This window comes from Amborella trichopoda, chromosome 3 (assembly GCF_054954075.1).
Source record: "Amborella trichopoda isolate Santa Cruz 75 chromosome 3, AtrichopodaSantaCruz75HAP2 v2.0, whole genome shotgun sequence".
Lineage (NCBI taxonomy): Eukaryota > Viridiplantae > Streptophyta > Magnoliopsida > Amborellales > Amborellaceae > Amborella > Amborella trichopoda.
In genome coordinates, this window is record NC_142338.1 from 28,715,127 (window position 1) to 28,787,215 (window position 72,089).

Sequence of the window (72,089 nt, forward strand, 5' to 3'; positions counted from 1 at the left end):
TGACCGACAGTCCATTGCAGTGGCTCATAATTGGACCATCAAAGTTAGCCAATAGACTAGGAGATGAATCTCAGTTTATGGATTTATGTTCTTCCGTAAAGATAAAAATCATGGTCCTCTAGACTATGATGTAACCTTGACTTTATGGTGCATAGGGGTAATCTGTCGAACATGTACACGCTCACCCTCATTGGTGAATCTCAAAACGACTATCTATGTATATGTCATGTGATAACATAACGATAAGGTTTTAGCCCTATCTCTAAAGGCTATTCTTTGCACTCAAGGGCCACACAGTCCCTTGGCTCTCATTTGGGTATACTCCAACTTCATCAAGAGATAATCCACTAAACCCTTCTCAGTAGATCCCTATGCCCAGGTGTCTTGTGTTTTTTCAAACCTCGGCTGGCCTAGCTCGTCGAGCCTAGTCCGAGTATCGACAAATAACATTGCCTAGTATGATCCACAAAAGGACCATACTCCCACTGAGTTTATGTTCCACTATATAAAATGATCATATACGCTCTCATAACGCCTTTAAAGGCCATATAAATCCAACATCTCACACTTGGCCTTTGAAGGTCTTACATTCTCTCTTCCTCATTTTCTCTCATCCCCATCTGTCTCTCCTAATAACAATATCTCTCAATACATTAATCATGGCCGCCATCAATCCTTTCACAAAAGGACTCATAGAGGCAACACATTTTTCTCTTTGCTGCTTGGATCTCATCCCGAAAGTGATTGTAGTCCATCTGTCATATCGCATCACGAATCATGGACCTGCTGTCACAGAAAATCATCACGTATCCTCATTTCATGGGATTGTATCTTCATTACCTTAAAGGAGTTTTTCAAAGAAGCACTTCTTTATGTAGCCATACAACTAGCGCTACACATATAGGTTCCATGGGTGAACAACACTATAGTCAGTTGTTCCAGCTGGCCTGTCAAATACTAGGTGCTCCCACTAGAATATTTAGTTTTATATTCTTGGAGTTATTATGGAATCGTGGCTCCCTTTTACATGTATATTGTCGTTGTGTTGTCTTAAAAAATCCTCACCGCCCCACAACGCACAGGTTAAAAGTCAAGTCGATTAAAAAATTTCTTAATCCATACGGCCTCCTTGGTCGCCAAATAGCAAGCCATGTATTCTGCCTCTAGGATGGCCAATACCACTGCATCCTGTGTCTTTGATTTCTGTGAAGCTGTTCTCCCTCCAAGCATGAACACGTATCCAGATGTAGACGTCACATCATCTAAATCTTTAAGATAGCTTGCATCTGTATATTTGAATATCCAAGCAGCTAAAAAAAATGTGGGACCGTAGCAGCTCTCACTCAATTATTACACATACAATATATACATTCTCAACATTCTTATGTCTCTATCATGAGGTAGCATAGCAAGTCTCATGCAAAAAGTAATTCAATACCCATTAGTTTCATAATATGCAAAACCTTTATAAACCATAAAGGTTCAACCACACTAGTCATCTTGGTAGTAAATCCATACAAACCAAGTTATCTAATCAATATAACATGTGTTAAGAAAGCTTAGCAAGATAACTTTCCTACAACATTCCATATGGTTCAAGGTCTTAACTAATTGAGGATTTTAAATAATTATAAACATGAGTCAAGGCAAATGGGTATTTAAAAACCTATGCATGACAATTTTTCTCTCAATTTTATAAATACCTTGAAGGCATAATGGTTTTCTCCCTTTTTAAAAAAAATTGACTTGGTATACACAAGCAATGGTTAGATAATAGTATGATGGTATAAAATAATTTTTCATAAAGAATTAGTGGATCTAACATGACTATAGGGTTTTCTCAAAACATCCAATTTAATATTATAATATATGTTTAGTTTTCAAAAATTATTTTACCGCATTCACCTACCAAGTCATGTTTACAGCTGATACCGAGTCAGATGTTGTAGCCTCCTCAGTCCCAACTCAGATATTAACTTCCTACAAAAACAAGCCATAAAGTCCATATTACAATTTTATCTAAAATAAAACATGATTAAAGAATGGTTATCAAAATTTTGACAAAAATTTCTTTTTGGTAAATATTGAGACTTTATGAAGAGATCATCGTCACATACAACACATCATATTACTGGACATTATCGGGAGGATGATCACTAAGACCGAGTTCCATCAGAACACTTCCTCCGTGCTTACATATTTGAATGAGCCATACCCATCTCTCGTGTTTCATACTTAGGACTCAAAGGCCTTGATCAAATCACATCTCCATGTGTATCACTACCTTAAGTCGTTCGTACTCTTAGCACAAGGAGGTACCATAACACATCATATTCATAAATAGGCTCTTTCAAATTTGTTAGCACATATCACTTAATGTCCATATACCTCATACATATTCATAAAACAATTAATCAAAATATAACCAAAGCATATAAAAAGTAATTGAATCATCTTTCTCTATATGACCTTACCATGTAATGTGTGATATATTTAATACCTTAAAACCATGTAGTGTGGTACCTGAGCTTTCTTGATTCATTGCTTACAATCGTTTGACAATGTTGGAAGAGTACATAATTGATGAAGAATATATTGGTCTTCGATTTCAGATGTAATGATGTATCCATCTCTTCGACACTTGGATTCTCCATTTCTCACATCGTGAAGAAAAATCTTCTTCATCTCATCATTTCAAATATCACAAATTTTATTCTCCCACTGATCTTTAACTTTTCTTTGTATGGCCTAATTGAAGGCACAAAAAGTCTGCCCAGAGAAACGTCTGTTTTGCATACCTCACGGGCCTAAAAAAGTCATCATGCAATTTTTAGCACGGAATCGACCTCTGAATTGATTTACCTAGTAGCGACACGAATAGTCCTTCCCTTATCGAGGGAAGTCGGGTTCCTTCTCTTCTCTCTACCCACCCATGGCTCGTTTCCCGGAAGTGCCCCACTCAGCAAACTCTCAAACCTTTCACGGGGGGATAGCACAGTACTTCGGGCCCTGAGCGCGAACGAACAGCTCCTTCATCTCTGAGGGACAACTCCTTCACTTTTTTCAAGCCCTCTCCTTCCTAACCTTATAGCCTTGGGCAATTCCCTCTGCCTCTGAAGAAGCTCCTTAGTGGTTGAGAACGGAAAAGCTTAGCCTTTTTTGTTTTCCTTCTAGGCGGCCCATTTCAGACTTGAAACCGAGCCTTCTAAACCGGTTGGTTGGTAGTGGCATATGTTGTTTCGTGGAAGCCCACCTACCTCTCAGAGTAAGCATATACCTTAGACTTCTCATTTCCTTCATCCTTCGTAATGTGCCCGCCGGCACAGCCTCCCGCGCTGCGATATACCTCGGGACTCCTATGAGTGACAACATGGGGTTTTCGATTGCGTTGGTGTTCAATGAGTAAACATAGCACAACCAATGATTTCGATGTAAAGGAGGGTATATAACATTACATCCCTTCCACACTGAGCCTAAAACTTGAGAAAAGCCCTGTGTCAATGTTGATTTGGGACTCAGGCGATGACATCAAGTTTCGATGTTTGGCTAGTATTTGGAGCCCCTCGTTCGTACTCTCCTATCTCCTGGGAAAGAAAATAGTAGTACATTTCCCGCTCGTTCTGCAATGATCATAGAAATGAAAGATTTTGGCCGGTCGATATAAAGTTCTCTTTCAAGATTGGTTTGTTACCTTGTGATATAAAACTTCATGAGCCTTCTGTGTCTGGGGAGACAACAAGGACTCCAAAGATCCGGGTACGGTCTCAAGATCAACACTTCCATCCGAGTACACACTAATATGTATATCTGCATCTCTACCCGCATTAGCGGAATCTAAATCCAAAGGGTAGGAAGCTTGAGCAGCAGAGACAAACGTGGCTTTAGGCCTACTCGGTTTGTTCACCTGGAAGAATGAGCAAAGGCACTAGGCGCGGTCCGGTCCTTTTCCGAAGAGTCTCAAGGTCTGCCCATAGAAAACGCAACTTGGCATCCCTCATGTATGTTTTTTCAATGCGTCGTGCCGCCGGAATCGACCTCTGAATAGATTTGCCTAATAGTAGAATAACCCCTTCTTTTACGCAGTGGGTAGAACAGCTCAACGCAGCACCTCCTTCACGTAGTCCCTGTGTGAGACGACAGCCTTATTCCTCTCAAACCTGGGGCCTTTTCTTGGCTGAAGCAAAAGCCGAGCGGGGCTGCTTTCGCGCTCTTTCTGGCCTCCTTATCGGACTTTCATATCTGCCTCAAATGAGACTTTATCCCCGAGGTAGGTCGGTCACAAGAATCTCACTAGAAGCTCACATGCCAGAAGCACCCGTGTGGGAAAGAACGGTCAGATTGGATTCCAGCCTTGAAAGCCGGTCCAGAAGACCAAGATCTGCACCTTTCATAACTGCCGCCCATCCAACAGGATTGGCCGGAACCAGGCGCATAAAGCGTAGCAGATTCAACCAATTCGCCGACTAGGCACTCAACCAATGCAGGAATGATAGACCCCAAGAGATTGAATGGATTGATAGACTTGGCCCTTGCCTTCCGACCGTGAAACCCACTCCTGCGGCGGGTCCTCCGCTACTTTAGTAGCAGGGGTTGACAGTCCAATAGAGTCTCCTCCTGGCGGGGTCAAGAATAAAGGCTTGAATCTTTGGATTGAAAGGTAGGTCCTTGGAACAATGGGAAGGATGTTTCTTTTTAGTATTCTATCGATCGAATGGGAGTCAACTACTTATTCCATTCCCTACAGAGGCCGGAGAGAAATTCATAAGGAATGAACCTCGCGCGTTAGCTGCTTCCGCCTCCTTCTCGGCCTAGTGCGGACCAATCAAATTGAGTCTGTATCCCATGCTGCTATCCGCAACGGGGGCTCTCAAAGGAGGGCATCTGCCTTTCCTTTCTCCCGCGCTGCCGAGGGTTCGATCGACTAAGAGAACGAGATGAATGCCAAGGTCTAGGGACTAAGATATTGATGCAGAGCATTCCTTCGAAACAAATCAGATCTTGATTCTGAATCTCTCTATTCTACCAACTTTAGACCCGGCTGGGTCGTTTTCCACATAAGGCTGAGTCCGGGGAATGCTTTATCTCATCAGTGCATAGCTTGAATTCACCAGCTATCGATCTTCCGCGACTGACCGTAGGACTATCTCGCTCCTCTCCTTACAGTCGAGTGGCTTACGCTCCTCTCCTTACAGCCGAGTGGCTTACGCTCCTCTCCTTACAGTCGAGTGGCTTACGCTCCTCTCCTTACAGTTGAGTGGCTTACGCTCCTCTCCTTACAGTCGAGTGGTTTACGCTCCTCTCCTTCGAGTCGAGACTCATCGCCATCCTATTCATCAGGGGTTGATGCCGGAAGGCAAGAGGTGCAGGAGTGATAGGCGGATAATTGTCATCTCTGGAAATAGCCCCATCTATAAAGTCCCATCCTCTTAAATTCGATTTCTCGAGCGTCATGGTTGAATCGTTCACTCCTCGGTAGAGCCAGATAAAAGAGAATGAAGAAGGGGTGGGAAAGGAGGAGGCCTCTTCTTATGCTTGTCCTGCCATACCATTCATTCCTTCATAGGGGGAATCTTCCTTTGCATTCATTGATTCCTTCCCCCATCTCTGGTACCACAAGTATCCATCAATCTACTAAGTATCTCCAATTCACGGGATACAAATGAGCCTTAGAGCCTACTACCCCACCACCAGGATCGATAGAGGCTTATCCGATTCATCAATCCCTGCTGCTTCATCGGATGGATCGAGGCAGGAGTGAATGCTTGAATGCTCATTCAGTGGGGAACAGGATATGAGAGATTCCCAATCACTACCGAATCGAACTAAAGAAGATAAGGCATAGGGTTTGAGGTCGAGCGAATAGGGGATCGGCAAGTGGGGGTGAAGGAACTCTTCTTTGACTCCACAGCTTGAGTATTGACTCGGTCGCTCTACTGATACACCTGCTGCGCGTCTCGCTTCTTTATACTTACCATAGCATCTCGTGACTTTATTTACCATAGCATCTCGCTCCTGACGTCGCTCGACTTGCATACCATAGCACCTGATACATTGACCTGCGAGCCTTGACATTACAGCCAGCCATAGCATCTCGCTATCGCTCGACTTGCATACCAGATACCCCTGATACATTGACCTGCGACTCTGATACACTTATCATAGCATCTCGTGACTGACGTCGCTCGACTTGCACCTCTTGTCTCCCTAGGGATAATCTTCCTTTCGTCCCTTGGTGTACTGGATCGATCGAGTACTCGGATTCTTAAGGAATCTTCTTCGTTCTGCTGATCATCTCTGGAACCTCGCTGGAGGCCCGAAAACTGCAATCTGATATACCAAAACATCTAAGGAATGAAGTTACAAGTAAACCATCATGATCTTCACCTTCATCTAGTGGTCGCGTTATCGGCTTGGGCCGACGCGTTCTTGCGCTGTATCTCGGGTAAGCATCCCTTATGTCTTTGGCGGGTACTGGTAGTTCAGTGTCAAGTTTGCCTGCCGCTGGTTTGCCCGACGCCCTACAGAGGGTAAAACCTATGGGCTTCTGACGAAGACTTCTTCCGCCAATGCCGCCTAACTGCACAACAGCAGTTCAAGCAGTCAACATAACTTGCTTCCTTGCGATCGATCGTCTCACGGTTTGGTTTAGTCTAGGGCAGACATTGACAATGGGATTTTGAAACTTTAGGAGCTCTCTAAACTCCTAGGAAGAAGACCATTTAGTGAATTTGAAGAAGCTCGTATATTTGAAGTTTGAGACAATAAGCAGACCCAGAGGTCTGTAAACATCGAGTGGCCATTCAGCAAAGCCAACTCTTTTGACTTGTCTGGGGCTAACCTTCTCATAACTTTGCATCCGCTCCATCTCCTTAATATGGCGTTCCCACCATTCATCAGTTTCGAACTCCTCAATCTTTACGAGTCCGTAGACTCCTGCTTTTGCATAATGGTTATAGAGACGCTGAGAGTATCTTCCGCAATCAATCTGGATAAGGCCTTTCAAAGAAAGGCAAGCTTTGAGGCGAGGCCTCGCTCTAGAGAGACCTTGACTGATCTTCTCAAGCATTGTCTCGGTATGATGATGCAGAGAGAACTCTCCCTTAGGAGCCGTAGTAATATCATCGAAATTTCTTGAGAAATGAGTGTCCTCATATCCCACCATGCTTCGCGTAGGCGCCATCTCTGATGTGAGAAGGCGATCTTTGCCTTGTAGGCCCGCGACAAGGGGCACATAGAGTGCGACACTGGTGCAGGGTAAATAGCTTGTAAACTTCGCTCTGTCACGGATAGAGCGAGGACTTTCGTCGTGAGTGGTCCATGAAGCTTTAGGCATAGTATATGTCAAGAAAAGCTTCCAAGTACCTTTGGCGATGTAATATGGAGCCCGTTCGATTGTAGGAATCCGAGTCCATTCCGGAATGATGAGGACCAGAAGAATAGACCTCCAAAGTTGCTCCCTCGGGGTGGATATAAATTGTGGAGAGTCCAGGCATCCTGAAAGAAATCTGGCACAGTCAGCCAGTTAGGCTGTTGCAAATCGCAATATGATGAGAGACCCAGATATTGCCGATGTCCATCTTCCAAATTCTTACAGGCTTCTGCCGGCAAAAGGAAATGGCTCTGCTGAGAGGCTTGTGATAGAGAGTGGGAGACCGAACGGATCTCCAAAGCAAAGGGGTAGAGAGAAGTGCGTAAGCACGGAGCGAGCCAAAGAGCGAGCCAAAGAGTAAATGCGAGTTCAGTATACGTTTTCTTGCTGGGCGCGCTAGCTGCGAAGAAAACTACGTGTAAAATAGCAAACCAACGAATGCACTTCGACGCGAAGACAAGCAAGAAAATGGATGCGCTAGCGGCACGTTAGCGCCCTTGCTTCTTGCAAGAAAAAGGATGCGCTAGCGGCAACGAATTGAACTTCAAACTCTTCCTCTTTCCCATTTTACCGGCCGGAAAGATAATAAGCCGCTGCTATTAAGGAGCGAAGAAATAATAGCGCGCTACCTCCAAGCTTCTCTATGTATCCCTCCATTTTGAAGAAACCAAGATGTTGTTAAAGGTATTGTGTTTCTTCTTCTTTTTGTTGTTCCCAGATCGAACACTCTTCATATAGTGGATCGTACCTTGCCAGCTCTGTATTACCTCTCTCTGAAGTTTTGTTATAATAAATCATATGAATGCACACTATAAAACCCCTTTTAAATTAGCCCTAAAAAGGTCTCCATTCCTGGGAATCCAAAGATGTGCATTAACATGCCACATCTTTTAATTTAATGTAGAATAGAACATGAGCATCCCATGATAAAAATATGATATCTCTCAACTCATAAAGAGTTTCTCTCTAAATCCTTTTGAGTACTGAAATGGACTAAAAAATTATAAAATAGTGCTTAGTTCCATCCCTAAATCACACCATTTATTAAGTCTACCTTTTAGTGACTTTTTACATTACAATACAATTTTCTCAATAGCAAATCAGGTTGAGTATCTCTCAATAAAAAAATGTTTCTCTCAAACATCAAAGAATTTCTTCTTGAAATCTCTTGTATTGAAAACTAGACTCAAAACCAAATCATAACATCATGGTGTGAGTTCCAAATAATATCATCCTTCAGAGAAATAAATAATGTGACATACACTTCACAAAATAACTCATACTGCAGAATTCCTGAATAAACACTGTCTAGTAAAATTGTATTTTATCTCTATCCTTGTGGATTTTTCCTTTCAAACTAATTTTGTTTAAAAGTAGACACATAATGGTGGCACATATATCTCCACAAGCCTCACATCACTCTGTTAAGTAGGCTTGATACTTATAGTTTTTTAAGTCTCAATAAAGAGAACACCATAAATTGTAGAATATTAGGGATGACCTCTCTTCAATCCAAAATTTTATTCCCCTCTTTCCATAGATATTTTTCTCTCAAATAAATTTCATTATAAGCTAGACTCAAAATTGAAGTTTAAAAACTTATGTGAACTATAAAATATTCTGTTAAGAATAGAAATAAAATCTTGTCCAAGTCATGGAAATAATTTTTGTTGCAAAAAACAACACTTGCGCACCATATCTTTCAAATCACAAATAATTTCTTGATGAAAAGCTTTTTTTTTTAAAGTAAACTCAATTTTATGAGTCACAATAAAATTTCAACAAGAAATAAAATCATATCATTGGTGGGAAAAATCACGAAACTCAATAAACAGTTCTTGGATTTTACAGGGTGAAAACTGACACCCTTCAATCTTGAGTCCATAACTCTCAATTCCCTTAGGATCTCTTACTGAAAGTTTGTAGGTAAATCCTAATCGCAAAGACACACAAAATCACTTTATCATACAACAGAGAAATACATCATTATCGTCTTCATATAACTACTCCAAAATAACACATAATACTCATTCTGCAAAGTGCCTTTCTCGGTGTTTTGAATATTTCAATAATTCTTAACCAGGGTGTATTACTTGACCACAAAGATTAATAGCTTTCTTACATCTCTTTTCCAAGCTTGATCTCGACTCAATAAAGAGAAAAAACAACTAATGGCTTCAAATATCAACCTTGCTCTGATACTAATGAAAGTACTTTAGGAAAAAGCACAGTGTAGATATAAAAAAAAATCCTTTATCCCTACACTTGCAAGATCACTTACAATGTCCAATTATAATCGAACCACTCTTGAAATAAATAAAATAAAAATAAAATCGGTTCTCAATTGTTACATCTTCAAATACAATTCTTTATTCAAGAAACAAAACTAGACTTTATTGCTTTATGAGAAGAAAAATAAATATTTTAAAAATTAAAATTGCCGGATATTACCTCAACTGGGCTTAATACATCCCACGCCGAGTTTCCTCCTTCCGATGGTGCTCGAGATCTATGATCGGTATGTTGATTTCCCTACTATAGCAAAATCCACTTAATGGCTTAATCTTGATAAGCCTCTTAACTTGATTTTAGAGAGATGAGAGATGAATATGAAAAGAGAGAGAGAGAGATCTACTAGCAAGGGGTTGCACCCATAAATAACAGAGGTGATGCGTGTCACCAAAACATGGTGCAACTTGGAGAGAGATAAAATTGATGCATGTCTCCCTTTGGTAATCCAAAGCCCTTTCCAGAGAGAGCTAAATTTTGGGGTAGGAAGAGAGAATTCTTAAAGAGAGAGAAGAGAATACGTATCTCATTTTATAAGGGGAGACCTTCTTTCTATGCTACTGATTTTGCCTCAATTCGTAGGGTCAAATCTCAACCGTCGATCTAAGGAGACTTGTGGGGTGAGAGATTTGAGCCATCCATCTCTTTGATCCACCATCAAGATTCAAAAAGATGAGCTAGAGCCTTATCCTCCCTTTCCTAAGTCTATTCCCATCAAATAAGGAAAACTTATATTTTAATATATCCAATAGTTAATTATTAGATCAACCAAGATTGATTCAAAGATTTAGTAAATATCTCAAATATTCAATCTTATCACATAAGTTGGTTATACATAAAAAGATAAGCCAACCAAAAGGATAAACATTATTCCCAAGAATATTACATGAATGGGTGGGGCGTGCCCCCCTTTTGGTGGCCACGTGTGGGCCCCACCTAATCCACATCTTTTTAAATTTTAGACCCCATATTTTATGGAGGTCCCATATATTTTTTAAAAATATTTTATTTCATATTTAGAATTTTTAAATCTTATATTTTATTTAAAACATTAAAAAATTAATTTCTCTTAATTTATAAATCCAAATGACAAAAATAAAATATCAGAAGATTCACAAAAATTCAAATAAATATTCTAAAAATCACATAACATAAAATTAATTAATTTTGATGGGAATCAGATCCGTTAGATCTAGGTAATTATCATTACATGGGCGCACTTCACCTTCAACTGCGAATCGCGATCCGCCTTGTTTTCTCAAACTGACCTAGCAGTTCCCATGAACCCACAGTCCACTGCGGGGGCTCATGGTTACATCATTAAAGTCAGCCAATCGACCAGGGGATGCAATCCCAGTTTATGGATTTCAGGTTCTCCCTTAGAGACAAAAATCATGATCCTCCAGACCATGATGTAACCATGACTCTATGTTGCATAGGAGTAATCTCTCGCACATGTACACGCTTCACCCTCATTGGTGAATCTCGAAACGGCTATCTATGTACATGTTATGTGACGATATAATGATTAGGTTTTAGCTCTGTCTCTAAATGCTATTCATCACATACAAGGGCCACACAATCCCTTGGCTTTCATCTGGGCATACTCCAACCTCATCAAGGGATAATCCACTAAACCCTTCTCGATAGATCTCTATGCTCCGGTATCTTGGGTTTTTTAAAACCTCGGCTGGCCTAGCTTGTCGAGCCTAGTCTGAATATCAGCAAATAACATTTGCCTAGTATGGTCCACAAAAGGACCATACTCCCACTGAGTTTATGTTTCACTATATAAAGTGCTCATACAAGCTCTCATAAGGCCTTTAAAGGTCACATAAACCCAACGGAAATTACATTCTATGTTTTGATTTATACACTTATTTTTTATATTTAAGTATTCCTATGATGTCATTATTGTTATTTACCCTATTTTAGACTATGAAATGACAATGGGGCTTGGAATAGGACTCTTAGTTTTTAGGTTTATCAAAAATTTCCTCGGTGTACCATATTCATCAAATAATTTCATAAAACCTAACACTTCGAAATTTTGTTGTTTTAATTTTTTGAGATATTTTCTTGTGAGTTCAACAAAACCGATTGGAATAGGTCGGAAACACCGAACATAGTGGTTCAATGGGTGACAACTTCCAAAACCAGCTCTGAGTTCCTAGTAGCTAATATTTACCTTTTTCCAAAGGGTTACGTAGGGTACTCATACATATGAGTATTTACGTAATGTACTTAAAATTTTTAGACGCTTAATAAATACCCTTACTCCACCATATAGTAACATTTTTGTCCATGGATATTTCAGGTAATTAAATAGAGGTAGAATTGAGCATTTATTATATATAGTGGAGAATGACATGACTGTGACTTCATCCACATGAAGCAATTACTTCTTAACCACTAATAAATGTCACTATTTTTTTATAGAGTTATCTACCATGTACCTGGTGATTAGAAAAATACCCTTATTAAATAAAAATTTTATTACAAAACTAGGGTGAGTGTCTAAAAATATTGAGTATATTAAAAAAATACTCATAATATTTTTCTAAATGATGTATGTATCCCAAAACGCATGAATAAAAAGACATGTAGCATTTATTAAAAGAAAATGGGAAACATTTATTTACAGCCGATGCTCTAAACAATCAAATTTGAGCCTACCTCAAAACTTTCACTAGAAGAGGTTGTTTTGATACCCAAATATCTTCAAATTGATCATCTTGACATCAAGATGCATGGACATGAAAAAAAAAATGGATTTCAAGCTTTGGAAATACTGTATTTTGTAATGCATTTTTAGACCATCAATTTTCAAGATTTTCTAGTTTTTATAGGTCTGTCGATCTACACTAGTTTTAAAGCTTTAAACTTTATAAATAAATATGAAACTAAAATTTAAGGCTATCACAAAGATTTTTAGTATTTAAACCATATTTCTCGATACTATTTGAATGTAGGCTCTAATTTGATTATTTAGAGCCTACGTTCCATACAAACCGCACCCAAAGAAAATTAGGTAAAATTAGGTGGTTGGCATTACCTACTTATCTTAAATCTTATTTCCCCGAGACATCTCCCACTCTTTTAAATTTTAAAGAGGTGAGAGGGATGCCAAAATTGAAAAGATCTCTTGCCTTATCAATATCCTATTTTACAAACGTGCAAACTTGTTATCTAACATTCTCAACATTAATCGAACCCTAAATTTTCTCATCAAACCCTGAGATTGCAATGGCAAAAAAATATAGTCATGTGGACCCACATAGAATTCGAGTGTCACAGCCGCTAGGTCCTATATCTTATTATAATATTTTTGACGTGAAATTAGGAGCGGCAATTGGCCGGTAGCTCCCGTTGGCCTTTTCACTCTTACCCTAAAAAAGGTGGGGCCTGGGTCAGATAATGTAACCCGAGGGCTGGGCATCTACGGCTTGATGGTAGTGTTGGGCCAGGTCAGGTCCCAGGCCAACTCGAATAGACCCAGCCTAGCCCAGATAGGGCTTGGGATGAACCTGGGCCAAAGCCTCTCTGATCCAGTCCATGCTTGGGGACTAGGGCTGACCTAGGACCAAGGATGGCCCCGCCCATGCCAGCCCTATGTGAAATATATGGGTCTCTAGAATGGGCATAGTTGTCGTACGTGTCCTCAAAAAAAAGAAATTCTTTTTCACTTTGTTTTTTATTAAAGTTTAAGTGGTCTTCTGGTTATTTGAAAAGCCACAGTGAACGTAAGGGACATTTTGGGCAACCATCTTGGATATTCTTGGAATGGCATCTTACGATTTATAAGGTAAATTTATGGAATAAAGTTTATTTTATTTTCAAAATATAAAAATAGTTGTGCAGTTTTTTGGGTTATTTGTCTCGATTTTCATGGCTCCACACACACTCTCTTTCTCTCAAGCTCTTTGGACATATTCTAAAATTCTCTCCCACCCCCATTTTTTTTTGGGGTGCATTAGTGGGAGAGGGCCCCTACTTTTAGTAGGAATTGAGCGCATGGGCTCCTAACTCTCTCTCTCAATATCTTTGGACATTCCCTTAGTAGGGAATTGAGCTCATGGGCTCTTAACTCTCTCTCTCAATCTCTTTGGACATTCTAAAATTCTCTCCTCACCTGTCTGTTTTTTGAGTGAGTTAGTGGGAAAAGGGCCCTATAACCATAATACTTTGGACATTCTAAAATTCTCTCCTCACCCGCTTGTTTTTTGAGTGAGTTAGTGGGGAAAAGGCCCTATAACCTTAATAAGAATTGAGCTTAGGATGAGTGAATTAGAGTTGAGCTTAGGATGAGTGAATTAGTGGGGAAAAGGCCCTATAACTTTAGTAGGAATTGAGTTTAGAATGTAGCATTGCAAATTGACTAACCAATTTTCCCTTATATTTAATTGTTCCGGGTTTCAATCCACTTCTCATAACGCACAATTTCCATCAATCCACGTCATTCCTTTGGAATACCAGCTAACTCTCTATTGGTTTTTTATCAAACCCTTCTTCTAATTTATATAATACTCTCTTTCTTTCCTCCATAATCTTCCCTCTTTATAAGAAGAACAGATTTTTTTCATGCCAACTTTCAATTGGAATGGGAATTTGTTGAGACCAACCGACCTTTGTGACATGAAAGTGACACTTATAAATATCCGATGTGAACCTCGACAGCTTCGATGTGACACAAAGTTATAGAAAAAGAAAGCAGCAGGTTTCCCATTTTAAAGAGATGAACACGAAAAAAAAACCGTCATTTAAGTCTACTATCTTCGTAAGTTCATCTCACGACTTTATATGGTCTCACAATTAATTTTATTAAAATAATGAATTGTCAAGTCATATAAGCAGTACATCACATAAAAGTGACACTTATAAAATATCCGATGTAAACCTCGACAGCTTGGATGTGACACAAAGTTAGAAAAAAAAAAGCCGGAGGTTTCCCATTTTAAAGAGATGAACACGAAAAGGTCTCCCATCTTAAAACTTTCTTCGTAAGTTCATCTCACGACTTTATATGGTCTCACAATTAATCTTATTAAAATAATGAATTGTCAAGTCATAAGCAGTACATCATGCCCTTTTCCCAATGCCGGGTCCTCTCTCTTGCTTCTTCTTTTCCGATTCAAATTCATGCTCACAGTTAAAAAAAAAGGAAATAAAAAAAGAATAGTAATGGTGGCATTCAAATTCATGCTTACAGTTAAAAACAGAAAATAAAAAAAGAATATTTATGGCGGCAGCTAAACATGAAGTTCTTTGGAGGGGAAACAGAGGTATGTGACCTACTTCACCGAAACCCAACCATCATTTATTAATGCGCCATCAATAACCCAAATTTTATATGGGTTTTCCTCTGGTATTACAGGGGACCTCTTTTATGTGTTTGCTTTTCTCCATCATCTTATATGTGGTGAGTTTCTCTCTCTAGTTTTATGTGTTTTCTTTTCTCCATCATCTTATTTGTGGTGAGTTTCTCTCTCTAAAGTTCTTAATTCTCAAGTGTTTGATTTATTTTTTGATGAGATTCTCTCTTTAGAGTTTTAACTTTCTCTTCTTAGGTTATATATTTATTTATTTATTTATTGTCAGTTCCTCTGTTTTTCATTGGAAAGTAGTAGTTGTTGTTATGCTTATAGTTGTTGTCGTTATTGTTGTTGTGTTTTTGCTTATGTTCATGCAATATGCCTGTGGTTGGTTTCTCTCTCTAGATTTTGTAGTTTTCTTTTCAAGAGAGGAGTTTAATTTGTAGTTAAATTCCCATGCAATTTCCTTTGGTCTGGTGGGTCTTTTTGTTTTACCGTGGTATTTTGTTAGCTAAGTGTCCCAGAAATTTGCAGCTGACTTTGATATAATCAACTTGAACTTGACAAAGATCATGCAATGGAGTTGCAAGGACAGTATTCCTGCCATATAATATGTTGGGGTATTTTCTGCTCTTTGTTTTCTCTGATCATAGGTTATTTTTAAGTACAAATTTGAATTTTTTGGGACAGTTAATTCCAAAATTGAGAAATATGAGGAGCAAAATTAGGAGTGCTTCTTCTGTTCAGTTTTGTATTCAGAGATGACCTTACTTTCAATGATGAATGAAAATTATATTTCATTTTAAATCAAAGTTTCTTTACTGGTTCTGTTTATTATTTTTGGTGTGGGCAAGCCAGGTTTCAAACCTTGGGCCTATTTCATCCCTTATGCTTCAATGACTTAGCCAAGGGGCCTATTCCAACAGTGGGTGATGTGAATCTTCTGTGTCCTTGTTATAATTGCATCCAAGAATGCATAAAATTAATAGTAGCATGCTTGGTTGTGCTAGTTATAGAGGAGTTTATTATGGATACTATCTTACAGGTGTTTCTCTATGATTCTAGTTGGATTCTTAGTTTCTATATTGGTATTCCATAGCTTAAAAATTACAAGAACTGATATCTAATTTATTGTTTTGCATGTGTAGTTCTGAGTTCATTTTAGCAGATATTTTATTCTTTTGGGTGATTAGCTTGCGGCAGATTAATTTTGTTGGAATTGTTTCTATTTGTATTTTTATCTCTTTCATAAATTTGTTTGCAACAAAAGCTATGGGTTGCAAACAATTGAAGGCCAAATTGTCCTGATATCTGATTCCAGTGATGCTTTTATGATCAAAGCAAAAATAGAAAATGATCAGGATAAAGGGGGATGTATTAGAGGTCACATTCTTTTTGTTTAATCTCTTAAAGTTCTTATGTTTTCAATATTTGAATTTCATGAATCATCTGAAGATATATGTTGCTATTATTTCTTTTCATTAAGAGGTATCTATAAAAAGTATAGAGAAAACATGGTTATTCAGTTCGTATCTTATTTAATGTGCAGTGGAGCAAAATCAAGCTGTTGGAAGTCAAAATTGAGAAAAAGTAGAAAGCTGGATCAGATAAAGAAATTCAGGCCTTTTTTCGACTGAGTATATTTGAATTAATGGTGGAGGAAACTCAAACTCGTTCCCAATTTCTGTATCATTAAAGCCCATAGATTAGAGAGGAGGAGGGAGAAATGGAAGATAACATTGTGGTCTGGGTTCTATTTGGAGTAATTTCTTGGAGTGCAGTTTTTATCCTAGTCAGGAGTGTCCTGCCAAAACGTTCCTTTGACTTCTGCAATCGCCTTGTCTCAACAGTCCATGTTTTTCTAGCAGTTATTTTATCCTGTCTTAGCGTTCAAGATTGGAGGTGCCCTTTGTGTCCTTTGGTGTCACCTCCTACTACCTCACAGGTATATCTTTTTTGTTTTCTTCGATGAATGTTAGTTCTTGAGTGAGAGTTAGTGTGATTATCCCACAATTTAGTTCTTATAATAGTCTCTTGTCTCTCTTCTAAGGGCAGTAACCAGGCTGTCTTGCTTGCTTTCAAATTGGAGTTTTGTTTCTAACTGAAGAGTTATTGAAAAAATGGAGCCCCCCTTTCTTCGTAAATTTATGATGTCTTATGGGTGTGTCTCCTTTTCCTTTGTTTAGTTCATATTGAGTGCTATATATGCTGTTTTCAGACTGTTTTTTAAGGGGATTGAATTTTATTGAACACTTGTTTATAAATTTGATTTTGGACTATTTTGTTAACAGGTAGAACTTAATAGCAAATGACGTCATTTATTCAAATTGGATTGTCGAACATGCAACACTAGTAATCAATTCTTCCGAGCCATATAAGCATTATTAGCGTGGTATATTAAATAATTCTACAGAAATATTATGTAGATAAGGGGCAGTTCCAGGAGCCGATACTACGTATTATTTCACAAATGGCTGTGGAAAAGTGGGGGTTTTCCTGTTTTGACTGATTATATACATAATTGCTGAGCATGAGATGTTATCTCCAAGTAAGCTTATCAATTTCTTGGATTTTTTGAGTTATGTCCTTGAAGAATCCCAAATTCACTATAGTGTGTGTAGTGTGTATGCCAGTGTTTAATATCATTTTCTTTTACTTTTGTAAGCCATGGTTATCAAAATTTCAAAATTCCTGTTTGTCTTGGAAATCAACTTAGAGATATAAACTCTCTCTAGTTCTACTTGTATTCACGGAGCACTTTGGCCATTATTTTAATATAGGTGGTTCTCGAAATTTTGCAGAAGCGTGCAATGGCTGTGACCCTCTCTTATTTGATATACGATTTCATTTGTTGCCTCTTTGATACTCAAATCAGCATTGATAATTTGATCCATCATATTGTCAGTATCATTGGCCTTGGTGCTGCCCTTGTATATAGAATGGTAAGCATGCTCTTACATATCACATACATACATGGTAAGCATTCTCTTACATATCACATACATACATATAGTCACAAAAATATATGAATGGATAGTTTGACATGCATATTTGTAGTTATATACACATGCATATGCATGTTATTTAATCACTCATATGATACTGTGATGTGTTACCTGACGAGTTGTCAAAAATTAATTGCAGTGGGTCTTTTAATCAATTTGATGTACAAAAAGAATACACCACCCAAACAGCATAGTTAGCTTTTATAGCATGGTATCATGTTTTTAAATAGCAATGTTTAGAAACAGTGTCATGGTAGTTGTCATGTTTATCTACCTTATACAACAGTGTTAGAAAACACAAACTTGGGTCTGAACTCAAAAGGATCATGAGTCTGAAGTCATGTCTGACGGACTCAGCTGAGTCTCTTAGTTACTTGACAAGTCTGTCCAAAAAACAAATAAATAAAGTAGTGGAAACTGCGCAAATTCGGCTTGATCCCACGTGTAATCCTGAGCTCAGAACCCTGACTAGCCTGAATGACTTAAGCAGGTTCCTAGTGGACTCACCTGAGTTTTCAAGGACTAATTTATACTTTATAGAAATGTGTATATCCCTTGAATTCTGTTAATTGATTGAAATGATTGGAAATATTTATGAGCTTGAAGTAGTCTTCTATCTATTATACCTCTTGATATGGACAAGTATGCCTTCAGAATATAGGCCAAACAATTAGTCTGACATCATTAATACATCTACATACATCCCAATGGATTACACTGCACTAACATCACGGCCTTAGTTTGTTCAATGAACTTAAAATGAAATTTGAAGGGAGATTTCTTTTAGCGAGATTGTAGGGTGGCATATTGACGAGCTTGCGTACATTGTGCCGCCTCTCATGTTTCTTTTGAGATTTTGGACCGTTTCAATGAGGAGCGTGCTAGATTGATCATTTGGAGGTACTTCATACCCACCGTGTTTCTTGTGCAATCAGTGGAACTGTATACTAATCTTTGTGTTTATGTTGTTTAGAATTTTTTTACCAATTGACAGGGAAGTCATTCTAGAATTTCATTTTGTACGCTTTGGAATTTCCATTGATGATAAAAACATAGAAAATGATTACATTATAGAGGATGGTTTACAAAAGGAGTAGATAGTCTCAAGCGTCTAATCCATCTCTAGCAATGTTGGACTAGTTTTCTCCTCTCCAATCTTCTGTTAAGGGGCTTGTTTAGAATTCTTTTGGGGAAATTTATGTTTTCTCTCCTATGAATTAGTAGGATTAAAGAAATTCTTTCAAGTTTCTGTTTAGCTACTAATCATGGTCTGAGTTCCTCGGGAAACAGGACAATCAACAACTGTGATTCATTTGTGGAACAGATGAACAAATGTACGCAAGGGCTCAGTAGATACATGTATGCTAGGGCTCAGTAGTACATGATGTATGCATTTGTGTGTACAATCTGTATGTACGTACATATGTATGTACATTTAAGAAAGTTTCTAATATGTGTAGATCGTTTCCGTAGGAGTTCAAAGGTTTGCTTGTTTACATGCAAGCTCTAAAACATGGTCTGTTGACTTCTGTAATATTTGCTGTCCAATAAACCAAATATAGCACTTCATTGTGAAACCTCTCGATTCCCGAGTACATACAGCATGTGCATGCATGCATGGATGCACACAATGCTCATCATTTTATTGTGGAATTTAATATGATATCGGCTTGTATGCAGTGTGGCTTAGTGATGGTGACCACATTGTGTTTAACAGAGATGTCTAGCCCTTTCTTGCATTTGAGGGAGATTCTTAAGGAACTTGGTTACAGGGATACAAATCTAAATTTTTCTGCTGATGTGAGTCACAAAGGCTATTCCTTTCTCCAGAAAAATAGTACTCTTTTTACTATTGTTGACTTCTTGTTCAATAAAATGTCTGTGATTTTTCTCTCTGAATATTGGATACAGAGGCTCCAGTGTATGCAAAACACAAGTTATTGTACAGAGTTTGATGGGTATATTTATACATTTTTTCATGCAGCTTTCATTTGCGGTTATCTTCACATTTGGTAGAATTGTCCTGGGGCCGTTTGTTCCCTATGTTACACTGACAACGGATAACCCACTGCTCATTAAGGTAAGCACTACTGGTTTTCAGGAATCAATAAATTGAAATGTATGGAACTTATGCGTGTATATATATATATATATATATATATATATATATATATATATATATATATATATATATATATAGTTTCTTAATATATGCATGATCTAAATATGCATGTACATACATATATGCGTGCACAAACATGTACATTATCTATATGTGTATATGAAACTACCATGTGTGTATGTGGATAAGTGCATGTCCCCTTAGAAGGGATTCATTTCTTGTTAATCTGTCCAATTGTGAAATATTGTTTTTTCTTTCACAATTTATATTAGGGGAATTCGAATGTCGATGTTTACGTGTTATGGAAGTTTTCATGTTGCACAAAACCACTTACATTACAAATGATGAAAAGGACTTGCACCCTTTTGCAGGCAATGTCATTGAGCTTGCAGATGGTGTGTGTGTTCTGGTTCTATAAGATAGCAAGGATGGTTAGATACAAAGTGGCGAAGAGAAAAACTTCTACTAAAATGGCCTGATACCTCCCTCCCTCCCTCTCTCTCTCTCTCTCTCTCTCTCTCTCTCTCTCTCTCTCTCTCTCTCATCTTGTGCTTTCTTAAATTATCAATTTGAGTGTCCAACATTTCATTCTAAATTCTTAATAAAGGAAGATGCCAAGTATGTTTGGGGTAGGTAGAGGCTGGAATTGGAAATCCATGTTATATTAATGATATCTGGTAAAAGAAAAATGAAAACTTTGGGCATTATGAGAAGGGCTCAGGTGTTTGGAGTTGGAGTAAATGTGGGTTATTTCAAGAACTACCATGTTTTCATGGTAGGAGGATAAGAGACATGTGATCTGATAGCAGGAAAAGGAAAAGAAATTGGATCCAAAATCATAACAAAAATTATATGCTCTCACTGAACATATCAGATATTCACTCCCTCTGGAAAAATCTTGTGTAGCAGAGTATCTCTAGGACTTTCAAAATTTGGTGATGCAACCTCAATTTAGGTGGCTATTTCCTGTGCACTGTAGAAATTATCATCCGAGCCTTAACCGAACTATTTGTGCTCAAGGAAAATAACATCAGCCAGTGAAGAAAGATGGTTGAGTTATGATACTGTGGAGATCTAAGCATTTGGGAACTTAAAATTTATGTTTTCTTTTCTGTTAGATACCCATTTGGTGATAATAAATTGGAAGTCAAATTTTTTGCGTCGGATGAATTTTCTTAAGTAAACCTGTTTATCTGACAAAATAAGTGTATAGTTTACTCTGTGCGGGGAAACAGGCAAGAAAACTGAAGTACCGACCGCTATTATAGTGAAGGCATAATGGGCATTTGGGTTGTACTTAATAGCGGTTAAGGAAAATTGCATCCCAAATAATTATGTAGAAAGAAATAGACAAATATGAAATTCGAAGTACAGTAATTGAGGAAGAAGGCAAATGATAGCAATTAAATATCTAGTTATATATTAAACGAGGTGGTCACTCTCTCCTTATATGTATCCCTTTCTCTCTTCTCAAAATCTTTATTGGAAAATTATGTGGGCGGAAAATTATGTGGGTAAAAAGGGGGCAAGAGTGAACGACATTGGTCTTTGGTGTTTTTGGGCAAGCAGGATTCTTTCGCAAGATGATAGTAGCCTCCTTTTGATATTATAAACTATCAAAGGTTTAAAAAATGGATTGTGCCCGTCGGACACCTCAAAAATCAATCAGGATCGGTGAATTTGTGATTTAGATTGAGAATTGGTTGAATCGATCGGATTCGGCCTTAAAAAAATCAAAAATATATATTAAAAATCATTACAAATGTTGTTTTTTAGGGATCCAATAAGAAATGTTGGTGTTAAATTAATAAATTTCATTTTTTACATCAATATGAGAGTATTGAGATGTTTCTTCTTTGTATGAACTACTTTTAGCCATTAAATTTACATCACATAAAAGAAGAAGCATAAAGTTATCATGGATAAAGTATATAATTATACATGGACTACAATAAAGCATACAATTTGTAAAATACGATCTAAAACAAAAATAAAAGACTATTGTTTTTCATCTTGATCATGTTGATGCTATTCATTGAATTCGTGTGACAATTTATTGACTTGATCTCAGAACAACTCATCAAAATTAGTAGTTACCTGATTATATCCAAATTCCTGAGTGTTAGTGTTTTGTTGCGTTCCTAATTCAAAATCCTCGAAGCTTGTCCATCCTTTATGCTTATCTACACTGTCATGCTCGCCTTTAACTGCTTGTTGTTAGGATTCGGTATGTGAATAATTTGGTTGGGATAGGGTGGCTTCAGAATCATCATCACTAGGGGTGGCAATAGGTCGGCTATGGCTCGGGTCCGACTAGACCCGGATCCAGACCCGAATGTATTCGAGTCTAGGTTTTAGACTCAGACTAGACCCGTCGGGTCCAAAAGTTGGACCCATACCCGTACTCGTTGGGTCTCGGGTCTAGCTCGTCGGGTCCCAGGTTTGGTCGGGTCCATTGTCACCCTCATTATGTGCTTCTTTTTTTGTAGTCTACAATGGTAAACAACCAGTGTTCGCAAAACCGGCCGATCTAATCGGTAACCGCCTGATTAGATCGTAACCGGCTAGTGGCCGGTTTCGGTTTTGGACAGTTTTGGTGATCAACTGATATTTTAAACTTTACATACAATGCTACTTCAAGTTTATATTAGATATATTATAATGTTTTATTGGTTAACTTCAATGGTTAAGTTGCATGTGAATTATGGTTCGAATCCCAACGTTGTGTTTTTTTCTCGTTTTTTCTTTTAAGAGTTCAAATTCATTTCGTCATTGATTCAAACAAATTAGGAATCGAACTTGAAACAAGTCCTTTATTATTAGACCCACTAACAAATACACCATTTACTACTAGTTGACAAAAAGAAGGGCCTATATTATATGGGTGTGGTTTGTATAGAGCTTAGGCTCTAAACAATCAAATTAAAGCCTAACCTTCAAATAGTGTTAAGAATATGGTTTCAATATCGAAAATCTTTTTGGTAGCCTTGAATATATTTTCATCTTTATTTATAAATTTTAAAGCTTAAAAAATAATGTAGATCAAGAGATCTATGAAAACTTGAAAATCTTGAAATTTGACGGTCCAAAAGTGCTTTACAAAATACACTATTTCTAAAACTTGAAATCCATTTTTTTATCATGTCCATGCATCTTGATATCAAGATAATGAATTTGAGGATATTTGGGCATCAAAATAATATCTTCTAGTAAACGTTTTGAGGTAGGCTCGAATTTGATTGTTTAGAGCCTCAGCTCTATCTAACCTTTTCCCACATTATATATAACTTAAGTTTTTCTTCATTTTCTTTAAAAAAAAGAGTTGGTCAACTCAATTTTTTTAACACTAAGTTAATATTCTTTACATTATGGTAAATAATATTTTTTTTTTGGTCAATGATACTTTTATATTTTCCCATCTTTTTCAAAAAATTTTAAAAATACCCCTATGCACAAATCGATTCGTTAAAATCCATTTTTTTCATAATTTTCAACTTCATTTGAGTGTGTTTTGTTTTAATCACTTTCTTTATATGCTTTTTATATTTTAATGGATTTTTTTTTGTATCTTTTTTATTTTTTTAACACTTTTTTGATTGTACGGGACTTGCCCGGTTAGAGCGGTTGAATCGGCCGGTTTACCGGTTAGGTCGGTTAAATCGCTTTCGGGCCCATGTCCAGTTAATCGTTCCGGTTCGATTTTGCGAACATTGTAAACAACATAGAACTAATTTTTGAGAGGTCGGTGATGTGAGAGAGAGAGAGAGAGAGAGAGAGAGAGAGAGAGAGAGAGAGAGAGAGAGAGAGAGAGAGAGAGAGAGAGAGAGAGAGAGAGAGAGAGCTATGTCTCCAAGAAATTGACAGAGGGAGAATTGCAGAGAAGGAGGATAGCGCCTTTTGGGAAACTAGAGGAAGACAAAAAGTAGTGAGACGATTTTAGGGTTGGGGCTTTGGCCTTTAGGTAAACTAAAACTTCAGATTTGGGTACCTGCTGGGTCGAGTATAGCAGGACTTGTACTTGGACCCAGGATTCTCCGAGTATCCTTTATTGGACCTGGACCCTACCCGCAGTTCCAAAACTTTGACCCATACCCGAACCCATGTCAGTTATACCCGGCGGGTATGGGTTGGGTTCGGGTCCATTGCCACCGCTAATCATCTCTCTCTTTGCCACTCCTAATCATCTCTCTCATTTTCCCTTATACCCCCTTCTTACTCTCCCTCATTAAGTGCAACAACACCGACATCTCTGATGAATTATGGATATGTTGGCCTGTTGCTTCATTTTCATGCTACTCATCACCTTTTTCATCATCTTCCTCACTGATAGTCTTAAGGAATGCTTTCTTGCGCAACATTGACTCCTCTTCTCTATTACCCATTGTTATGTTGTGTCTATAACAAATACTGTATCTAATTCTATTGGCTTGTAGTCTTCATGCTTCTTTCTTATTTGTCGCTATTGGAAGTTCAAGTTGTAATGAACGTAGATTAGCTTATGGAGCCTCTTCGAAGCGAGTCGATTCCTCTTAGTAGTGTGCAACCAATGAAATGTATTCTAGTTTCGCTCACACCCAGTAGCCGAACATGTCTAGGATAACACCTTGATTGCTATCCTCCTTAGGTGAGGTGCATTACTACCATATATCTCTTATCATTGAGCTGAATTAAAATGCAAAAAGCATTGTAAGGCCAAGAACATTTCATAAGATTAAAGATATGAAAGAACAACATATTAGTTAGGGGTTAACCTGAATCCATCTTATTTTGAGAATTCTTACCATGTTTAGTTTCGAGGGATCCTATAGCATCCATATACATAAAAAGCTAAAAAAATAATTTGTTTTAGTACATTAGTTATTTTTGACAAATATAACAATTCAATGAAGTTTTTACCCAAACATTAACTCTTACCTCTTATATTGCCGCTACCTGATTACAATGGCTTCTCTTCAGCCTGCCAATAATGTATCGGACCCCTTCCATAATATTGTTGGGATGTTCAGGAGTCAAATAGAAAAAATTTGGGTTGAACTAGAAACCTAGAAAATACATAGATGGAGAAATGTCACTTAAATACACATTAAATAGAAAAATTGGAATTAAACATTCTAGGGATATAAATATATATGTACCTACATAGTGAACTAGGTGGCCCAATTTGGTGTCCCACCTTCTTTCTATAATCTCGATCATTTTAGTAGTAAAAGTACACTTCTCCCCAATAGCAGATTTGGCCCTCTCAATCCCTTCGTAAAGGATGTTCATGATAGCTTTATTGTCAGCATGCAACATTCTTGACACTGTAACCGAAGGGGCAGTGGCCTCTACAACACTGGAACAACGAGGCAAAAACCTCCTATTTGTGACTATGCCCTCCACTTTTAGCCTTCTGGACTTCTAGATGATGTCTTTTGACCACTCTTTGCTGGTAAACAATCTCTTCAATGCAACTTGGGATTCCCGAATAGAGTCCACAGCCAAGTAATCTATTGCAAAGCGGATTATGGCAGGCTTGATTATCTCTTTTTTCTTATATTGTTGTTTGAACAAAAAATAAAATTTTAGAGTGGTTATATATAAATTTTGTCACAGACCTCATTGCCTCTAGAGTCTCCTTCACAATTGGAATCAATTTCCTCTAACATAAGATCGATGTTGTGTGTAACACATGTGGTCCATACTAGATGCTTCCTTTTATTTTATCAACTTACCGCCCGCAGAAACATAAGCCTTCGTATGGGACTACATGCCTATCACTCACCTCCTCCACTATATCTGGTCATATACTTGTACCGGGAACTTTGCATCATTTTTCATCCTTGAGACGTCTTTGCTAGACAAGAAGGTTGTACCTTTTAGGCAATAGGCCAAGAAGTTAAGATATTCCTTTTGGCTAACTTTATTCCACCAACCATCACTCATGAGAGTAATGCTTGTTCTTAGCCAACTTTGCTTATGTTCTTCAATGAACTTCTTAATGTCCTTTACCTCATCGGCCTCGGGGCTTTACCCCGGCCCGACATTCTAGATTGCATTGATCATAGGTGAGAAATACGGGATATTAGTTGCATCAAAGGGGATTTCTTTACCATAGAATCATTTACCAATATATCTGCCCATCAAGTTCCCACCATGCCTCTGTGAGTCATCTGTTATGACTTGGACTTTGAGAGGAATGGGTCTATGTGACCATGACCTGCAATACTAGTACTCCTAGATAAGTCAAGAGCAGTTTCCTCACATATGGCGTCTCTGTATACATATTTCCACCAACCCTCCATACATGTTCGAGTTGGGCCCGCCATGCATGCCCATGCCATAATCACCAAACATCCCAAACCGCTTTCTCCAGGATACATTTCATGCAAGGTTATTCTTGTAGCCATCTCAAAGTCATGAGTATATTACTCTTTTAAATCCATCCCACTCGATGGCGTATATAAGCCAGCTATCTCATCATTTATCATCTGCTTTGCGGCTTTGTTCTCTAGCGAGGGGAACATGCCAAAAAGGGGAAGAGAGGGCTCAATGAAATTTTTTGGCGGTCACAGGAGTTTTTCGATGAGCAAAACAAGTTTTCCAGTGGGAGGGGCTAAACAGTTGCATGCAAAAGGGGGTAACTGAAATGTCACAGTCTGCACGCGCAAACTGTGACACGCGTCAGGTTGTGTAGGGCTGTATTGACGAAAGGTGGTGTGCTAAAAAATCGAGGCATCAGGCTGACGTGTGTGACAGAGAGAGGCGTGGCGACAACAGACTGTCAACGTGCTCGGTGGCTAGGCTTTTAGCGTGCTCGTTCGTTTGAGTGAAGGACGCGCATGACGGGCTGCACACGGCAGTCCATCTTGATTGACGCGCTCGACGGCATGATTATAAGAGTTGCACTCGGCAGTCTGGACAGACATGCCAGTTAGAATGCGCGTATGGCAGCGGGCGTTCAACGCCAATTTAACGCGCCCGACGGCTTGAACAATCATTCAAAGGGACAAGTGTTCATGCCAGATGCTCGGGTTTTCTGAGAACATTCATTTAGTGAAGAATCTTCCAAGGGCCGAGGAGTTAGGGATCGACAACTTCGTTGGTGACAGCTTAGTTAGGGGGGGATCCTATCTGGCTCACAAAGTCTTCGTGTAAGCCGCAATGACCTTTGAGCGTCACTTTTATTAGCGAACCAGTACACTTCGAGGTTCGCGAGAATGATGATGGCACAACTTCAGTTGAAGAGGGGGTCGCTATTCTCCATTTCTCTCTAGTGAAGACCTTCCTACTCTTGGGAAGAGCATGGTCAAGACGAAGGGGTTGGTGTGGTCCCCTGCTAGGCTCCGAGTGCAGGGGGAGCACTAGTTCTTGAGGGAATACACCTCCTGGACTCTTAACGTGCTGCAAATACACCCTCAAGATCTATGTAGAGTGATAGCCATGGGTGGAGGACGGGTGGTTTGGTGATCGCGGCTGGCCGTTGGAGCTCAGCGCTTTGGTGGATGTTTTTATTTTCAATTGTATGTTTTGAATGACAATAGCCATATAGTGCTTGTCTGTTTTGAATTCATGTAAATGTTATTGGGCCTTTGAAGCCTTGGACATATTTGTAATACCTTTGGATCTCTTATATATATGCATGTGTATATATATATATATATATATATATATATATAGTCCGAAACTTGGTTGTCCGGTTTTTGTGTTGGCAGTTGTGTGATTGGAGTTTTGTGTTTATTTCGTGGTTAGCTTTGATTCCTTCTTCTTACAGCGTCGAGCGTAGTCTCACTTGAGAGGCATTTGCTACCTTTGGTCGCAGTCCGCATCCTGTTGCTCTCCTAAAAGTACAGTAGGATAGTAAGGGGGTGGGGTCGTGACAATTTATGGTATCAGAGTAGCTAGGATAGGATTCTTGGCCTAAGGAGTCTTAAAAGTGTCCTTAGGGTGGTTTTGAATAGGCTAGTAACTTGGTATTTCTGTATTAGGTCAAATATTGCAAGGACTCGTGCCAACAATTCGAGCTCGAGTAATGGGAACACAGAGGCCTTCGGGGAATTCTTCAAGACGCTTGAGGCCATGACTCAAATCCATGACTCAAATGATGAGGGACTTTATGCCAGCCACAACTGCTTCTGCCCTAGACCAGGCAGATATTGGATTGATTGAGAGGTTAAGGAGACTTGTGCCCCCAACATTCTCGAGACATGGACGATTAGAAAGGGCTGAAAGATGAAAGAGTCAAGTAGAGAATTTTTTTGAAGTTTTGCATTGCTCTAATGAGTCGAAAGTTAGGTTGGGCATCTTTATACTGGAAGGGGACATTGCGCATTGGTGCAGCTTGGTGAAGCAGTCATGGGTGGAGATAGGGACTGCGGCCACGTGGGAGAACTTCTTAGTGGGATTTGATGAGAAGTATTTTCCCGATTTTGTCCGACAGAGGAAAAAAATGGAATTTATTGAGCTGCAACAAGGGCGACTGTCAGTAGAACAATATGCTACCAAATTTGCAGAGCTCTCTCGATATGCCCCCCATGTCATCAACATAGAGGCGCGTAAGGCGAGTAAGTTTGAGAGGGCCCTCAGGCCAGATATCTGAGGAAGGGTAATGTCAGCCAACCTTAAGGTGTTCTCCCCGTTGGTGGACATAGCCTTGAAGATTGAGAAAGATTGTGAGGAGTTCCGGTTGAGGACGGAAGGGAGAGGAAGGTCTGTGCCGTCGGGAGGTTTTGGGAGGAAGACTCGGCCGCCTCCTATGAAAGACTTTAGGGGGAAGGCCTAATTAGGGTAACAAGAAAACCCAAAAGACCTTTCCGGGCGATGTGAGGGATAACCGGCGCCTGGCCTGCTCATATTGTGGATTAAACAACCACTTTGCAGCTGAGTGTTACAAGAAGTCGGGCACGTGCTATGGATGCGGCATGCTTGACCACCTGATCAAGAACTACCCTGTGGCGAAGCATAAGGACAGACTGAAGACTCAGGGTCGGGTGTTTACTCTTATGGAGCAGGAGGCGAAGGCGTCTACCTCAATGATTTGAGGTGAGCTCTCTGTTTGTGGTAGAGAGGCTTGAATTTTGATTGACCCTAGTTCATCTCATTCTTTTGTTGCACCTCATTTTGCATGTCATATAAATTTCGAACCTTCACTTCTTGACTGTACTTTAGTAGTGTGCACACTTGTGGGGTTTTGCTAGAGGGGTGTGTCCTGCCTATAGACCTGATACTTTTAGATATTCAAGATTTTGATGTTATTTTGGGCATGGACTGGTTCTCTACACACCATGCCACTGTTGACTATTATAATAAAACTGTGACTCTTAAACGCTCTAACCTGAGCTGCACTTTTTTAGTCTCAAGGATGCTCCCCGTCCACATTTTATTTCAGCCCTTCGGGCTTACCGTCATTTGGCCAAAGAATGTGTCAGATACTTAGCCTATGTGATAGAAATCCGGGATGTCCAGTCAAAGTTAGAAGGGATATCAGTGGTAAGAGAATACTCAAATGTTTTTCCGGAAGAGTTGTCCTCTTTGCCTCTAGTAAGGAAGATATAGTTTGAGATAGATGTGGTCTTGGTACTGCTCCTATCTCTAAAGCCCCATATAGGATGGCCCTATGAGAATTGAAGGAGCTGAAAAAGCAATTACAGGAATTGTTAGAAAAAGGGTTCATCCGACCCAGTGTGTCGCCTTGAGGTGCACCGGTTCTTTTTGTGAAGAAGAAGGATGGGTCCATGAGACATTGCATAGACTATAGGGAGTTGAATCAAGTAACAGTGAAGAACAAGTAACCCCTGCCTAGGATTGATGACCTCTTTGATCAGTTTAAAGGGGCCCAAGTGTTCTCTAAGATTGATTTATGAATGGGTTATCATCAATTGAGGGTCTGGGAGGGAGATGTCCCCAAGACCACATTTAGAACCCGATATAACCACCATGAGTTTTAGTAATGCCATTCGGATTGACTAATGCCCCAATTGTTTTCATGGACATGATGAATAGAATTTTCAAATCATTTCTAGATGATTTTGTTGTGGTCTTTATTGATGATATTTTGGTGTATTCGACGAGCCTTGAGGAGCATGAGTAGCATCTGAGAGTAGTCCTTTAGGCCTTAAGGTCAGAAAAGCCGTATGCCAAGTTGAGCAAGTGTGAATTTTGGCTTCTTAGTGTGGCCTTCCTTGGCCACATTATTTCTAAGGATGGGGTCGCGGTTGACCCTTCTAAGATTGAAGTCGTACGCAAGTGGGGAAGACCGACAAACGTGACAGAGGTCCATAGTTTTTTGGGGTTAGCAGGATATAATTGGCGCATTGTAGAAGGATTCTTGAAGATAGCACTCCCTCTGACTCGTTTAACCCAAAAGAATATGAAATTTGTGTGGTTAGATGTTTATGAGAAAAGATTTCAAGAGCTAAAGAAGAGACTGACCACAGCTTCGATACCGACCTTACCCGAAGGAAATGAAGACTTTGCAGTTTATATCGATGCCTCTTATAAAGGACTCGGATGTGTACTTATGCAATGGGGGAAGGTCATTGCATATACCTCTAGACAGTTAAATTCATATGAACAAAATTACCCAATCCATGATCAGGAGCTTGTGGCTATAGTATTCGCCTGGAAAATATGGAGAAACTACCTCTATGGAGCCCAATTTAAGGTGTTTAGGGATCATAAGAGCCTCAAGTACCTATTTTCCCAGAAGGAGTTAAACATGAGGCAAAGGAGATGGATGGACCTATTGGACGATTATGATTATACCATCCAATATCACCCGGGCAAAACTAATGTGGTAGAAGATGCTCTGAGCAGGAAGCAGGTGATATCGGTGGCTCATTTAATGGTCCGAGAGATGAAGCTATTAGAAGATGTAGTGGGATGACATCCGGCTCTGCCCTTTAGTAATGGGGTAAGTATGACGTCTTGCATAAGGGTAGAACCTTAGCTTTTTCAACAGATTCGGCTGGCACAAAAGAAGGATCCCTAGCTCATGAAAATTTAGGAAGAGACGAGGTTGGGAAGGAGAGACGATTTCTCTATGAGCAGTGATGGTTTGTTGAGATTCAGATATCAGGTCTGTATCACGGACGATGAGGATGTGAAGAGAGCTATCTTAAAGAAAGCTCATCGCTTTCGTTATGCTATACACCCCGGGAGCACTAAGTGTTGGAAGGTATTTTCCATCAACATGGAGCCCCCGCTCAATAAAGGCAGAGCAAATAGTGGAAATTCCTATAGTCTTAAAATAGCCCCAGAACTGACCAAGATCTTCATGAGGTCTCTCAAAAATCTCCTGCCAAGTTTCATCGCATTCTGATATATCTAAGGCAGTGCAGCCTGAGAAACAATTCTAATAAAATCGTCCTCTCGCACCTTGAAACAGACCTGATAACTAGAGCTACATTTTTGGTGTCTCAATTTGCTATGGTACCACCACCATTAGAACCGATAGAGTTGAAAACTTTTAGGGGTCAAATTTCAGCTCGAATGGACACTCCTAGAAGTAGTTATAGGAAAACGTGTGAAATAGGAGGGGCCGCACGCTATTCCCATGCGGCCACCCTGCAACTCCATGCCCTGGAAGGGACAGTCACGACTAGTGACTTTCGACTCTCATATCTCACCTATCCCAAGTCGAGTCATACTCAAATTTGGTGAGCATGTTCATCTAGTCAAGACGAGAGATTCAATATGTGGCATGCCTCGTGGCGACAACAGAGCACGAAGAAAAGCTTGAGAGAAGTTGCTGATCCATGAAGAAAGTGCAAGAAATTCAGCAGCGTCATGTCTCGCTCAAGCGGCCGGATCATGCCACTCGCGCGACCGATCGACGGAGACCAATTCCATTGCTGGTGTAAGATCTTAGACTATTATTGACCCGAACCCCGTACATGATGAACGGTCGGATTCTGCACATGAAGCCAACGAAACAACTACAAATTCCTTTGCCGAAATTCTAGATTTCGGTCAAAATTCCAAAGTTGTGAAATCTTCATTCGAGCACGGAATCAAGTTGCGTTTGTTGCCCCACGATCGTAATGGCATGCTCAGTGTAGTTCAGTAAAGAAATCACCGAAAAACATCAAGGAATGAGTACACTATCGATCCTAAGTTTTCAAGATCCACTCAAATTTCAAGTCACATGATCGTGTACTAAAGACACGATCCATGACTCGAAGTTGGTATCAACTCAATTGCCATGCCGAGCCCTGCAAGAAAACAATCATCTTACGATCAACCAGGCAACAAAACAACCCCGGATCATCCATGTAAGATCACACAAGTTCTAGGGAAACACATTAACTGTTCTGGAATTCCACATATTGTTGGGAAGGGGAAAATTTGTCATTTTGCACCTTATTTTCTAATTTATTTTAATTCAATTTAATCTTAATTTTCAGCAATTAGGGTTACTTTTGATCATCCATTCATGTTTGGGGCCAGTTCTATCTATACGTACCAACATTGTACAAAGAAAAAAAAAAGGACACACACACAGGATCCATCTCCTTACAAAAGAGAGTTTTTACGGAATATAGTTTCTCTTTTTACTGAATATAGTTTCTCTTTCTTCCCCTTAGGTTCGTGGTAAACCTTCTCTCTCTTTTCTTTCTTCTCTTTTCTCTCTCCTCTTTCTTTTCTTTTCTCTCTTCTTCTTCCCCGTTTGAGCTCTCCTCAGAGGCCATGCACGACAGTGGCAGTGCCATGCATGCCTCTCTGGTAGCCTCATAGGTCGCGCATGGCGATGGCAGTTCCACGTGTGCGTCTCTTTCTCCCTCTGATCTATCTCTTTTGTAAGGTCTATAGATGGTGTTGCTCATCGTCGTCTGCAGACGTATCCTAAGTGCCTTAGTGAAGGACGTGGGTAACGAAGCATATTGCCACCCGCAGGGGTTTCACCCTGTGCATGACTGTTGCAGACGATAATACCCATCGCCATCCGCAAAGGATTGAGGCAATACTCATCGCCGTGCGCTGGCTTCTTCCACGCTTCCTTGTGCCCATGTCATGCACCTTATGAGAAGTAATCACCGCGAGACCTATGAGAAGTTATCACCGTGCACCTCGTTAGGAGCGATCACTGTTTGCTAGGAACATGTCTCCTCCTCGTGCTGCCAACGGCGATGCTCATTGCCGTCTGGATTCTTGCTCCCTTTGCCCTCTCTCTCTCTTCTCTTCATCCTTTTCTCTTCTAACTTGACTGAGGGTAGATCTAGCATAGCACCGTCATCTCGGTTTTAGTTTTGAGTAGTATTGCCACCATGCTGGTCCTGAGGACCATGCCCATCTTGCTACCACTCCAAATCGATAATTCTCTGAATGTCATGCTAGCTTCACCTCTCCGTCGAGTTTTTCTTCTCTTTTCTATATTTATCTTAAATTTTACATTTCATCATGCTCCCACATGAATGTATGTTACCCTAAGACAAGGGTGGGTCTCCTTGACCCACTTGTCTTACAAATTAACCATAGAAGTGTTGTGCATAAAACAAGAGGATTGTAAGTCGAGGGAGGGGATTCCGAACCAGTTAAAGCTGCTCGGGGGACTTTCTTCATGATCTAAGAGGGCGCCAACACGAGCCAGCCCGAGTAAGTCCCAAACCCACTTAAAATTCCTCTCTCATTGGCCCTTGCTCTCGAGCAAGGTTCTGAGAGAGCGATCTTAAACCCCGAGATCACCAGAAACCTGATGTACGTGCTGCCAGATCATCTAAATCTGGAAGGCGAGATCGAGGCACTTAACCAACTTGGCGACTCCATTGGGGACTTATACCCCTTAGTCGGTTCACTTTTGTCTGACCAGTATCCTCTTTTACTTTCTGCAGTTATTTATATGGCATCTGGGTTGTTGAACCTGTTTATCCGGGTCGGGGATTTCCTTATCCCCGCACTCATGGTTGTTCCGAGGAAGCGAGCTGCTCAAGCCTCCTTCCCCACCCTCCTCTTGAGTCGGAACTTATGCTCTAGCTCCCAGATTCTCACCTGGATTGGTGCGAGAGGGGACTTAAAGGTCCCTGTCTCCCCGCTTTCTCACCCTGGTGGACTCTCCACCAAGGCCCCTTGCATGGGTAGCACACTTGCTGCCGCGCACCCTGCTACTGGCAAGTCTACTGCTGAGGCACGCCGGAAGGCTGCCTCCATCACTCTCGCGAAAGGCAAGCAAGTTGCCGTCACTCCTGAGGTTCACCGAAAGGCATCCCCTTATGCTCCTTCATCTCCCCGAACCTCCTCACCTGGTAGGCACATAGAGGCGAAGGTCCTGATATCTCCACCCTCACACACACCCAAGGGCTCATGGTTCATCCACTCGAGCTGCACCTTGGGGCAACCCTCACGTTCTCTTGAGCTTGCATCCAGGGCTAGGCATTCTCGGGCCAAACCCTACATGCACCATGCATTTTCTTTCCACAACTTGGGGCATCTCTAGCACTATGCCACCTCGAGCACATGAGGGTCAACCACTGTGTCCTCCCTCCCAACACACACAGCTTCACCCTGTGAGAGGTGGGCTCTTCTGCCTTACCCCTCACAGACACAAGCTCGTGGGTCTAGACCTCCTAAGGATGGACTCATTGAACGAGCCCGGGTCGACTCCCAGGTCTCTCGGATAGCTAACTCTAAAGGTGCACATGCACCGTCTTGGCAGGTTCCTTCTCGACCTCAACTCAGATGGAGTCGTGAACCAGCTCCTTCCTCTGCCGCTCTCCCGACACCAGACAAACACCTCAATCCCTAGTACTCGAAGGCCTTCCCTAAGAGTACCATCTTGAGCCAGCCGCAGGTCAGCCGTGCACGTGTTCCCCACAAAGGAACTCGGTGCAACAATCTGATGTCAAACAGGGGCCTCTAGCCTCCAAGGTAAAAACCCAGGCTTCCTTTCGTCCATAGACCCCACTCCCTGTTCCAGCTCATAGAAACAACCCTTGTGTGTTCGAAGACAGTGGCGTAGTTCAGGTCTCAGGCTTGGTTCTGGAGTGAGATCCACAGTCATCTCAGGGTTAAGCAAGAAAGAGGTCTTCATATCCTGACCAAAGAAGCCTCCAAGGCAGTCAAGGTCACCACCTTTGATGACCTCCTGCCTCGTAACCCCTTTTTCCCTCTCCAAACTCTAGAGCCTGACCGAGTCCAAGAGTATTGTTGGGTCCTCACCATTCAGAAGGCACGGTCCCAAGGCCGTCAAGAATTGGTCCTCACAAGATCGGCATACATGGCTTGGGTCTAGTCAAGGCAGGTGTAATCCCTTCGGACTGACTCGCCACACACCATTCGTCGACCTCGGAAGTCCACTGTCCCGTCAGGTTTTGACCCTCTAGAACAGACGATCAATATTATGGCGATCAATGACATGGACGATGCTTAAGAGGAGCGAATGAACAAGTTCTAGGAAATGATACAAGCCATCCTTGGAAAGATGGAATGCCTAGTGGCCTCCAGGTCTCCTTCTTTGATCGATTCCCCTCCTGGTGAGGACATTGTTCCCAGGCAAACTCCTCCATCAGCCTCCAAAGACAGTTCTACCTCCCGTGGGGTCTCCCAAACCGACATAGATGCTATGGTGGCCCATAGCCTCAAGAACAAGGTCCCAGGCATGTAGGAGACGCGCTCTATCAAAAGCCATACCTTTCCTCCAAACTATCAAAAAGGGAAGCTCTCTACACCAGCATACTGCTCACTTCCAGGCAGCTGATCGGGAGACGACAATTGACGAACGAGTCCTCCTCTGCCAGTTCGTCGAAACTCTGGAAGTTGAGACACTCGCTATCCTTCGTGCATTTTTCTCCATAATGCTCGAAGAAGGGCGCATCACTCCTAAGCCGGCAAGGCAGCCCAAGTTCCTGTCTCCAGGAATCGAGAACCTCTGGTGCGCATATCACCAGATACGAGGCCGTGACGTCAGCAAATGCACTGGCTTCCACAACCTCTTGGTAAAAAAATACAGCAATGTTACGAAGTTCAAGGTAACCTAGAAGGACACCTCGAGTCCCTCTTCTGCATGAGCAAGAAGACCTCCTGACACCAGCCCAAGGAAACACTAAGCTAGACCATTTTCAGGCCCTCTTTAAGGCAATGCTCCAACAAGGCCTTGTCACTCTCAAGCCTGCCAAGAAATTGAGGCATCTTGCCCAGGGCACGAAAAAGCTCTGGTGCCCATACCACCAAGTATGGGGCCACAAACTCAACGAATGCTCTGGGTTCGAAGCTCTCGTAGAGAAAGTTCGGTAGGGCCACATTGTTTGTGCGATTCTCTTGGAGTCCATCCAGACCGTCGCTCCCTTTCCGAAGGAAGCCACACTATCAGCCCGTCCTGAGTATACGTCGGACCCTTCAAAGCCTTCAACCTCTCAGCCCTAGAAAGTCTACCATGGGTGGAGTAAGCTCAAATCCTTGAAACATGTGGTGGTCTACCTAGCAAGGGCTACTCCCTAACCAGATAGGGTAGTTCAGGCACCCCGTCAAGGATCTCAAAGTAGACGGCAGACACCTAGGTCAGCCCGGGACTGAAGTGGAACCTATTGAGGTTGACCCGACCATCTTGAGTGGGTGCCTGACAATCTCCTTTTCCGAAGATGACCTTCAGTTGGGAGCCAAATTTCATAATCGCCTCATCTTCGTGAATGGTGAACTTCACACTTACCCTCTCAATCGGATCATGCTAGATGGGGGGTCAGTCAACTTGATCCCAAGAAGGATCCTTACCCGATTGGGATTAGGGTCTGACGACCTCACTCCTACCCACATCACTATGCAAGGGTTTAACCAGTCAGGAGAAAATCCAGCTAGCACAGTGTGCCTTCGTCTCCAGATCGATGATCTCAACAATTACGCCCAATTTCACATAATTGACACCGATACCTCCTACAACATCCTGCTTGGTCGTCTGTGGCTTCACGACAAGGGAGTAGTTCCTTCCACACTCCATCAATACTTCAAGTATAGCCAAGATGGAAGGCAACACAAGGTCTATGCTAATTAAAGATCGTTCCCTGTAGCTGAAACACACTATGCCGACGCTAAGTATTATTTCATAGAAATTCCAACTTAAGTATAGTCAAAAGCATGACAACTGGAAGGCTGTCAGATAGACAGGACCTTCGTCTCGTGATGATGTTGAGGATATGGGGCGAATGATCACGAAAATATTCAAAGAAGAGGAAAGACAGGGCAAGATCCTCCCCTTGACCCCTACCCACCCAAGCATACCTTGCCACCTCACCGAGGTCATGATATCCTCTCCTCCCCTCGACTTTTACTCCTCCAAAATGAAATGGCGAGCTAGAAGCAGCCCCTAATCCTGAGGAAGCCCCGAAGGTAGACCTTTCAACGTCAAGGGTAACCTATACATCGGACCAGCGAAAGGTCCTGCATGTCCTCATCGCTCTCCTAAAGGTAGAACTAGTATACCAACCACCAAGGAAGGTACTCCAGGTTCCGGCCTCCTTGAACAAGGGGAGCATCAGCAGCCAAAAGAGGATCCTACACTTCTCAAGGGTTGTTGAAGAAGTACAAGCAGACAAGAGTCATCCATTTGGATCTCAGGAACAAGACCCCATGGCAGAGCAGAGAAGTGAGGTTCGTAACCTCTAGAGCCAATTGGAGATCATGCGCATCGCTTCAAAGTATTGTCCTTGAGACTAAGACTTATGACTCGCTCAAGACCAATGTACCTCGAATCGAAGCCAAAGCTTCAGCAGACTGGAGCATTTACAGCGAGCAGGCTCATCGAATCATGAGAACCATGAATTATGAGGCCCTCTCCAATCAAACATTAAGGTGTGAGAAAGCAACTGCTACCCCATTCGCAGTTATTGAAGCCACAACAGGCTGCCACAAAACGAAGCAAGGGGTGGGATATTCTTTTTTATCTCACACTAACAAAGGATGAAAAGCAATAAAACAGAAGAAGACAGAAGAGCGAGAGACATGTTGCACAACACTCTAAGCAAAAAGTGGCATTTCATTCATAAAATAAAAAATTCATACAATTGTCGACATCATCAATACCAAGAGTTGGTGTACAAAGAGTTATAAACGAGAGCGTTCACTCAAGCCTCAAGACTAAGCCTATAATGGTCTTGTTGTGTCCACTTGATTCCATCCTTCAGGGCTGCCGCCTAAAGGAGGGCAAGCTTTCTGACCAAAGGAGGATATTCCCCACGTACCAACTGAGGAGAGAATGGGTCTTTTCCTACCTCACGGGCCACATCAAGAAAGCTTTCTTAATCGTTGATGTTACTTTCAAGAATTGCAATGTCATTCTCATTCTCAAAACATGCGATTTCTTTAACAATCGAAGGAATCTTCGAAGGAAAAATCTCGAAATCTGGATGAACAAACTGACGCATGAGCAAGTTGGTTCTAAGGTTACCCAAGTGTGCCACCGCATAATCGGTGACATTAAAAGGCCCAGGAAAGAACTTAAGTAAATGCCAAAAACAAAACCTCTCAAGCCATTTCAGTCACCTTCGTTTTGAAATGGTCTGCGTAAGGAACCTCGAAGTCTAAAAGGTTGTCTATCAGCTTCTTTGCCAAAGAGGGGAACATGATCAGCGCAAAGAGAGAAGCCTAGCTGAAAAGTTGATAAGCAGCTCTAATAAGATCACGTCTGTTGTTTGCAGAAACATTATAGTGATTGAGCCTGGTGAGTTGTGTAGGGAATGACATCATGGTCTGCAAAACAACAAAGCCTCCCCGAATGCGCCAGACAAGAGGATGAATAAATTGTCTAAAAAAGGAAGTGACTACAAAAGCTGAGCCTATGAAAGGTTCCCTTCGAGCGGAAGGCGCACAACCCCCTCTCAAGGTGGCAAGAGGGATCACCTTGTTGCCCATGATTACCAGGTCATACTTGCTTTCACCTCCAGAGATAGGAGGTTGAGGAGAAGGATGCCGTTCATTCTCAGTAGTAAGAGGCTCCTCATCCTCAATAACCATAGGGTCCCTACTTGAAGAAGCCTGCCACCTACTAGCTTTAAAAGCCTTGGCTGATTGACGAGAAGACATTTATCGGAGGACACTAGTTATAGTCAATGTCAAGACTATTGCCATCTGCCACTAGCAGGGAATCGCCTCCTCGCAGTCAATCGAGGGGTATCACCATCCCACAACCAAGGCATATTAATGCCTCGCTCCAGCTATCAGCATGCGTTGCACGTGTGTCCCTTGAAATCTAGGCACGCCGCCTGACACTAGCAGCATGGCCTATCACCACGCATGCAGAGGACGACCATTCGTCATGCCACAACCCTCCATCTTCACGACCATTTTTGTGATGACCCAAACTTTTCCCGGCTAGTTAGAAGGCATGGTGGGATAGGGAGGCTGAGGAAGAGCCAGCGCCAGGTGGATTTGTGTGAAGAGGCCAGCGCTGATTGGAAGAGCCAGCGCCGGGTGAGTTAGAGAAGAGGCCAACACCGGTTGGAAGAGCCAGCACCCGGTGGATTTGTGTGAAGAGGCCAGCGCCGGTTAGACGAGCCAGCGTCGGGTGAATTTGTATGAAGATGTTAGTGCCGGTTGGAAGAGCCAGTGTCGGGTGAGTTGGAGAAGAGGTCAGCAACGGTTAGAAGAGCCAGCGCTAGGTGGATTTATGTGAAGAGGCTAGTGTCAATTGTAAGGGCCAGCGTCGGGTGAGTTGGAGAAGAGGCTAGCGTCGGTTGGAAGAGCCAGCATCGAGTGGATTTGTGTGAAGAGGCTAGTGCCGGTTGGAAGAGCCAGCGCCGATTGGAAGAGCCAATGCCGGGTGGATTTGTGTGAAAAGGACAGCGCCGGTTGGAAGAGCCAGCGTCTGGTGGAATTGTATGAAGAGGCCAGCTCCGGCTGGAAAAATCAACGTCGGGTGAGTTGGAGAAGAGCCCAGCGTCAGTTGGATTGAGTGCCAGCGTCGGTTCTGTCTCTGATGTGCATGAGTTGAGTATGCCACTTGTTGAATGCATACTGATTGAGTGCCACATGTTCATATTTTACAGTCTTTTGGTGACACTTGGCCAGCCACCTCAACCCAAGGGTACTTAAGCCCCCTTCCTCACCCGTGCCACTCATTCTTACTTCATTTCTCTCTCTCGAAGACATAAGGTGGGAATAAGTGATTGTTTGTGGGCAGCTATAGTGAGTGAAAGCTGTGAGGAGAGAAGTGGAGAAGACACCATTATTGTTAGGTACGTGGATCCATCACCATTACATGATAGTCGTAAGGATGTATGGAATTTATGCATGCAAAATGAGAATGAAAGTGATGTAGAAATTGGGGCTCTTGTTCTACGATAATGGTGAATGTTAAGAATGAATGCATGATTCTTAGAATATGTAAGAAATGCATGCTATGGATGATTTTGTGTATGTTCACATTGTGAGAGAAGGGTTGTTATTATGTGCCTCACCATGAAATGAAGATCATGGAATGTATGCTTGAGACATGTTGTATTCCACTTTGAAGTTCCAGACGTTGGCATGTTCTTGTAGGAGGCTTTTGAATAGACAAATAGGGTCCGGTTGACCTCAAAGCATCCCCATTAGAAAGATATACGAGTCTAGAAAATTTTTTGTTTTTACCCATTGCTGAATTATTTTAAAAAATGAAGTTATATTTGAAAATGGGAAGGTATATCATTATTGACTGTTTTCCTGGATTTTTCATTAATACCACTGTGGTCCCTGATTTTAGCTAACCAAATGAAGTTCATTTTCGGCCAAACCATAGCCATTTGAAAGATATTTTAATGGACTAAAATTTGCATGAAGAAACTATTTTGAAAAGCTTCCTAGATTGAAAGTTATACTTTGTTATATAAATGTATGTTACTGTGGGCAGTATCGATGAAAATCAGAACTATCGCCTTGTTTTCCACAAATTTTTAAACCACCAAATGGAATCCAAATGCTTTCAAGTTTGATTTTTAGAAAGATATACGTCTTGGAGTAAACTTTGATTTTGAAACCGTCACAAGTTGCCTTACGGTTTGAATGCTATAATGATTTGAAGCAGGTACATTGCTGTCCACTTACACAGCAGGGGGCAGTTAGTTAACCCTCATTTCTTTAAATCTTTAAGAGGTCTAACGGAATCCTATTGTCTTTGAACCACTCCCAAGTGAGGGATAGGTGTCTTTGGTATGAAATTGATCTTAGAATCATATTCAAACTCTAAATGGTCCAAAAGTTAGGACCCCAATTATGAGCGCTCATGGGCATGCATGATAATGAAGTTATGTTTTGCTATGACATGAAAGTGTGATTATGATGAATGCCCTGTTGCGATATGAATTGCATTGATTTTAATAATGCTTATGCTTTATGTTAATGAATACTTACTGTTTGAATGATGGTATCATGATGCCTATGCTATATGTGAATGGATACCTCTTGTGTAAATGATGGTATCATGATGCTTATGCTATATGTGAAAGGGTACTTACTGTGTGAATGATGGTACCGGCAGTTGCGATGCTATTATGTTATGTGAAAGGGAACCTACTGTGTGAATGATAGTGCTAGCCACTGCGATTTTTCCCTGACTCCCCATGATAGGACGGGACTCAGAATGTGAGTAGTTGGGAGGGTCGCGCCCCTCAGATCTATGTGGGCACTATACATTGGGTCACCTAATAATAGTGTAACGCCCTCTCGTCAAAAGGGTGCAAGGAGAGGGTAGTGTCTTGCAAGGCCTCTGGCTATTGAAAACCCCAAAGCATGCTGGAGATGTGTGCGTGTATGAGGGCCTTATAAAGTGGGTTTTCCACTTGTCATGGTCCACCCTCCTGAGTGAGGGTAGAAGTCCCAAGTTTAGGATTGGCTTAGCTTGACCAATGTGGCTTCTACTTCAAGAGTAGATAGATCGGTTTGCTTGACTTATTTACGCTTTCTGCATGAGCTTTTAACTAAAATTGTGATTTGCTGTCTTTATTACTCTACTTTCAAAAAGGTGATTGTGACTTATACATTATATATTGAATTGCCTTCCTCACATTTCTGTTAGAGTGTTGAGAAGCATGTTGAGGGACTTTATTTGATTCATGTGTATATGTATATATATATATGTGTTGCGTATTTATTATTACTATCATGCTAGTTGGAATGCAATGGTGTAGATCTGCTTACTGAGCTGTTAGCTCATTCCATCTTATTTTTATAACTGTAGAGTGAAGAGTGTTGACACCTATGCTTAAGGTGACAGGTTAAAAAGCTATCCTTTGAAGACTTTCACTGTATGTTTGGATGTCTCAGTATTGTGTGGTGTACCTCATTTTGTGTATTTTGGACCAGTAGTACTAAGAAGGAATTGTAAAGATTTTTTAACATAAGATGTATGAGATGGCTATACTTTAGAATTGTTCTTTGTTTGATGAATGGTTTTATTCTAGTTTTCTTTCATGGCTTGCTCCTGATTCTGCGTTTTCATGCATTGAGCCACTCCAATTTGAGTGACGTTCGCAACCTTCGATCACGATCTCGCACTCTGTCACCCTCCGGCAGGGTCAATAGGCGGGGTCGTGACAATTATCGTCCCACAACCCTTCGGGTTCTTATCGGCTTTCTCCTCTCCATCAGGAATCCATTTCCGACCACTAAAAAACCCTTCCTCGCCTTTTACTGGTTACTGGAGTTAGCAAAAACCACCGGAAGTCCCCAGAAGACTTTCCTACAACCCTGCGGGGCTTCCCTTCCCCCTGCTGTCCCAATTCAGCAGTTCACCAAAGCTCATCGAAATTCCACTAAGTTTTTGGTGAGCCCAATGCAGCCCCTTCTCATTCTCCTCCAACAACTAGAGGACTGACAAAGCCCTCTGAACTCTCTGCGACGTCCTCAGCAGCAAAACGATCGGAGGAGCACTCGAACCCTAATAGGGCACCTTTGTAAATCCGACTAAGGCCCTGAGAAGCCCTCTTCCTTGCTCAGAAAATCGAAAAGTGTTTGTAATCACCCTGTGAAGCTTCGCACTTCTTGAATCTCACCAAAAAAACTCCTAAGTGCCTGTTTCTATAAGTTTTGGCCGAAAAGTTTTTGACAAAAAATCCCTTGCCAAAGGCTCTGACTCTCTCTCTCTAAAATATTTTTACCATTCGGTAAAACAGTGAAGGGGGTTTTCCCCCTTTCTATACCCAGTGATGCCATAAACTGCCCTCGACAAACATGAAATGACATTCCAGTCCCTAGTTCCTGAAGGCAGTAAGACCAGGCCTGGTCGGGTCAAGCCTAAGACCCGAAAAGGTCATCGCCACAAGCTTCATTCAAAGGACAGCGTTGCGCACTCCGTCAAAGGACTATCGCTGCACTCCTCGTCTAGAAGTTATCACTGCACGCCTCATCAAGAGGTCATCACAACGCATTTTGTCAGGAGCTACCGTCGTGTACTTCACCAAGGGGCCTAATGCCGCATGCGTCATCTGACACTTAGTGCCATGTGCATGCCGTGGCACTCTCAACCGGACCATCGTCCTGTACTCTTAGGAAATTCATCCCCTGCACCACAGCCTCACTCCTCAAGGAGTCAAGCCTCTGATGATGGCTCTACTCCCCATGGAGTCACATGCCCTCACCACGCCACGGCCCATGATGCATGACCTTAAACTGCATAGCTGAGGTCTAGTTCACGACCTTAAACTACAAGTTCCAAACTATATGACCTTAAACTGTATCGGTGGTCTAGTTGCACGACCTTAACTGCATAGCCCTCGTTTCAAGACTCTAAATTATAGGGGAGGTCTAGTTGCATGACCTTAAACTGCAAGGTCCAAACTATATGACCTTAAACTGTAGAGGTGGTCTAATTGGACAACCTTAAATTGCATAGTCCTTGTTTCATAACTCTAAATTGTAGCGAACGTCTAGTTGCACAACCTTAAACGGCATGGTCCAAACTATATGACCTTAACTATAGTGGTGGTCTAGTTGCTCAACCTTAAACTGCACAATCCTTGGTTCATGACTCAAACTGTATGACCATGGTCCAGATGTGTGACCTTAAACCATAGTGCACTTCTTGGCCGCATGACGTTAAAAGGTTTAACATGATGGTCCAAACTACATGATCTTAAATTGTAGCGGAGGTCTAGTTGCACGACCTTAAACTGCATGAATTTAAACTACATAGCCACGTTCCAAGCTACAAGACCCTAAAAATTGTAACGCACGGTGCGACAAATGGCCCATGCGCACAGCTCCAGCCGAGAGATAGACCACTCCTTCGTTAAAAGGGTATCTCAGCAACATCCCCAGTGGAGTTAGATGCACGCAGGGGTCGTACCTACCCCCTTAACCTCCAATGGGTGTGTTCCGAACAAACATCCCAGTAAGGGTCACATCCTACAGGAACCCGCTATCCCTAGGGAGTTAGGGTCATCCTTATCCATTCAACCATCAATGAGGTTCATATGTGATCTAGTTTGTCATCCTCAATGGAGTTACATGCACCCCATTGCTCATTATCCCCGTGGAGCCACACTGGCCCTCCTAACCCCTAGTGAAATCTCTTCCGTCTGCCACTCCTCGAGTGCTGCTATCTCCATCAAAAACCTCTCTTCTTGTGTATAACCTTAACCACCTTTATCCTTAGGAGTCAGATAGATATCCACAACTCATCCCCCATGCAGCTTTACCTACATGACAACCCATACACTGGTTCATGCTGCATGACCTTAAAATGCATAGCTATTGTCCGTGCTGCATGACCTTAAACTGCATCGCCATGGTCCAAACTATATGACCTTAAACTGTAGTGGAGGTCTTGTCGCATGACCTTAAACTGCATGGTCCTAGTTGCATGACTTTAAGCTACATAACCACAGTCCAAGCTATATGACCTTAAACCATAGTGCTCATCTTGGACGCATGACACTAAACTGCGTTGCCTAGGTTCAGGAGGCATGACCTTAAAGATGCCCCCACATATGAGCACACACCTTTTACACGTATCTCTGTGCACATCTTCCCTTACCGACCTGTTCGTGTTCTCACATCACCTTTATTGCTGCCCCAGTGAGTCCACATACATGCACATGCCCTTTACATGCATCTTCAGGCACGTCGTCCCTAACCGACCCGTTGGTGTGCGCATACCACCTCCATTTTCTCCCCGGTGAGCTTACATACGTGCACGCCCCCTTTACATGCATCTTTACGCACGCCTTCCCTAGTCGGCCCATTCGTTTGCGTTCACCACCTTCACCATCATTATCATCCTTTCCCCATTGAGTCTTACTCATGCTCACCAAACTGCGAACCCTTCTGCAAGCCATTCTTGCCGTCAGCTAGTGGGTCACCATTGCTCACCCACCATCCAGCCATCTTCAACTCTTCATAAGGCAACTTCATTCTGTCTTCCCAAGTGAGTCCAAAGTCATCACCAAGCTCACTTTATGGCCTCCACAACCTGTCATTCATCACCACTGCGGTCCAACTATATGACCCTAAACTATAGTGCACGTCCTAGCCGCATGACGTTAAAAGGCTTCGCATAGGTCCCAAAGGCACGACCTTAAACATGCCTTCTCAAAAAAATAGGGGCATGGTGCACATCTAGACAAGGGAACGCCATGAATAAAAATGATGGACGGGCATGGTCACGAAACCATGAGTAAGAAAGTTCCTTGGAAAAGAAAATCCAGGCACGATGAAAACCTCGAAAGGGCATCGTGAATAAAAAAAGGATGAAAAGGGTGGACATGACCGCAAGTCATGGGTAAAAGAGCCCAAAAATAATAAGAGTTGGCGAAAACCGTCTTCAAAGGTGCCACTTCCCCTGTTCAAGTGAAAACCTGCAAAAGGGCGCTTGGATCGACAAGATCGGATGACGCATGACTGCCACCTCAGCTGACATCCAGTTTCCAAATAGTCAAGATCCTGGCTAATGAGGTCGGCCTAAATCCTCAAAAGCCAGCATCTAATCGTAACACTAGATAGCTCGTCAGGGAGTGAGAGCCGTATAAGATCCTCCAAGAACATGGGGCATAAGATCTTCCAAAAACATGGCTCATCAGGGGGTGAGAGCCACACAAGATCCCCCACATTTCAACATGGCTCCTTAGGGAGTGAGAGTCGCATAAGATCTCCCAACAATCATGGCTCATCAGGGGGTGCGAGCCGCATATGATCCCTCACGTTTCAACATGGCTCATCAGGGAGTGAGAGCCACATAAGATCTCCCCAGTTCAACAATAACAATACTCCTTGAGGGTGAGGACGATGATTAGAATATCCATCCGAAAATGCTAAGGACCATCATGAAGGCAAGAAATTGACGAAGCCAGGGTCTAACTTGCCACAAGTTTCAGGGTACATCTTGCTGAAACCCCCTAGCCTACATGGGACCAAACTTTCAGGATGGGTCAAAAGCCCCCTACTGGACCTCGCTAGATGGGAGCTATAGAGATATCCTGTGCATCAAAAGCAAACCTGGTGTCGCATCAAACAATGTCGTTTAAAGGTTCGTAGCATTTGGCCTTCAAGAAAAGGCCTGATAGTCCCTTGAGGGTGAGGACTTCAACATGATCCCTCAAAATTCTTGACTGATTACACTTCTCAATTCTTTTGAAGCATAAAAATCAATGGGGCATGCTATTGGAAGGTATTTTTCATCAACATGGGGTCTCCGCTCAATAAAGGCCTAGCAAATAGTGAAAATTTTGAGAGTCTCAAAATAGCCTTAGAATTGGCCAAGATCTTCATGAGGTCTCTCAAAAAGTCTCTTGTTAAGTTTTGTCACATTCCAATATGTCTAAGGCAGTACAGACTGAGAAACAGTTCCAGCAAAATCGACCTCTAGCACCCTGAAACAGACCCTATAACTAGAGCTATATTTTTGGTGTCTCAATTTGCTGTGAGACTACCACCATTGAAACCGGCACAGTTGAAAACTCTCAAGGGTCAAATTTCAGCTCGAACGGACACTCTAGAAAGAAGTGATATGCAAAAGAGTGAAACAGGAGGGGCCGCATGCTATTCCTGTGCGAACACCCCGCAAGTCCATGCCATGGAAGGGACAGTCACGATCAGTGACTTTCGATGCTCATATCTCACAAGTCCCAAGTCGGATCTCTCAAATTTGGTGAGCATGTTCATCTAGTCAAGACGAGCGATTCGATATGTGGTACACCAGGGATGACAACCGAGCGCAAAGAAAAGCTAGAGAGAAGTTGCTAATCTGTGAAGAAACTGCAGGAAATTTAGCAACATCATGTCTTTCTCAAGAGGACGGATCACACCGCTGGCAAGCTCGATCGATGCGGGACCAATTATATTACGGGCATAAGATCTCGGGCTATCACTGACCCAAACCCCGTATATGATGAACGGTTGGATTCTGCACATGAAGCCAACGAAGCAACTGTAAATTCTGTCGCCAAAATTCCTGATTCCGGCCAAATTTCCAAAGTTGCAAAATCTTCGTTCGGGCACGGAATCAAGCTGCGTTTATTACCCCGTGATCGTAACGGCATACTCAGTGTAGTTCAGTGAAGAAATCATCGAAAAACATCAAGGAACGAGTACACTATCCATGGTTCGAAGTTGGTATCAAATTGATTAAGGAAACAATCATCTTACGATCAACCGGGCATCAGAACAACCCCTGATCATCCATGCAAGATCACAAAAGTTTTAGGGCAACATAAGGACTGTTATGAAATTCTACGAATTGTTATGAAGGGGCAAATATGTCATTTTGTACCCTATGTTTTAATTTTTTTTAATTTAGTTTAATCTGAATTTTCAGCAATTAGGGTTACTTTTGATCGTCCACCCATGTTTGGGGCAAATTCTATATATACATACCAACATTGTACAAAAAAAAAAAAAGGACACACACACACGATCCATCCCCTTGCTAAAGAGAGAGTTTTTACTGAATATAGTTTCTCTTTTTTTCCACTATTGTGTCACGCTTGAGAGAGAGAGTGAGGTGAGAGAAATATTTGATCGGAAACCCTAGGTTCCAGGTAAACCTTCTCTCTTCTTTTTCTTTTCTTCTGTGTCTCCTCTTTTCTCTCTTCTTCTCTTACTTCTTCTTCTTCCCCTTCTGAACTCTCCTCAGAGGCCATGCATAGCAGTGGCAGTGTCGTGCATGCCTCTTTGGTAGCCTCACAGGTCGCGCATGGCGATGGAAGTTCAACTCACGCGTCTCTTTCCCCCTTTGTTCTATCTCTTTCACGAGACCTACAGACGACGCTGCTCATCGCTGTCTGCAAATATATCCTAAGCGCCTCAGCGAAGGACACTGGTACCAAAGCCTATCACCACCGGCAGGGGCTTCACCCTGTCGCGTGACTGCTGCGGACGACAATAATTATCCCCGTCCGCAAAGTGTCAAGGCAATATTTGTCACCGCGCATTGGCTTCTTCTACGCTTCCCTGCGCCCATCACCGTACACCCTACGAGAAGCAAATGTCGTGAGACCTATGAGAAGTTATCATTGGGCACCTCGTTAGGAGCCATCACTTTTCACTACGGAAATGTCCACTCATCGTGCTGTTAACGACGATGCCCATTACCATCGATCTCTCTTCTCTTCATCCTCTTCTCTTCTAACTTGACTGAGGGTAGATCTAGCTTAGCACCGCCATCTCGGTGTCAATTTGAGTAGCATTGCCACCATGCTGGTCCTGAGGACCATGCCCGTCTTGCTACCAGTACGAGTCGATAATTGTCTGAATGTCATGCTAGCTTCACCTCTGTATTGAGTTTTTCTTCTCTTTTCTATCTTTATCTAAAACTTTATATTTCATATTGCTCTCACGTGAACGTGCGTTGCCCTAAGACAAGGGTGGGTCTCCTTGACCCACTTGTCGTACACATTAACTATAGAAGTGTTGTGCAGAAAACAAGAAGATTGTTGGTCAAGGGAGGCGATTCCAAACCATGTAAAGCAGCTGGGGGGATTTCTTCGTGATTTAAGAGAGTGCCCATGCGAACCAGCCCGAGTAAGTCCTGAACCCACCTAAAATTCCTCTCTCATCAGTTGGTATATTTGCTCTTGCTCTCGGGCAAGGTTTTGAGAGAGTGATCTCAAACCCCGGGTTCACCAGAAACATGAGGTACGTGCCACCAGATCATCTAGATCTAGAAGGCGAGATTGAGGCACCTAACCACTAAGATGTATCAAGACCTGAAGAAAGCTTTTTGGTGGAATGACATGAAAACGGAAGTTGCACTGTTTGTTTCTAAGTGCTTGAAATGCCAGCAAATGAAAGATGAGCATCATAAACCCGTTGGGTTGTTGCAAGCCTTACCCGTATTGGAATAGAAACGGGAGCACATTGCTATGAAATTTTTCTCTGGTTTTCCTTGAACGAGTTCCCAGCATGATAGCATTTGGGTCGTTGTGGACCGGCTGACCAAAGCTGCCCACTTCTTACCGATCCGGACAACCCACACCTTTGATAAACTGGCCCAGTTATACATCAAGGAGATAGTGAGGTTGCATGTAATACCAGTGAACATCATGTCCGATAGGGACACTAGATTTACCTCTAGATTTTGGGCTTGTCTGCTGTTAGTCTTGGGGACGAGACTTACTTTTAGCATTGCCTTTCACCCCCAGACTGATGGGTAATTAGAGAGAACCATTCATACTTTGGAAGATATGTTAAGGGCTTGTGTCATTGATTTTAAGGGAAGCTGAGATGATCAGCTACCCCTGATTGAATTCGCCTATAACAATAACTTCCAAGATAGTACTTAGATGGCGCCTTTTGAGGCCCTATATGGAAGAAAATGCAGGTCACCCATTTGTTGGGACAAGTTTGGTAAAATAAGGCTTTTAGGGCTCGAAATTGTCCAAGTGACCTCAGAAAAGATTGCTTTGAATCAGGAGTGGTTTAAGAAACCTCAGAGTAGGCAGAAGAGTTAAATCGATAACCGAAGAAGAGGCCTCGAGTTTGAGGTGGGTGATGGGGTTTCTTGAAGGTGTCGTCAACTAAGGGCATTATGAGATTCGGTAAGAAAGGGAAGTTAAGCCCGCATTATATTGGACCTTTTGAGATTTTGGGAAGAGTTGGAGGAGTGGCATATCGACTTGCCCTACCACTAGAATTGGTGAACATCCATGATGTCCTTCATGTATCTCTGTTAAGGAAGTACTAGCATGACCCGTCCCATGTTCTGAGTTATGAACCAGTTTCGATCAGAGAATACCTGACGTTCATCGAGCTGTCAATTGAGATACTGGATAGAAGGGTACAGGTATTGTGTAATAAGGAGATCCCTTTGGTTCATATTTTGTGGCTGTACCATTCACAGGAAGAGTCGACATAGGAATGAGAAGCTGAGATCCGAGATAAGTACCCCTATTTGTTTGTTTAGCAGAGGTATGATTTTGGGAAAAAAATCCTTTTAAGAAGGGGGGGGGGAGGGGGGAGGATGACGTAAGGATCTAGACGTTTTGGCATTCGGTAGTGCGTCGGCGAGTCGTTGGCACGGGTGATCTGGGACGCAGATGCTGTCGAGCATGCGATGCTACCGACCATATGATGCTACCGAGCATAGAAGCCGCCCATCATGACACTATTGAGCATGCTGCCGCGCATAGAAGCCACCGAGCGCGATGCTCCCAAGTGCTCGGCAGTCCAGGGGAACTTTTTCTCTCTCATGATTGCTTGCATGCTTCTTGGACACCATGTGGCACTTGCATGTCTCTTGTGTGCCAAATATCAGTTGCATGCTACCGCCCCCCTTTTTTTCTTATTTAAACCCCAACTTCACACCCCTCCATGGGGTTTAGCTCTCTCTCACTCACGTCCGCCCATTTAGCCTTAAGAAGCTTAGCATTTTTTGAAAGGGAAACCTATGTAGGCATTTTGGAGTTCACTTAGTGTAGTAAGTAGATCTATGCATGTTTAATTAGTTCATCAAGTGTGAAATTCATGCATGAATATGAATTTGATTGTGAATATGGGTGTGGATATATGCTATTGAAATCTTGCCAAAATATGCCCTGTTTTTCAAAACTATGACTCCTATTTATGTCATCGATTGAGTATCAAAAACATCTTTGTTGATCGTCAACTTTTGTCAGAAAGTACCTCTTTGAATCTATTTTAAGATGGAAAAGACCTCCTGTTAATACCTCTTTTGGTTTGAAAGTTATTAGGCATTTTCTGAAGTATGTCATAATTGTGAAATGAATTTCCAAGACTGTTAGGTGTTTTTGTTTGGAACTGTTCACTGACCAAAATGTATCAGAATGAAGTCATATCACTTCTTAAAGGAAGATAATGAGTCTATTCTAAAAACCGATTGAAACCATGTTAAAATTTCTATGGATTGGAAGTTATGGCCATATTTATATGAGAATGTCGCACTGGAAAATTTTGTTGTAAAGTTAGGAATTTTCCAGAACTATGAATCCCATTTATGTGATCAATTGAGCATCAAGAACATCTATGTTGATCACGAAATTTTTTGAGAAAGTATCCCTTTGAATCTATGTTAAGATAAAAAAGACCTTATATTAATACCTCGTTTGGTTTGAAAGTTATTAGGAATTTTTTGAAGTATGTCATAACTGTGAAATGAATTTCAAAAACTATTCGGTGTTTTTGTTTGGAACTTTTCACTGATTAGAATGTATCAGAATGAGGTCAAATCACTTTCAAAAGAAAGATAAATGAGTCTACTTTAAAAAAAGTTTCAGAATGATGATAAAAGTTTCGGTAATTATAAATTTATGTCCATCATTCTATGAGAATGTCACACTAAAATTCCTGCTATAAAAACATGAACTATGCTCCAAGACTGTCAAGCAGTTTAATGAGCTTTAATCCAAAACTTGGAGCATGAAAATTGTATTTCATGAGCCGCGATTAAGATGAAAGTGGTCCTGGGTCTAAATGACTTCTGAATCTTATGTTATGCCCTTAAAGGTGGACTACATTCGCTGTGGAACACCAGAAAATAACCTAGTGATATCCTTTGAGTTAATGAGCTTAATGATATGCTTGCCAGAGTTATGCTCGATTGTGATATGTTCTGTTATGATAATTTTATTTTCTGTTATGAAATGAAAGTATGCTCTGTCATGAAATAAAAGTATGTTTTGTTATGAAATGAAAGAAAGTATGCTCTGTTATGAAATGAAGGTATGCTATGAATACATATAATAAGACACACTCAGTTGTGATATGAATGCATGATATTGAGATATGCTCAGTTATGATATGGATGCATGTAATAAGACATGCTTAGTTATGATATGGATGCATGTAGTAAGACATGTTCAGTTATGATATGGATGCATATAGTCAGACATGTTCTGTTATGATATGATATGCTCATACTCTAAGATGATATGGTAAGAAATGTGTGAATAACTATGCAATGGGTCATCCATTGGTAGTGTAATAAGATATGATAAGAAAGTTTTGCCGACAGTTGAGATCTTTCCCTGACTCCCAATAATAGGAAGGGAGTTAAGATGTGAGTCACATGGGAGGGTCGTGGCCTCCAATATGTGTGTATGGCACTACGCAATGGGTCATCCATTGGTGGTGTAATGCCCTCCAGCTAGAGAACAAATGAGGGTCATGTTTTGCAAGGCCACCGCCTATCAAAAGCCCCAAAACACGTTGGGGACTGTGTGTGTGTGTGTGTGTATGAAGGCATTATGAAATAGGTCATCCATTTGTCACCGTTTTCCCCACCTAAGTGATGGTAAAAGTATTAAGCAATGGGATTGGCTTTTCTTGATGGAAAGGGCTTCTACTTTAGGAGTAAGGAAACTAGGGAGTGAGTTAGTTAACAATGCTTGTTACTTGCTTAAATACGTCGATCGACTAAGACTTGTATGGTTGAATGACTAAATTGAGCTCTGCTCATATCATATATGATTGATCTGATTTTCCATTGCTTTACTATGAATTTTTCACTACACACTGGTAGAGATGATTTTTATACATCGTTCATATTTTATAAGAATTGCATATCACCCTGAGTATTGTTATGAGAGAATGTTCATAGGAATGAAGGCATGGAAACTTGATCTATTTACTGGGCTTTACAACTCACTCTTTTATCTTAATCTATGTAGAGCGATAGCCACAAGTTGAGGACGGGCGGTTTGGTGATCGTGGTTGGGAGTTGGAGCTCTGTGCTTTGGTGGTAGTTTTTATTTTCAATTGTATGTTTTGAATGGTAGTAGCCATATAGTTCTTGTCATTTTTGAAGTCATGTAAATGTTATTGGTCCTTTGAAGCCTTGGACATATTTGTAATACCTTTGAGATATATATGTATATACATATATATATATATATATATATATATATATATATATACGGTCCTAAACTTGGTTGTCCGGTTTTTGTGTTGGTAGTTGTGTGATTGGAGTTTTGTGTTTCTTTTGTGGTTTACTTTGATTCCTTCTTCTTAAAGCGTCGAGCGCACTCCCACCTGAGTGACATTCGCTACCTTTGGTCGTAGTCCCACACCCTGTTGCTCTCCGACAAGTACAAGGGGGCGGGGTCATGACACTAGTTCGGGAACTATCGGCGATGACTCTGAACTAGGAGATGAGAGGAGAGCCTCATCTTCAGGGTAAGTAAGTAACACTTTCAAAAGTGGGCATGGAGTGTTGGGGTGAATAGAGGTCAGAGGGAGAAGCTTGTTATTTCTCTCTTCTTCTTTAAACATGCCCAAGAGCAGCCTTCCTACATCCTCCACATCCTCTTGTAAGGACGCTTCCATCTTTCTTATAGATCTTTGGTCATCATCCTCAGGTTCTCGAGGTGATGTCGGATTTACAAAGTAGTACTTTGCATCGGCATAATGCGTCTCGACGATGGAAAACGATATTTTATATTAGCGAATACCACGTACTGCCTTACATCCCGGCTGTACTTAAAGCATTGATGAAGCATGGACATAACCACCCCTTGGTCATGCATCCAAGGGTGACCGAGGAGGATGTTGTAAGAGGTGTCAACGTCGATCACGTGGAATTGAGTGTAATCATTTAATTCATCAATCTTGAGATATAGGCGATCAGTGTTGGCTGATTTTTCTCCCTACTGATTGAACCACTGAACTGTGATGTTCGTCGATATGAGGTCATCAGATCTCAACCCTAGGTGGGTAAGAATTCTTCTCGGGATGAGATTAATTGCCGATCCCTCATCCAGCATAATTCGCTTGATGGGACACACATGCAACTTGTCGGTTACAAAGAGAGGCCAGTTGTGGAACTTTCCACCCAACTGAAGGTCGTCTTCTGAGAAGGTGATAGCCAAACAATTATTTAGGATTGAAGGGTCTACTTCGATGGGCTATACTTTGGTCTCATATACCTCAAGGAAGGAGAGAGCTTAGACGAGGGCCATACGGTAGTCTCTCGAGAGCATAATGGCGTCATAGCCATTGAGAAGGGTAGGGAGCTTCCTCAGGTGCCCAACCACGTCATACTTGAATTTGTCATCGTCAACCCTTTGAACTCTTAGACCCGCCATGAGTTTGGATGGTAGGGAAGGTTGTGGGGGAGGCTTAGGTGGTGGAAAGCTTTTCTGGGGTACTGATTGACGTTGTCACACAGTCGGCATGGATTGGAAAGGTTGTATGGATTGGGTAGGCAAAGGTTGCGCAACCAGATTTAGGGCCGACTGGACAGGTCATGCAGTCGAGTCTAGTGTGGATTGGTTAGATTGGGTAGTAAGCATATGTGTTGGTAGAGTGGAGGTTGATGGAGGTTGAGAGTCTTAAAATGGTTTGGTGTATGGAACCAATGGTGGTCCCTTATTTGAGCAGTGGTGGTGGATTAGTTGGCATATTTGGGTATGGGATGATTGGTGGACCAGGATACTTCAAGAGTCTTAGTTTATGCATGAGTGGCTGCAACCGCCTCCCTGACCTTAGATCGATTTGAGCAGCGTTGGTCATTGTTTCAGAGAACTGCACCATATGCCATGCTTCATGAGAGTGAAAGTTTTTCCCTCTCAACTCTTTCAGCTGATGTTTGAGCTTAATCTCAGAAGGCCACTAGGATTTCTCAGGCTTAATGTCCCTGTGTTGCTTGATATGCTCCTTGGTAATGGGAGGAAACTTTCTTGTTGGCTCTAGACGCCAAGCGTCGGTGACTGTTAGGAACCCAGCATTTTGGGCCACCATCTCTTTCAACTTTTTTCAATGCTGCCTGCTAATGTTGCAGCCTTTTAGTTCTTTGTCAAGAGCCTCGAAGTCTGGGCATTCAAAAGTCAGACTTGTGAAAGACATGTTAGAAGAAGAAGAAGAAGGGGTAGAAGGGTCAGGGATACAAGAAGAAGAAGGGAGAGAGCTTCTAGGGTCATCACTCAAGTTGGATCAAACCAGGTAGACATGAGCAAGGGATCTTTTAAGTCTTTACCTTGCTTGGACCATTGGGGGGTGCTTTTAATGTCGTCACCCTTGTCAGATGTGTGCAAGGGATTTTTAAGGTCTTTAACCTGCTTAGACCATTGAGGGGTGATTTTAGTGTTGTCACCCTTGTCGGACGTATTAGGAACCTGTGCAGAGGAATTCTTAGGAATTCCCTCTTGACCGGGCTGCGGTCTTGGACGTCGAAAGTGACTGACTCCGGGAAGAAATCCCACAATGTTGGTAATGGAGGAATGGGCTCGAGGAACTCCGCCTCAGTTGGGGGTTGAAGGGTTCTCCTCCTTCAATGAGCAACCCTTAGTACTCTTTTCTTACCCTTTTCTTGGCTGGCGTAGGCTCATGGGGATCACATTGGATCTTTCCTTGTTTGGCGAACCATCTCCTTTCTCATGGATTTCATCCTATTCCGCCCTCGATAGATTTGCCATAGTTGAGAAGTGGAGCGTTCTCCTGAACCAAAAAATCTAGGTAGCACGCCGTCACAGGAGGTTTGCGTCAGAGTTACCACTTGGGCTGGCAACGTAGAGGCTTGAGCATTATCTTCGCACTTTCTCCGTCACTAAGGCTTGGAAGGCGAAGCACATATCCAGATCATGGCCACATAGCTGATAATACGGGCACCAGATATACTTAGTCCCTCGAGCAATGCATTTGGGCCGTCTCTATAAGGACCACGATTTTCTCCCAGTCCAGTGATGCACACGACAAATGGAGGGTAAGAAAGAGGCCTAGCTCCATTTGGAGCATCGCCATGCATGTTTTAGAGGTAACATTGGCTGTGTAAGAGGAAAATGCAGAACCGGCTGTGTAAGAGGAAAACGCAGTGCCTGCTAGGTAAGAGGAAATACAGTGCCGACTGTGTAAGAGGAAAAGTAGTGCCGACTGTGTAAGGAAGATGCAATGCCGGCTGTGTTTGAGAGCCCATCGCTGTCTGTGAATTCAAGGCCTAGCGCTGGCTGTGACCCAGCGCCCTTTGTGAAATGAGAGCAAAACAGAGTAGTGCCGGGAGCGAGCGTCTTGGTCAAACATACGGCTGCTGCCCGTGTTAACACGACCCCGTACGTATCAGAGCCACATGTAATTGCGTCAGCCACAGTGAATCCCACCAACCATGGGTACTTAAGACCACCCCCTCTCCTTTTACGACGAGTTCTCCTCATCTTACCTTATACTCTCTCTCTCCCCCCCTAAGGAGCTCACTGTCGCCCCTTGAAGACAACCAACATGTGAAGGTGGAGGAAGCCAGAGAAAGTTGTTGAAGGAGATTGAAGACACTGTGAGAGTCGAGGTAAGTGGGATTAGCTTCTATGCATCCATGGTTTTGTGTACAGATTAAATATTGAAACAGATAAGATGATAGAAGGGAAAATGTGAGGTATGAATGGGTTGACATGAGATTGAAATTTCAGGTTTGTGCTTCTAAATGCCATGACTGACTTAACTATACAAATGATCTTTTATTCATGGAAACTCATACAATCGCTCATGGTGAGGCTTGCTAACATGGACAAGGTTCCATGCTCAAAGTGTACCTTGGCCATGAAATATTATGTGTTCTTTAAAAGGATGGTAATTTGAGAATAAGAATTTCCAAAACTGTGACTGTCTTTGCATCGAAGTGTTTAATGGTGAAATTGCATCCAAATGATACCAAATTGGTCTCAAATGAAAGGCATGTATGTCTACTTTAAGTCTAAAATTTCGCATGCATGAAAAGATATGGCCTAAAATGTCAAGGCATGACATTGCTCACAGTCGCTGCTAATTCCAGCAACTGTGGCCCTCTTTGGGCAATGCTTTTGACCCAGAAAACCGTGTCCAAAAACCTTAAAATTATACCATTGGAAAGGTCTATGAATGTACTCAAAGTTGCATGTTTTGAAATTCCCCATGGATTTTGAGTTATACCCCAAAGAATGCGAACATGTCGCTGCGCATTGTCACAGGGAAAATTTCCAGCAACTAATGCTCGCCTCATCCTGATCTATTGAGCCGTCAAATGGCACCCAAATTCTTTCAAATCACTATTTTTGTAAATATCTTTATATTAGCTCAAAGTTTCATGTTTGAGAAAATCTAGAACTCCCACTAAATCGGGAGCTACGCCCTCGCAAAGAGGGGCATATCACTGTTACTTATCACTGCATCAATTTTATGACCATGCGGCGCTAGGTTATCTTGATATATGAACAATGTGAATGTCGTATGATAAATTTCATGCATATGCCATAAAGATATGTGAATGATGTCACATGACTGCATTGTGTGAGAAAAAGCGGTCACGAGCGCAATAGTGATGAACTGAATTCGTAATGAGTGCCAAATGCTACTGTGAAGACTTATGCCCTTTGAAAGCTTATGAAATGAATGTCTTTTGCTAAGTATTATGATGTTATGATGAAATATGATTCATTTTCTATCAGGCATTGAATTGGCCACTATGCGGTGGGACACTCACCGGTAGTGGATATTGTTATGATACTGCGATAAATGGCCACTGCTTATATGGATATTGGCCACTACGCGGTGGGACACTCACCTGTAGTGGACATTGTTATGACATTATGACAAATGGCCACTTCTTATATTGATATTGTCCATTACACGGTGGGACACTCACCGGTAGTGGCTACTGCATGATATTGCCTGCTAAACGATGGGACACTCATTGGTAGTAAGAAAAGTGATGAGTCCACTCCTACCTGAGTGACAAACGTTACATTGAATCACGAACCTGCACTCGATCGCCCGTTTCCGTGTAAGATACACTGGTTGGGGGAAGGGTTATGGCAGTCTCGATGGCCTCGGTGCGATGACCCCTACTTGAATCCTTATACAGAACATTGCCTGAAGAAGGTCTGGTGGTAGTTCATCAAGATAATCCTTTTGCTCATCTTCTTCTTGAACCATCACCATGTGGGATGTCTCAGCTGCCCCAAATGCTTTCTGGAAACTGTCGAGCTGTATTTGCCCCTTTTGGATTAAATCCTCAATGTGGTCTTTGAGAGTGAAACACTCCAAAATAGGGTGCACCAACATTCTATGATAGGCAGAACTTCTTCTGGCTTCTTCATCTCAAGCAAGGAGATCATTTGTTGTTCTAGCAACATCCAGAGTAGGGACGGGACCCACTCCTTATCAAAGATATTGTCTATATTTCTCTTCTCTACCCAATAGTCCTTTTCAAAAAGGTTCGGAGGTGGAGGCACCCTATTGTAGTCTGGGGTTGTTGTTGACTTGCTTGAGGTGTTCCTTGAGTATTCGCGGGGTTCACCCCTTTGGATAAATCAAGGGTTTAGGGAGAGGCCTTCTTGGGATCAGATATGGTGACAACAATGCTAATCATCCCTCTCTGTTAATTACCATGAGAATTGGGGCGAGCATTACCAGAGTTTCGACTGTTTTCCCCGCTTGATGATTGCACTTGGGGCACATCATGATGCTTAAAGAGGCTTTCTATGTGGATTCCTTTAGAGATCAGATCCGATATAGAAGTAGGGTTTGAAGCCTCAACATGCTAGGAGGAGGCGGCTGCCTTGGTTCTTGCCCAGCCGGATGGGTGGAGCATTAGCGCCATGGTGAGATGAATTCTCAAGGGGCCAAGCACTTTCCATCAATTCAAGCTTCTCCATTGCTCGGGCTATCATACTCTCAAGCCGAGTCAGACGATCTTCCTGCTCGTCGTTAGGTTGCTCGACGACCATCACGCTGACTCTCTCCTCGGGAAGGTCAGTCTCTTACGCGGTTAGGATCATGTGTGCCCACCGGACTGGGTGCGGTAGGTCGGTCAGCAGGGGTTCGACATAACCCGACTGAGCTCGAGCCTTGTATTCAAACAGAGTGAGGACTAGTTCATGATGGTCTAAGGACCACCAGGGCTACCGGGTTGGGTCATCTCCTATGACACTAACAACCATGCAGGATTTTGGCTTTCCCATCTTAGACTCTGCTACTGCCTGTAGTGGGTAGAAGGGGTTCTCGGCCAAGGGGTTCGCAAATTTACTTGCCCCGAATGTGCTGGGTCCTTCTCTCGGCATGATTCACACGCCTTTGTAATGCTTGGATCTCAAGTTCTGGTATACTTCCTTCTCGAACCGAGACTGGGGCAGTGATTGTGAGCAGTCAGCCTTCTTCAAGCATGTCGGAGCCATCTCCATGAGGCTAGGAACAGTAGTCCGTTTGGGCTTCTGTCTTAGCTTAGGGAGAGATGGGGAATGGAGGACCTCATCACCAGATGGAGTCTTGCCCCGAGCTCTTTTGTGAGCTCCAAAGGCAAGACTGAAGAGGGGATTGTAAGAAGGTACTCTTAGGGACGATCTTCGAGTACTAGGTCTTGAGTTGTTCGACTGGAGGAGAAGGGACAAACGGGGGAGGAAATAGCCGTTAATGACCTTTTGGTCTGGAGCTTAGGACAGTCTATGGGGTGGGCGCGTGTGCGCCCCTCAAAGAAGGATTCTGGGTGACTTGGGGTTGATCCCAGCTTGAGTAGCAGGTCTGGCCTTAGGTCGAGTACCCTGAGCATGTGTGCATGAGAGAAAGGCCTTATGACCACCTCTCATAGAGTGCGCAAATATGTGCTCGGGTAGGCGCAGCAACAGGGCTGCCCCAAGCAGTGCGATGCATATGCATACTGTGTATAGGGCAGGGTCCAAGAAGACTCAAACTCTGACAGTAGTTCGAGGCAGCTTGAGGGTTGCCCCGAGGTGTGGCTCGAGTGGATGGACCACGAGCTATGGTGAGTGTGTGGGAGGTGGTGGCCTTTGGGCCTCCTCGATGTGTCGAGCCTCTTGTTATAGGGGCTCAATGTGATAGAGAGTGGGGGGTGGCCTTACTGCGACCCACATGAGCAATGACAGATGGACTACTAGTTGCAGGAAAGGAAATGATGGCCTTTCGGCTGCCTCAAGCAGTGGGACCGGCAAGTGACTTGCCTATAACAGGGTGCATGCGATGTGTGGTGGCTACTGCGCCACCCATGCAAGGTGCATTGGTAGAGGGTCCAACAATGCTAGGAGCTGGGGAGTAAGGGACATTTAGGTCCCTCCTCAGACCAATCTAGGTGAGGACCTGAGAGTGTGACACCGGGTCAACACTCAGAAGGAAGGTCGAGAATGAGGTTCGTGGAACCTGTTCTCGAGGAAGACTCCCAAGTGCGAGGATTAGAAAATCTCTGACTCTGATAAAGGGGTATCCCAACGACATGTGTGTGTTAGAAAGCATGAATGAAAGAAAGGAAAGCCAAGCAAGAACAATTTGGCGATGGGGTAGCATGTCCCGAGTGGAGTCACCAAGCTCGTTAGGTATCTCGATCTCACCTTGTGGTTCGGGATGACCTGGTGGCATGGCTCCGAGTTCACGTCGAGCCTGGGACAAGAGATCGCTCTCTGGAGAACCGCATAAAGATGACACGAGCATCAATGCCAACCAGTGATAGAGGAATTTGGTTGTGAGGCGAGACTTACCTCACGTGGGTTTGTGACACACTCGGGCTGCTTGCGTAGGCATCCTCTTAGTTCATGAGGAAGGCCCCCTGGTTTGAGGCCGATTCGAAATCACCTCTCTTGACCTGTTTCTTCCTTCTTGCATTCACACACATACATTAAAGGTACAGACAAGTGGGTCAAAAGAACCCACCTTGTCTTTGGGTGCACACAAATGTGTACATTCAAAGAGAAAATGGGGGAATGGTGTCATTGAGTCTATGTTAATTAGATAGCCTTTCGACATCTTCTTAACAGGGGACTCACAACAATATTCCATAGTAGAGAATGAGAGAAATGGGGTGAGATGGAGAGAATAACATAGGGAAGAAAAGAGATAAGAGATAAAAAGAGAAGAGAATAGAGAGAGAAAACAGAAATGAAGATTAGTTTGGCTTTCACCTAGTTCTTCAAAAAGAGAGAGAAAAATTAGAGAGAGAAAAGAGAAACAAAGGCTAGTTTGGTTTTCACCTAGTCCTTCAAAGAAGAGAAGAAAAGAGAAAGAATGAGAGAGAGAAAAGAGAGACGAATGCTAGTTTGGCTTTTACCTAATCCTTCAAAGAGAGAGAGAGAGAGAGGAAAGTAGAGAGACAAAAGAGAGATGAATGCTAGTTTTGTTTTCATTTAGTCCTTCAAAGAAGAGAAAAAAAGAGACAGAATGAGAGAGAGAAAATAGAGATGAAGGCTAGTTTTATTTTCACCTAGTCCTTCAGAGAGATAGAGAAGAAAGTAGGGAGAGAAAAGAGATAGAGGCTAGTTTGGTTTTCACCATGCTCTATAGAGAGAGTGAGAAGAAAGTAGAGAGAGAAACGAGAGATGAAGGCTAGTTTAGTTTTCATCTAGTCCTTTAGAGAGGGAGAAGAGAGGGAGTGAAAGAGAGAGAAGAACGAAAAGAGAGAAGTGTTTGACGACATTTTTCAGCACCTTGGGTCCTTTATGCGGAATAAAAACATAAGCTTGTCAATAAAGCCTGAATTACAGTGAAATTTTCGATAGTCTCAGAATTGCCTCATAACAAGTGAAAATGTTCATAAGAACTTCAAAAGGCCACCTATCAAATAAACAATTTCGAAAAAATTAGTCTCTAGCACCCTGAAACAGACCCCGTAATTAGAACTCTATTTTTGGTGTATCAAATTATATGGGACCATCGCCATTGGATACGGCACAGTCAAAAACCCCTGTAGGTCATGTTTCGGCTTAATCAGGCGCTCTAGGACAGTTATGGGTAAAAGACCGGAAAAGGGTAGGCCGCACACTATTCCCATGCGCCCTCCTTGCACCAAATCACCATTAATGGTGGCAGTTTTTACAGTCTAGAGTAGTGACTTTTGGGAGCCATATCTTACCTGTCCTAAGTCGTATCGCTCTCAAATTTTGTAGGCATGTTCGTCTCGTCTAGACGAGCGTTTTGATATGTAACACAACTTGTGAAGACGCCTGAGCAGAGAGAAAATCTAGAGAAAAGTTGCCAATTTATGAAGAAAGTTGCAGGAAAATTAGCGGCAACATGCCTCGCTCGAGCAGCCGAATCATGATGCTCGCATAACGGATTGATGCGAGACTAGTTCCATCGCGTGAGTAAGGTTCAGGACAATCCTTGATTCGAACCCAACGTGTGATGAATGGTTGAATTTCACACATAAAGACATCAAATCTGCTGTAAATTCCAGTCGTCGAAATTCATATTCTGACAAAAAACCCAAGATTGTGAAATCTTCGTGCGGGCACGAAATAGAACTGCGTTTGTTGCCACGCGATCGTGATGACATGTTCAGTGCAATACAACGAAGAATCATGAAAAAACCTCAAGAAATAAGCTCACTATCGATTGAAAGTTTCCAAGATTCATGCAAATTTCAAGTCGCATGATCATGGCTTAAAAATGCGATTCGTGGCTCGAAATTAGTATCAAATCGATCACCATGATGAGCCCTACAAGAAAGCAATCATCATTTTTTTCAAACGGGCACTAGAGCAACCCCGGTGCATCCATGGAAGATCACGTATGTTCTATGGTAGCAGCATGGACTGTTTTGAAATTTAATGAATTGTTAGGCAGGGGCAAAACAATCATTTTGTACTCATTTTTAAAATTTATTTTAATTCAAATAAATTATAATTATCATCAATTAAGATAGTTTTTCGGCATCCACCCATATTTGGACCCAATTCTATAAATACATGCTAAACCTAATTATAAAAAGACCCCCTGCATTCTCTACATTGATCAATAAAATTTGAGATTTTTCTTTGAGATACGGCTTGGAGAGAGAGAGGAGAGAGAAGAAATATTCTGATACCCCTCGATGAAGGTAACTTTCTCTCTCCTCCTCTTTTCTCTCTCCTCTTTCTTTCTCTCTCCTCCTATTTTCCCTCTCATCTATCTCTTTTCTCTCTCCTCCTCTTTTCCCTCTTATCTATCTCTTTTCTCTCTCCTCTTTATTTTTTTCTCTCACCTCCTCTTTTCCCTCTCATTTATCTTGTTCTCTCTCTTACTTTTCTTCTCTTTATCTCTCTCATCTCTCTCTCAAACATGCATAACGGTAACCATCATCGTTCATGTCTCTAGCTCTCTCCTTCTTCCTTTCTCTTTTCTCCTTGCTTTCTTTCTTTTCATATTCCTCCTCTTTCTTAATCCTCTCCTTCCTTTTCTCTCCACTTTCCTTTCCTCTTTCTCTTCCCTAAACCTTCTGTTATTCTCTCTGTCTTTCTTTCTCTCACTCTGTTATTTCTTTTCTCTTTCCCCTCCAATCGTGCACGATGATGCTCATCACCAGGCATGACATTCTCATTCTTCCCTTATCCTCTATAAACATTCACAATGAGTTAGGCCTTAACCTGAGTGGTGGGTCTCTGTCCAAATTTTCCCTTTCCCATGTTGTGCACGGTGATGCTTATCACCGTGCATGACATTTTTTTCTTTGTTCTTTGACGAGGACACTGAACCGAGCCTTAACTCGAGTGGTGGGTCGGGTCGGATCGTGTCTAAGTCCCTCACGATACGAGCGGTGATGCTTAGTGTCTTGCATGTCTTTCCCTTTCTTGTTCCCGCCTCTCTCTTGGCATGGACGGTGGAACCCATCGTCACCCATGTTCTTACTCTTTCCTCTTTTCTCTGACATTGGTGGCGGAAGCTATCACCGTCCATGTTCTCTTTTTCTCTCTCTTACCTCTGTCATGGATAGTGGAAGCTCATCGCTGTCCATGCTCTCTTTTTCTCTCTCTCGCCTCTGTCATGGACAGCAGAACCCAATCACCGTCCATGCTTTCTTTCTCTTTCTTCTCTTCTCTCTCTCCTTTCTCTCTCTTCTCTTCTCTCTTCTTACTCTCTTCTCTCTCTTCTTTCTCTTTCTTTTCTTCTCTCTTCTTTCTCTCTGTTCTCTTCTCTCTCTCCTTTCTCTCTCCTTTCTTCTCTTCTCTCTCTTATCTTCTCTCTTCTTTCTCTCTCTTATCTTCTCTCTCTCTCTCCTTGTCTCTCTATTTTTCTTATCTCTCTTCTTTCTCTTTCTTCTTCTTCTTCCTTTCTCATTTGATAGAGGGACAGGCCAAGTCTGACACTGTCACGGTACTCTCGTTGTCGAGCAGTGTTGTTGTCATGCTGTTATGAGTTACCATGCCCGTTTTGCTGCCACGTCGAACTAGCCGTTGTGTCATGCTGGTTGGTGTTGGTGTTCTGTCGTTGAGTAGTATTGTCGTTGTATAGGTACGCACTACCATGACCATCTTGCTACCATGTCAGGTTATCATCGGGCCAATCTAGCCATTATGCTAAAGTAGTCATCCCGTCAAATGTCTCATTCTTTTCTCTTTCTTTTCGCTTTTTCCTTCCCCTAACTCACACCTCATCATTTCTTCTCTTTTCTCCTTTGAATGTGCACGCCTGTGTGCGTTCACCCAATGACAAGGTGGGGTCACTTGACCCACTTGTCTTGTAAAATTAATCATGTGGGTGTGATTACAGAAACATGTAAGGGAGGCGATTTCGAACTAGTTGTAGGACTAAGGGGCTTTCTTCTTGATCTAAGAGGGCACCCACGTGAGCCAGCTTGAGTAAGTCCTGAACCAAGCTTAAATTCCTCTCTCATCGATTTGTATACCTGCCCTTGTTTCCTAACAAGGCTCTCGAGAGAGCGATCTCTAGTCCCGGGTTCCTCTGAAACTCGAGATACTTGCTGCCAGATCATCTAGATCCGGAGGGCGGGATCGAGGAACCTAATCAGCTTAGTGACTCCACTGGGGACTTACTACCCCTTCATTGGATCGTACTTGTTTGGCTAGTTTCTCCTTTTGTTTTTCTATTTTCACGCACCACATGCTTCTAGGTTCCTTAACCCATTCATCCGAATCGAGGATTTTCTTATCCCCGCATTCGTGAGGTTGCCCAAAGAACAAGTTCCTCAAACTTCGTTGCCAACTTTTTTTTTGAGCAAAGACCCAATGTCTAGCTCCTAGGTCTTAAGCAGGATAGGCGTGAGGAGGGACTTAAAGGTCCGTAAGTCCCCATCTCTTCGCCCAGGTGGAGCTTCCACCAAGGCATCCTGCATCAGTAGCACATCTGCTGCCACTCACAGCATTCACCTTATCATCAGCAAGTCACATGTCGGGTGTATTGCCGCGGTACACCAGAAGGATGCCCAGTCCCTTTCTGCAAAAGGCAAGAAAATTTCCATTGCTCTTGTGGGTCACTGTAAGGCCACCCCTCACATTCCTGCACCACCATGAGTCTCTATGTTTAAAGGCTCAACACATCGAGGCGGAGACCCAGGGGCCTCCACCTCTCGCACACACTCTAAAACTCGTGGGTCATCCCTTCGAGTCACACCTCAGGGCAGCCCTTATGTTACCTTGAGTATGCGTCCAGGATCAGGCATCCTTGGGCCAAAACCTGTGCGCATGCTTATGCATCTCACTGCTTTGAGCAACACCGTCGTGACACCAACCCAAGCACATGGAAGACGACCTCTTTGTCCTCCTACTCAGCACACACTAGCGCACCCTGTAAGGGGCAGGCTCACACTTGTTCCCTTGTAGACACCTGCTCGCAGTTCTAGGCCTCCTAAGGCTAGACGACCTGTTCGAGCTCGGGCTGACCCCCAAGTCACTCGGAATGCTACTTCAAGGGGCGTACACACACCACCTTCCCAGGCCACTGCTTGCTCCCGACCCAGACAGCATCGAGAGTAGGTCCCCTAGTCTTCCGCCCTTTCTCCTCCCGACAGATATCCTAAGACATGGTACTCGAAGGTTTTTCCTAAGAGTACCATCCTCAGCCAGCCCCGTCAGGTCGGCTATGCCTCTAGAGCCCACAAAGGAGCTCGGGGCAAAGGCTTGATGATCGACGAAGTTCTACAACTTCCATGGCAGTAGCCCAAGTTGGGCCCTATCCATGGTCCACATTTGCTGCCCCATCTTATGGATATGGCCTTTTCATGCTCTAAGAAGGCGGGTCAACCTCGACCCCAGTCCCAGTTCTTGAGAGACGTCTATCGCAGCCTCAAAGACAAGCATAATAGAGGACTGCAGATCTTGATTAAGGAGCCAACCAGAAAATTCGGGCACCCAACATCAAAGGTCTCCTTCTTGAAAATCCCTTCTACACTCTTCGAATCACAGAGACTGAAGAAGAGGTGCGAGAATCCTGCACCATGGTCAACGTCATAGAAGACGACCCAACCACCGAACAGCCACGGTCTTAAGACCATCAAGAACCGGTCCTCACACAGTCCGCATATAAGACTCAAGTTCAGTCAGGGCATGCTGATCCCTTGCTGACCGATCTTCCACGTGCGACCTGTCAAGCTCGAAAGCCCTCAACTGCACCTAAGGTTGACCTTCCTAGAGAAACGGTCAGCATCATGGTTGTAAATGAACCTAGCGACATTCTGGAAGAGCGCATGAATAGGTTTGAAGACATGGTGTGCGCAATGATGGACAAGATTGACCGCATGGAAACCATGTGCACTTAGTTAACCATGATGTCAACTCCCATCACTCAGATGATGTAGCTCCAAGGCAGCCATCTCCCCCTGCCTCACAAGACAATTTTGTCCCTCATCCCATCTCACAGGCATACATCCACACCATGGTGACCTATAGCTTATAAAGCAGACAGATTTTGGGCATGCAGGGTGCAACACTTTACCAAAAGCCGTACCCCTCTTATATCGATCAGGTTTCATTTCCCTCATACTACAAGAAAGGGAAGTTTCCCTTGTTCGATGATACAACCTCCCCACACAAGCATATCGCTTCCAATCAGCATGTCGAGAGACAACAACTGATGAGAGACTTCTTCTCTGTCAGTTTTTTGAAACCCTTGATGGCCTTGCTTTTCAGTGGTATACTCGGCTTCCCCCAAACTCAGTACATACTTGGGAAGATATGGAGAAACTGTTCCATCAGTGTTTCTATGAGTTCGAGAGAGAGGTCCAAATCATCGAGCTTCTCACCTTGACCCAAGAACCAGATGAACCTGTTGATCAATTCATATCAAGGTGGAAAGATTTAGCAGCTCGCCATCCGAATCCCATGCATGAGAAGGAAGCAGTTCAGACCTGTGTGCGAAACATGCAATCTGAGATCGTTCTACATGTTGAGGCCTCCAATCCGACCACCATGTCAGAGCTGATCTCTAAATCAGCTTGCATAAAGAGTTAGTCACGCCACCATGGCGGGTCACGATGACAGTCTTCAAGCTTGACAAATAACCAAGGCAACAGTAATTCTCGGATCAATGCCCACGACAAACAAAATGGGGTAATCAGTGCAGCTGTTACCGTTAATGATCCAAAGAAGGCTGCCTCTTAGACTTTGGACCTCTCCAAAGGGGTAAGCACTACAAAAACAGCAACTCAGACAGGCAAACAAAGCCGTCAATCAACCGGGTACCCCCGCTTGCAAACCTTAATCGAGATGACTATTGAACAAGACATCAGAATATGGTTTATCCTTTTTAAAAGGAATGGGTTCTTGCACTGCTCCGACTATTGCTGGAACAAAACATGATTGAGCTGCTCGAGATCAAGTTTCTCGATCAAGGTGGTCTCGATACGCACACAAAATACTGTTCTTATCATTGAATGGTAAACCAATCCACAAAAGAATGCTACACACTTAAAGACCTCATCAAGGCTATGATCCAGAAGGGTAAGATCAAGCTCAAAGAACTCAAGAAAGCATTTGAGGCATCTGAGGCTTCCTACATGGTAACAGTACATGAGAAAGACAAAAGCCTACACCCTTCTAATGAGCTGTCAACAGATCTTCTTCATGCCCTGTTCGATATGATGCTCCAACAGGACTCATCACACTAAAGCCGACGAGGCAACCCAAGCGCCTTGCTCACAAGACCGAGAACCACTAGTGATCGTACCATCAGTTATGGGGCCATGAGTTGAATGACTGTTATGGGTTTGAAGCTGTGGCTACGGAAAAAGTCCAGAGAGGTTACATTAATTACTCCAAACACCCTCAAGGCACTATGCCATCCAGGAGGACGTTTCAACGCAAGACTCCTGGGAGGATGCCTCTGATCCTGCTCAACCCTCGACTTCTCAGCCATGGAAAGTCTAACGAGAGGAGCAAGCTCAAGTCTTTAAAGCGAGAAGTGATTCGTCAAGCTAGGCTTGTTCACAAACCTAGCAAGACGGTCCAAGCACCTCCAAAGGTGACTAGAAGAAGACGAGCACCGAGGGCTGCTTGCCGAAAGATCAAGGTTCCTCAGCCACTGGTCGAGCTAGAACATCTTAGGCCTCTTCCTCCCTTGTCGACTTTAAAAGACTTTATCCCAGTCGCCACCGACCTTATTCCTTCATCTCATCAAGAGGATACCCTTGAACCATCTCTTACTCGGGGCACGTCCAATGAGGGTGATGACGTTAAAAGCACTCCCCAACGGTCTAAGTAGGGGAAAGACCTAAAAGGCCCCCTGCACACGTCGAATTTTGGTGATGACATAAAAAGCTTCCCAGATCTGTCCAATGAGGGAACAACCTTAAAAGTACCTCACCTATTGACCCGTCTTCTTCTTCTTCTTCTTATCCTTTTCTATGTCTCCTGTAGGTACAACAATGAAATGTCCAGACTTCGAGGCCCTTGACAGAGAGCTTGAAGGAACCAATATAAGCAGGACGCACCAGAGACAGTTGAAAAAGACACTAGCCCAAGCGGCTGGATTCTTGATAGTTGCTTACACCTTGGTAGCTCGAGTTAAGGCAGAGCCATCTTCTTCCTTCAAGAAGAACAAGAGGTCAAAGCCAAAAAAACCTCAGCGGCCTCTTGAACCGATCTTTGAGTAGAGGATGAGAGAATCAAAAGGGTAGAGCCTTTATTCTCAAGAAGCTTGCCACATGGTGCAAATCTCATAAGAATCACTCAGAACGGGGAAAATTAGTCTGAGATAGGGGAAAATGCTGCATCCTATACCTCATAAGCCAGGCATCTTGAAGTTTCCTGGTCCTCCACTTCTCCCTCATCCGAATACTTCAAACAATCCACCCATCCTCCAACTCCCTTGAATGTCGCTGGTCCCATATACCCAGCCACCTCCTAAGCCTCAACCTCAAACCTCCAATCTACCAAAATAAACCCCTGTCACCCAATCCACTCAGACTACCCAAACCAAGTCGGCTACTCAATCAAGCCAGTCGACAGCCAAAATAAACCTCTTATGCCTAAACTTATTCCTCAACCCATTATACCACCAAATCTCGTGGTAGGACCAAGAATACAAAAGGCTGGCGACGAAAAGGTGAAATATGATGTGATAGGGAACTTAAGGAAGCTTGTAGCCCTTCTCAGCATCTATGATGCCCTCATGCTCTTGAGCGATTACCGTATGGCTCGGGTTTAGGCTCTCTCCAATCCAGAGGTATACGAGACCAAGGTGAAACCCATTGAGGTGGACCCAGCGATCTTAAGTGGATGCATGGCGATCACCTTCTTAGAAGATGATTTTCAATTGGGAGAAAAATTTCAATCGAGGTGGATCCAGCGATCTTAAGTGGATGCATGGCGATCACCTTCTCAGAAGATGATTTTCAATTGAGAGAAAAATTTCACAATCACCCTCTCTTTGTGACTGGTGAGTTACATGCTGCCCCATCAATCCAATTATGTTGGATGAAGGGTCAGTAGTTTATCCCAAGGATAATCCTCACTCATTTGGGATTACGGTCTGAGGATCTCACTTTGACTCACATCATAGTACAGGGGTTCAACCAGTCAGGAGAGAAGCCGGTTGGCACGGTCCACCTTCGACTCAGGATTGATGAATTAAACGATTACTCTCAATTTCATGTGATTGACACATACACATCTTATAACATCCTTCTCGGCCACCCATGGCTCCATGATCAGGAGGTGGTTCCATCCACATTGCATTAGTGCTTCAAGTATAATCTAGATGGGAGGCAGTATACGGTCTATGCTGATAGAAGACCATTCCCTGTTGCCAAAACTCACTATGCTGATGCCAAGTATTACTTCACAGATTCGGTGTCACCCCAGAAGTCAGGAGAAGGTGATCACAAGTTTGTGAAGAAGGCGGAACCTTCGCCTCATGAAGATATTGAGGATATCGGGAGAACACTCGTAAGCATGTTTAAAGAGGAAGAAAGACAGGGCAAAAATCTCCCTCTGACTCCCATTCATCCCACTATGCCATCAACCATCCCTGATGAAACTCCATCTTCGCCTGAAGATGAGGCTTCCCCCTTTGCTTCCAATTCTGAACTACTTGTGTAAGAAGAAGAACCAGAAGTCACCCTTGAGACTGAGGAAGTCATGGGGATAGATTTCCTGATCCCAAGGGTCACCTACACGTCGAACCATCAAAAAGTCCGGCATGTCCCCATTGCACTCTTGGAAGCAGAACTAACAAATCAACCACCTCGAAAGGTTTTGCGTTCCCTTAATTCTATTAGAAAAGAACAATCAAGGAAAGGACAACCCTCTTGCCCTCAAGAGTAAGATGTCCTAGTAGAGTTAAGAAGCGAGGTTTTCAGTCTCCAAAGCACTTGAGAGTTATGCGTATCGCTTCAAAACGCCTAAAGGAGTTCGTGCCTGAGACCAAGAGCTACAACGAGCTTGGAGTGAATGCACCTCGAATAGAAGCCAAAGCCCCTCCTGATTGGACCATTTACAGTGAGCAAGCTCAACACATTATGAAAATGATGAACTATGAGCCCATGTTCAATCAAACATTAAGGGGAGAAGAAACAACTGCTCCCCCATTCAAGGTCATTGAGGCTACAACGATTTGTCATAAAACAAAGAAAGGTGTAGGGCATTTCTCCACGACCCATAAACAATGAACAAGAGTAAGAGATAGATTACAGAGAAGAACATAGAAGAAAAAAAAAAGTTATGCATCACACTGAAGAAAAAACGAGAATTTTATTCCTAAAGCAAGGGAATATTACAAGTGTCGAACCAAAAAAAAAGTGGGGGAAAAGAAAAATAAAATAAGATGAGACTATCAAAATAGATCAATCACTTCATTGATCTTTCCCCTATATGATGCAACTGATATCTTAGCCTGCTAGATGCGCCCCTTTAACTCTGCCACTATCTCAGCCACATTCTCCATCAAGGCCGTCCCTTCCTCCAAGGAGTACTCAAGGGTCAAAACATTATTGGCAACCACCTTATCCTTTGCTTCCCACGCTGCGGTCTCTTCGTCCAACTTATCAAGCTCGCGCGTCAGCTTTAATATCTTTTCCTTCAGGGTCATCATCTTGTTGTGGCGGGTGATGGCCTCCTCAGCAAGATAGGATCTCTGGGAGACCGTAGCGTCCTTTTCTTGCAATTGAACGTCTATTAGATCGCGATGGCGTATGATCCATAGAGGGCAATTGCAAACTCTCTAGTCGTTGTATAGTTGCTTCCTCAGGCAAGGCCCTTATTCTCCACCCTTCCAGCTCGTTTACAGCACCATCGAAATATGGGAGGACCTTTGGTGCACTCCCTAGAAGGGCGATCTGCCTTAACTTCTGGATTGCATTGTCAAGTTCAGTAAAAGGCATACCCTTCAGTCTCTGCATGCCCAGACGAAGCATATCCTTGATTATGCCGAACATTCCACTGAAGCTAGGCTTAGACAAGGTTTTTGGGGCCACCACAACAGAAGGAGCATCGGTCTCAACATTGAGGCTTGAAGGGATGATGGCCATGTGAGTCATTGGCTCTTCTCGAGAAATTGTG

The 72,089-nt window shown here is 42.6% G+C and overlaps 1 protein-coding gene across 28 annotated transcripts; it reads left to right on the forward strand.

The window, feature by feature from the left end:
- The first annotated feature begins 14,560 nt into the window (after positions 1 to 14,560).
- Positions 14,561 to 53,257, forward strand: LOC18430625 (uncharacterized). Of its 28 annotated transcripts, none has more exons than XM_088862364.1 (9): positions 14,561 to 14,658; positions 14,868 to 14,940; positions 15,033 to 15,077; positions 15,505 to 15,590; positions 16,520 to 16,915; positions 17,772 to 17,912; positions 19,656 to 19,775; positions 19,960 to 20,055; positions 20,469 to 20,729. In XM_088862364.1, exons 5-9 carry the CDS (start codon positions 16,697 to 16,699, stop codon positions 20,574 to 20,576), a joined length of 684 nt encoding a protein of 227 aa, XP_088718490.1. In that variant the 5' UTR covers positions 14,561 to 14,658; positions 14,868 to 14,940; positions 15,033 to 15,077; positions 15,505 to 15,590; positions 16,520 to 16,696; the 3' UTR covers positions 20,577 to 20,729. The 28 variants fall into 28 exon arrangements, with proteins under 28 accessions (XP_088718490.1, XP_088718482.1, XP_088718492.1 ...); XM_088862356.1 differs by having other exon boundaries at positions 14,570 to 14,658; positions 17,751 to 17,912; XM_088862363.1 differs by lacking the exon at positions 14,561 to 14,658 and having other exon boundaries at positions 14,712 to 14,940.
- The last annotated feature ends 18,832 nt before the right edge of the window (positions 53,258 to 72,089 follow it).

What these genes read in the sequence shown, in the direction of transcription:
- LOC18430625 (XM_088862356.1), top strand. Translation starts at nt 16,697, where the DNA reads ATGGAAGATAACATTGTGGTCTGGGTTCTATTTGGAGTAATTTCTTGG. An exon ending in CTGCCCTTGTATATAGAATG is followed by an intron (nt 17,913 to 19,655) that starts GTAAGCATGCTC and finishes GCTTGTATGCAG; the next exon opens with TGTGGCTTAGTGATGGTGAC. An exon ending in ATAACCCACTGCTCATTAAG is followed by an intron (nt 20,056 to 20,468) that starts GTAAGCACTACT and finishes ACCCTTTTGCAG; the next exon opens with GCAATGTCATTGAGCTTGCA.